The 72,089-nt window shown below is 41.3% G+C and overlaps 1 protein-coding gene and 1 long non-coding RNA gene across 7 annotated transcripts in view; both read left to right on the top strand.

Annotated features, from left to right (window-relative positions):
* Positions 1 to 19,385: 19,385 nt before the first annotated feature.
* Positions 19,386 to 54,784, top strand: LOC109144043. 3 transcript variants are annotated; one of them, XR_005603772.1, is made up of 6 exons: positions 19,386 to 19,558; positions 25,277 to 25,883; positions 27,167 to 27,280; positions 39,645 to 39,829; positions 49,850 to 51,117; positions 54,547 to 54,784. It is a non-coding gene; the product is annotated as an uncharacterized LOC109144043 (long non-coding RNA). The 3 variants fall into 3 exon arrangements; XR_005603773.1 differs by lacking the exon at positions 54,547 to 54,784 and having other exon boundaries at positions 49,850 to 49,975; positions 50,969 to 51,497; XR_002044523.2 differs by lacking the exon at positions 54,547 to 54,784 and having other exon boundaries at positions 49,850 to 51,497.
* Positions 54,785 to 62,880: 8,096 nt separating this feature from the next.
* The window catches only part of EGFLAM (EGF like, fibronectin type III and laminin G domains), a 79,251-nt gene continuing 70,042 nt past the window's right edge, over positions 62,881 to 72,089 (top strand). For 2 of the 4 annotated variants that reach the window (XM_010395188.4, XM_010395189.4), the window contains exon 1: positions 63,318 to 63,539. In XM_010395188.4, coding sequence (XP_010393490.2) covers positions 63,431 to 63,539 — 109 coding nt within the window. In that variant the 5' untranslated portion in view covers positions 63,318 to 63,430. Of the gene's footprint in view, positions 62,946 to 63,212; positions 63,540 to 72,089 lie in introns of those variants that run through there. The other 2 variants (XM_019283314.3, XM_010395187.4) reach the window with 2 other exon arrangements.

Here is a 72,089-nt window from a genome sequence, read left to right as displayed (position 1 = left end):
TAGTTGAATGTGTCTAGTATATATTAATACACATAAGATACCAAGATAAAAAACCAGCTGGATTGGCTCGTGGTTTTAATGTGTATTCTGGGAAATATTTTATTTTTTTTTTCAACGTTTTGAGTATTCAGTGAAAATGTCCATTGATACTTCTTTGCCCGGATCTCATTCTGATATTCTTTGCCATATGTCCTAATGCTTCACTCCGGAGCTAGGACTGACCTTATGTGATGTAAAGTTGTGACTTGTTTTCAAAGTGCTAGGCTGTATCCCTCTTGTCCTCTACTGTGAAGTTTGAACATAAAATCTCTCTCTTCTCAGTTCAAGTAAGAATTTTTTCTCTAGCTGTTAGGATTGGCTGACTTCAATTACTCATTTAGAGAAGTTTGTAGAAATGACCTGGTAACATGCTGTGCTCCACTGAATATCTATAGCAGCACAGTTTTTAGAAGAATGCAGAGCAAGTGTTTGAGAGGATAGAGTCTAATTTTTAGATTTAGAATAGAATTTTTTCCTTTTTATTTTTGTAAAATGTAGACATATTGCTGTTCAGAGGAACATGCAGCTACAGACACTGCAGAGAAAATTCACTACAGTGTTTAATTTATGTATGTGAAGTTCAACCAGTGCTTCTTCAAAGCTCTGGCTACCACTGTTTCTGCAGCTCCAGCACTGCTGAGAAAGCATCAGAGAGCTTGTGTTCTCTAGCAACCTCTTGTCCCTCACTGTGACTTCATGACACAGGCACAAGGCATCAGTGGGAGCATGGAGGGAACTCACATCACTTCTTCCCTTAGCCTTGAACAATCAGTAATTATTAAATTGAGTCGTGACCATTTACATGCAAATAAAAATGCAAATAAGCAGTAGAAATTAGTAGCAGTAAACCATTTTCTTTAACTTCATTCAGTATTAAAGCCAAAATTCAGTTCAGCCTTCTTTGTGTATTTAGTTTCAGGGATTAGAGGGGGACTGCTATTTGTGAAAACTGATGCAAATGAATGATACATTGGCTTTTAAAAGGACTGCAAAAAGCACATATTAGATTCCAGTCAGTGGTAATGTTTTGGAATTCATCCTTCGATGGATACGTACAAAGTTGTCTAAGTGAATAGGAGAAAGCCTTCATAATTTGTATTTTAACACTAAATAAAAGCTTTTAAATAATCTATTTACACATAATTCAAAATGCTTCACAAACTATTTGGAGGTCAAACATTAATTACTGAAGAAATTTTGCCCTAAACATGAGCCAGCTTGTTCTGGAGGGTATACAAATGATCAGGGAGGAGAAACACAGGGTGTGGGGAATAAGCTGCTGGGGCGTGGTAGTATTGTGAAACCTCAGCCCCAGGGCACAGAATATAAATGCACAGAGGAAGAAATGGCATAATTGAATCATTATGAAATGCGGACTACTTAAAATTCACCTTCTGAATTGCTTTCTTTTGGATACCATGCAATATTGTGATGGTGACATAGTAGCTTTAAATAAGAACTGTTTCAATCCACTCTTCCAGAAACATGGGATGCAGACAGCTTCAGAACGTATTATAATAATAAACACCTAAAGCACATGTATTTACCTGAGAAACACTTTCACTGCAAAAAAGACTCACTGTAACATTTCTGGGATTTACTGAATGTGTTTGCACAGAAAGTACAGTAAAAACGTATTCCAAGTCGGTTCTTCTGGTTTAGGGAGAGTGCCATTAAATGTTATTTTAGGTCTCACTGTTCAAGCAGAGTGATGCATTTGGTCTGTGAATATCTCTGAAATGCCTCCCTGTGAACATAATTAACTTAGGACTGACATTCCACAGTTTCTAAGAGGAAAAAAAGCGCCCAGTATTAAATACTTGTTGTTTGCTATTCATCAGTCAGTTTTCTTCTAGTCTAAAACACATAATTTTTTTCAGTAAGGGACATAGTCTGTTGGCAATTGCGTTCTGTCAAGGGCTCCTTGACAACATGGCAGCATGTGAGAGAAAACCTGTCCATTGGCATCTCTTTATCACCATGTTTGCTGACCCTCTACGGCTGGAAGGAAAACAGTTAAAACAATAAATCTGTAAAAACAGAGATTGCATATAAACAGCTCCCATAAACCTATAGGTACTAAATCCACCAAGGGCTGTATTCAGATGTGTAATTTGTTTGTTTGACTCCATAACTGTGCAAGCCAGAAAGAGAACTAGATGATACCACCAGAAAAGCAAAGTCTGATCCAGAGTGGTGGCTGGGTAGGAGAGGGGGAAGCTGGAAACACTTTTCTGATGCTATACCTGCCAAGCCATGTTTCACAGTTCCCACTCCATGTTCCTTTTGTGGAGACTTACCTACAGCACAGCCCCACAGACCCTCTGCTCCTCTGGGGAGATGTGAATGTCACTGTCTGCCAGGAGCTGGCCTGGTGTTACCAGGTGGGAGCTCAGCCAGGCAGTTGACCCTTAGATGTTGTGGTCTAAACAGGCTTTGGCAGTACGTGACCTAATGTGCTTGAGGACATCCATGTCCTCTCTCCAAACGAAAGGCTTTGCCTGACCCTCTCATCTGTTCCAAGAGTGAATCTCATGTGAAAGTTTTCTGAAAACTTGCTCTGTCAAGCAAGGGATGGGATACCAGGAGGCCTGTAATGTGCTTGAGGTCTGAGCTGCCAAGGACTCAAGAGAGTTTACTTAATCGAAGACCAAAATCTGCTGCAGTCAATGGGAGACTTGCATTGACTCTAGAGCTTTTTGGATCAGGTTCCAAATGATTAATTCCTCATAAACAAAGGGAAAAAAAGAGATTCCAAGGAGTCAGGCCTGGAAGAAAGACAAAATTTGGTCCTATAACTGTCATATTCTTTATAAACTGAGTTACATGGTTATATAGTTTCTAATTATCTTGTAATCTTCAGTGCTGTGTGAATATTAATATTTACATGATTGCCGTGTGCTACGGTTCTGTGAGTACTTGCCCTTCCAAGAAAAGCCTGTTCAAGAGTGAAGCAAAAAATAACTCACATGGAAGAATAAAGTTTGGCCTCTAGGAGCGACTTCCAAGCGCATTACTGAAATGCCAGAGTTGAGTATGATATAAACTTCAAAAATGCTGACTGGGAAGGGAGGAAGGAAGGGAGAAGAAAAGAGACGACAGTGAAAAAAAAGATGAGAGTGGAGAAGGACAAGGACCTTGAGTTCAGTTACATTCATTTGCAGTTTTCAACTGAACATTTTTAACTTAGCTGGGTTTAATTCTGTGTGGTTAAAATAGTGAGGGCATGGCCAGACAGGAAAGCCTAATAGACTCTTCTATTAGGTGGACATGTTTTCTCTCGAGTCTGCTCTGACCTTTATGTCTGCATTTTTCATTACACAATCATCATGGCCTGAATTCATCTTCCTTGTGCATTGATCCCAGACTTACGGGATTCCTAGGAAAGGAAGCAAAGGTGCTCACTTGATGATCCTTGTGGGTCCCGTCCAGCTCAAAACATTCTGTGATTCTGTGATTCTTTTGCTGGCTGTTGGTGAATGAAAGGTTGTGTCAGAAGGCATTAAACTCTTGTCTGCTGGGTGACACCAGCATTCTGCCAGCAAGGGCTCAGCTCCGTTGGTGTGCAAAGCCCATATGCCAAGTGCGTCTTGCCTGTGTGTGAGGGACAGTTGTTTCTTTGTGCAACAGAGCAGCAGGATTGAACATAGTTTGAAATGCATGTTCATTACAGTCTGAGTTCTTTGTATAACTGATCAGTGCAGCTTAAAGATGGGCAAGAGAAACTCTCTTCTCCTTTCTTAATATTTCATGGAGCACAAGCTATATGAGGGTAAATATGTGAGGCAGAGTTCTTCACAAGTGGGTGAGTAGAGACCTGTTGGCCAACATCAAGCTGATACTCTCACAGCATTAGGGAACTGAAGTCCTTAAGTAGCTCTAAGGGGGAAACATGGCAGTTTGTATTGCCATTGAATCTAGAGGAAGTGGCAAGGGAAGAGACTTCCGTGCAGACATGACATTGCATCTCACAGTGTTATGGGAACCAGGTTCATGTGGAAAACCTCTTGTGGCAATCAGGCATTGTTTCCTTCCAGGAACTCCAAATGTGCATGGTTTTTTGGCCACTGGAGCCACACAAAGCCTTTATGGGCAGTCTGCAAAGGGTTTTCAGCTGTGGCTGTTTGTGATGGAACCAGCAGATTATTAGTTTTGTGGTCTCTCTATCCTCCCCGGGACTGGAAAAAATTAGAGCTTGCAATGACCAGCCGTATTGGAACTGACAGTCACCTGAATGACAGTAAGCAATGAAATACTATAACAGGCTGTGGATTCAATTTAACACATCTCAAGAAATAAATTTCTTCTCCAGAAGTTCAAAGCTTACTTATCTGCCTTAAAATTCTTTAAAAGAAATATTCAGAAATCCTGGCATATCATTGACCAAAACAAGCCCATGCTAAGATGGAAAGAAAAGCTCAGACTTAACACTACCATGTTCCAAAATGTTTGTTTGGGACTAGCCGCTTAAAGAAGTTCTGACTGGCCAATCTTAGCAACATGGAAATAGCAGTAATTTTATATGGTGAACCTGTCATGTAGAATTTGCACTATCAATCAGAAGAACACAGCTGAGCAGAACAGTGTCAGTTCAGTTGCCTGTTGATTTGAAATTGTTCCACTTTGTTCTGAAGTGAACTGAGTGCTCATATGGCAGTTACTTTGTCTTAGCAGGAAACCCACAGTTAGTGGACAGCTGGAACATAACTTAGGCAGCCAAGCTCTCTTGCAAGTGAGCCTGTGGTTTGCCACTGCACGTGGGCACCGTACAACTAACACTGCAGTTGAACAGAGAGCTTAATTACTCCACACAAGCCTGGAAGACTTTGGGTTCCCTGGGAGGTGATAACTTCCTGAGGTGCCTGAAAATATGACCTGGCTCAAGGCAAGAGTTTTGAGTGATGAGTAGTCACTGAGTCTGAGGCCACAGAACTGGCCTCCTCCCAGGCCAGTGCAAACATGCCCTTATCAGTGGGATTTGACAGGAATACAGCCCAGTGTCTGTTCCCTGGTCTGACTGCACAGACTCTCTAGCATGGAAGGCTCAGCTGCAGAAAAGCAGACTGGCTTAAAATGGTTGACAAATGCTGACCTACTAGTGGATAATGTTCTTACTGTCTTCCCAGGCTCCTTTCTCTGTCCTGCCAGGTACACGTCCATGAGAAGTGACATAAACTATATAGATAGTCAAAATATGAGTGGTTAACTCACACATAATGGCTATCTTTAAAGCTACAGCATTGCTCAGGAGAGGTAGACTCTGGTCTGCTGGAGACATGGTTGTATTTCCCTTTATTTCCATTACAACACATGGTATCCTGATTCTACAGTTAAGAGAGAAAGCAGGAGACCATGCTACATTGGCCAATGTACATGAATTTTTATGCTGTAAATGCTTCCAGTTGCAATGTTTCTGATCCCCTGTCCTCCCCTGGAAATATCTTCAGTGAAACTCTCCATACCCCGTGCTGTCCTAAGCCATCTACTGCCTAATGGTTGTGTACAGAACTCTAAAGCACAAGGGGATGGGTACACTGGGAGTGAAATCTTAGTGGCCAGTGATTCTTTCTTGAAGGTGGTTTGGGGGTTCCTTTCAAAATACAGTGGAGTTTTCTCCTTCTAAACGCTGCACTGTTTTATATCATTGATAAAGGCATATTCATTTGTACCCTAGAGGGTAGACTTTCATAATTTTAATTGTAACAGTTCGTATGCTGCAGAGAGTCTGATTTTTAACATATGTTCTGTGGTATATCAGTCAGAATGAATTACACTCCTTTAAAAAAGTCACTTAACCCAGTACAGGATATTTCTTTTTATACCAGTTGTTTGGAAATGTTAACACTCAAATGATCACGAGCATCCTTTGAAGTGAATCCTGGCCTGGAGATCGATTGCTGAAATTAGCACCTTGGTTGTTTTTGCTTTAGTCAGTCTGCTTGAGGTCTCTATAATACGTGAGTTGATTGTTTTACAACTTGGAGGTTATCTTAGACATCTAAAGGGGCAAAGTACTTCATTTTCTTCTCTTTTCATTTGGGGGTTTGGAAGTAGAGAATGCCTCAAGTCATGAGTCTCTAAAATTTCTCTGTCTGACAAACTGAATTACTCAATTTTGATTCAAACAACCAGGACAGCTATTTCAGTCTTGTGTAGGAGAGGAAACATGGAGGAGTCTCTGAAGCAGGAAGGCTGTAGCTTGTTTCACACTATCATCAGGAGGTTGCAATAGAAGTTGACGTAAGGGAAAAGTCTAGTGAGTTGTGGTGCCTCTGTACTAGATTGGCTAACATGAGGCACCAGCAAGGCTGCTATTTTCAGGTAACACCTTAAGCCCTGGAAATCAGACCTCTTTATGGAGTCTTAAGGCACCTACAGTCATTAGTCACTTAAAAAAAATCCTGACTCTTGTTTGGATAAGGCTTAAAGGATACTGCAAGGTTATTTTCTTTCTTGCTCACTGGTCTCGGAATAGAATATGCTTCTAAGGAACTCAGTCCCATGGAAAAGTAAGTAATTTGCTGGGTTTCAGATTGTCACTCAGACAATTCATACAAACAGTCCAAGAAGGATTTTTACCTCTCTCAAACATTTTTCTCCTTTTGCTGAAAATATTTGCAAATCTTGCCTAAGTTTGTGAAAGAAGATATAAGGCACACATTTCTCTGTGTGAAATAAGGAACTTGGAGTGTGACTTATTTCCCAAATATATGACACAATGTTCCACAAGCTACATCCACTATCTCATACTATGTGATGATGGCAATCTGTGTGCATCAAAAAGATTCATCAATAACCCTATGTTTGGAATGCAGCAGGGGAATGAATATTACAGAAAAGCAATATTGTGGCAAATACAAGACATCTCAAAAAAACCCAGCAATAAAACCTTTCCAGTACACAGATGGCTACATTCCTAAGGATATGTCCAAACTGCTTGAGATAACAAGATGATACATCTAAATTTCTGACAAGTTAGCAGTGTCAGAAAATTGCCACAAATCCTTCTTCATGAGGTCTGAAGCACAAAATAAAACTTGAAGAGGTCATCAAAGCATGGACTTTAAATAGACTTTAACTGGTCTGAGAGAGCAGAAGGGAATTCCAATTATTACTCTATAGTAGTATGAGAGCTTTTAAGTTTCTGATGAAGTTTGTGGAGTTTATTGCTAGTGACAGCAACTACTTTAGTTTTTCTGTGACTGTCTTGCATTTTGTCCTTGGCAACTGTTAAGGGAAAAGAATTCGTGACTTAACTTGAAAGCTCTCATGAAGGGCTATGTTAGAGACTTTCTACTGCACACTACCACTAGGACTTTTGGAGGGCAGTTTTGTAGAACTGCTTGCCTTCTCCTCTTCCTGGGCTTAGGGTGTCTCTGGAATGAAGAAGGTCATTATTCTGATGCGGAAAAATACATCTGAACTGATGGTAATGTGGCCAGCTTGGGCAATGCCAGAATTTTAAGATCCTGTTCCAGGATGTGTAATTAATCACTGGAACTCTCATCCTCAGGTTGTCATAGAAACAAAATAAACTGCATAATCTGAAACAATTGTATTAGCTGAGATTATATAGAAATTTTAAAAGGGAAATGAGGTCTCAAAAAGGGAAATGGTGATCCATAAATGGATAAAGAAGAAGCTTTTTCAGTGATTTGGTCTCCACAGAAAGGATTTCTTGCACCTGACTGGTGACTCTGGTCACCAAGATTTGAGCTGGATGATTCACAGAGTCAAAACCTTACCCTATGTGTTGCACTGCTGTTCTTATACATAGGTTATACCAAATGTAGTTGTAGTTTGGTCTTGTACAAAACTTTTGCTCTGGACTGAGCTAGCTAACACCAGACAAAAGCCTCAGAAATCTTAAAAAAATAGGGAATATTATTCTCAGGTTTCAAGCTTTCTGAACTGCTCTTAGATTGTTAATTGACTTTGGTGGGACCCAAACGAGGCAAACACTTTAAACTTTTGCTGAATAAGGGTCTGAGGAATGTTAAACTACCAGCTGGTTCTAATTTGAATTATTGTCTTAATTAGTCATTGGATTTTGACACATCTAAAACGTGTACCCTGTTGGAATAAGCTTTCTCTTTCTTCTGACTAGCCTGTTTCTCAGTCCTCCTCCACAATTTAACCTGTTCTTCAAACAGTAGTCTTACTGCAAGAAAGACAAGTGCTCTGCCCTTGTCAAGAGTGAACTCAATAATTTTCTTCCCCCCTGAATCATCTGTTGGAAGGATGTGAATCCAGGAAGTTATTTTTAAAATATTATCTCTATGATGGAATATGGCATCTTTGATGTGGGTGACCCATTCGAAAAATACATTCTGCTGGTAAATTTTGAGCCTTTCATTATAGTTTAATCGTGACTTCATTAAGAAGACATCAATATTATTTATTTTAACTTAAATGTCATAGGTGGTTAAGAGTTGTAAAAGTAGCTGACATTTCAATAGTCACATGTAACTGTTCCTGAAGAATAAAGCTCCAGTATTTTTTTCTGCCACTCTGCACTTTTTTGTGGTGTAACTTCTGTTTCTGGTTCCCCAAAACTCTGCACATACCCATTGTGCATGGGGCCAACACAGGAATCAGATGTTCTCTCAGGGTGGGAGAGTCTGTGCCTTGCTACCCTCATGAAAATCCTATGTAATTATTTCTGAGTCTCTTTCCTTTTTTTTTTTTGTGTCTTACGAGTTCTTGAAGGCAATGAAAATGATGGGATTTGTTCTAAATTCAGAGCACAAGGTATAGGAGAGATGAAACCAGCCTCTAGCAGCTTTCCTGAACCATGTCTTAAAAAATCACAGCACATCATGGATCCATCATCTTTAATAAATTCAGGATGATGACGCATGAATTCCTGCCAACACATCTCACAGAATTTAAACAATCCCTTTTTGTCTTAAGCATGCAACTTCTGTTTCAACTCATGTCTATGTGTCTGAAGGACACTGGTGAAAATCTTCAAGTAGAATAGAATTCACTATTGCTACACATACTTTTCAGAGGATTAATTACAACTGCTGTTTTGACTATATTCCCAGACCTAATTTCAAGGAGATATTTCTGTGTTACCAGGTATGTGCAAACAGTAGGCTGAGGAGACCATGGTTGAGTTTCCAATATTGTGTGGTCTTTCCTGTCTTACATGACCTCTTTTAGAGCCACCTGTTCAGTTTCACTCAGTATATTCCCTGGGTGAAGTATATGGTTGCAATTCATTACTAGGCTGACTTCAGACAAGTAAATGGAACTGCGCTACAAATAAATTTTACCCACGGTGAAGTTTTTGAAAACTTTACTCCTCTTGTACTGAGCACAAAGTTTCCAAAGTTACAGTGGCTCCAGAAGGAGCAGAGCCTGAGGTCTCTTACATTGTCAAATGACAAGGATCCCAAAGTTGTGAGACTGCTTAATAATATGCACTTTAAAAAAAAAATCCATTTTTAACTTGTTTATCATAATTTATTGGATCTCTAATCCAATTTGACTGAGTCTTAACTGTCCCTAATATTTCCTTATCTCCATAATTTTTGGACTTTTAGCCTATGTAGACAAATTTAAACACAGAGGCAAGAAAGAAGAATAGTTTAGTTAGTAGATTAATTTAACAAGCAAATGTAGGAGGAAGCTGTCTTTTTACTTTGTATTTTTAATTTATAGCCATATGACTAAGAATAAAACCTAGGTTTCACCACTAAACTCATCTGGAGTACATGTGTAAGCAGTTAAAAAAGTATGCTGGACTTTGGCAGCATATCTGTCCTAAATAGTCAAGCAGCAGACTGGAAGTTGCTTTTTATTCCTTTCACAACAAAACCTTTAATATGAACCTCTAAGGAGGAAAAAGGGAAAATAAAAAAACAAACCAAAACCCCCCAACAACCCAATCTTCAAAGCTTTTACCTGTATAAATGAGTTAAAATTATATTGTGACTTGTGATACCAAAATCCAGAGGAAAAGTCAGAATAAAAACAATTTTAAACCTCCTTTTCCCTTCAGTCACAGTGACAGCATCATTTCCACAAAGTAATTTCCAAATGCAGTATTTGAAGTAAAACTGTGTTCACTGGATACATGGGTACCGACAGCTGCCCTGCAGAATTTCAAGGGAATTATGTTCCTTTTTTTTTTTTCCTGAGAAGTTGATTATTTTTATACACTTAGAAGAATAAGATGTGATCAATCCTGGGATAAGAATGAATCTACTAGTGTAAACTATGCATCCACATTAAAAGACAGAAGTTTAGTGAAATTAGATTACATTTCTTTTGTCCTTTCTTACTCTAGTGGATTTAACTGACCCAAATCTATGGAAGCTGTAATGTATTCTGATGGATTTTTACTGACAAAAATATTTTAAATGAAAATTTAATATTCCTTTTGGGATTTCTGTTAATGCTTGGTAGTTAATGTTTTTTATTTCTACTAATATTTCTAGTGGTTTTTATAGTATGAGTTCTGTAGTGCTGGCTTTAATTGTGCACCCCAGTAAAGAGGAGTTACAATAGGAAATTTCTTTATTTTATTTTTTGCATGATTTTTGAAACTTAATCCACAAAAATTAAAAATCACATGGAAAGTGCAAAAATGCAAAAAAAGCAAAAATGTTTGAATGGACAAAACCATGAAGAAGCACAAAAGCATGAAAGCACATATAAGACCGCAGTTACCTCTTAGTTTTTAGCTCCTCTAAGTTGAATTTTAAGGACTTCATCTTTGATGGATACTTAGTTAAGGTTTCCATCTAACAGGTGTTCTGAGTTAGGAATATCTTGGGAACGGCTGCCATTAAAATCTCAGTACCATGCTGTAAGGACCTGGGTATAATTTTGTAACATCTGGTAGCAGCCACTGTGACTACTGCTGATGGTGTGTCCCCACTGAGACAATTTCTATCATAGGCATCTCTAACATTTCTTCTCGAGACTGAATACTTTGTAGGCTGCATCAAACAGTAAGTAGCTTAAAGGCAAGTACTTGCCATTACATAGAAGGTGCAACGTCTTTCAAGCCTCTACAAACTCTACTCATGCTTAGCATCAAACAAATCAGAGCCTATGATGCATATTGCTATGAGTAGATGAACACTTTTGGACAGGATGCTGAACAAGAATTTATTTCTCAACTAGTTTTGTCTCTTTTGTTTTAGTTACAAGAAAACTTTTTTTTTCCCTTTTAAATGGGACAAAACAACATGAGAAGTCATCCTTTGCAACATCTGCTTGTCCAGATAAACATCTCAGTGACTCAGGCTCCTTCTGCCCTGTCTGCCAGGCCTCTGCTGCCACCCACCGTGGGTTGCAGAGGAGAAGCTCCAGGTGTGTTGTCAGCTGGAAGTCTTTTGTATCTGTTATGCAGACAAATTGCAAAATGAATCACCAAACAATGTGTTTTACTCAATATGTAGAATTTTGCAATGGGAGAATTTTTTCCCTATAAACAAGCAAATCTTCAAATCTTTTAAAGGGCTATTTCCATTCAGAGGGGTTGCTGAATAATACTGGTTAAATCCTATAAAACAGAATTTAAAATCTGCTAAACTGAGTTTGAATGGCGATTTCTGGAAATATAGAGTAACTGAGGCCAGATTTTTCTTACATTCGTCTCTGAAATAGCATAAGCACTTTTGCAAATATCATCCTATGATAAACTCCCATCTGTTGTCCTTCCTCTTTGGAGAGCTGATGTTTGTCATTGTTCTTTGCTGTGGTGGGACCCGAGACTTTCCAACTTGAACCATCACATTTAAGTGATGTCATTCATGTCTGATTGTACTTGGATCACTACTTTAGTTACTTAATTTTTACCCTATTAATTGACCCCAGACTTTTTCTCAAAAGCAGCACCAGTTTGTTACTACCTGGAGGCTGTCTGAACCCAATAGAGGCAGGAGGCGACTGTCACTCTGCCTGCAGTGAGCTTGGGCACAGCACCACCACACAGTGGCCGCTGCTCTAAGGAGCAGGTCTCTTCAGAACTGTTCTCACAGCAGCTTTCCCAAACAATAAATTTCTCTGATATAAAACAGTACTGCGCAAATTTTATTATTGTATGTCACCAGGACATACCAAAAGGGTCATAGTGATGAATCAGTTAAGAAAATCCTTCATCCTGTTCTGTTAGTGTCCCATCTCCCATGTAGTGTTTGGGTTTATGGGCTTTTTAAAGGCTCCAGTGATAACTCTCACGAGCAGATTCTTATATGCAGCCATAGATAAGTGTAGGTAGGAGGAGGTCACTGACATGCTGGGAAAATCCGCTGTCTCCTCATGCAGGGAAGTCCAAAAATAGTATCCTAAGTGGTCCTATTAACCCTTTAAGGCCCTTGTCCCTTCTCTTGTGCATGTAATTGGGCTGCCTTTGGTGAGTTGACATCACATTTTCCCTTTGAACATTCTATAAATGTGTGATCTGTTGCCTCATGGATTTTGGCATGTTTAGTTGTGCACTGTTGTGCAACACTTGGTAAGAGCTGTCACAGATGTTATCGGGGAGGACAGGCTCTAAAATATTAATGCTTTGAGTTCAAAGACCCTCATTACATCAGCTGTGGCCAGTGTTCTCCAGTGCCCAGAAAGAGGACAAGGAGAGGAGAGCATAGAGGTGGGTTCCCTTCTGTCCCCCAAAGAACTGCCAGGTTAAAGGCTGGGTAATCTCTCTCACTCTCCTGATGTCTTGCACACCCATGGCTAGGAGAGAGGAACAGCAGCTCAGCTGCACAACCAGAGACGTCCTGCTGAGAGGTGACAGCACACAACAAACGTCCTTTGGTGGCTGACACAGCTCCACAATTCGACTGGGCTTCACCTTAGGCAAATGTCTCCCTGGCATCAGGAATAGGAGCTGTCCCAGGCTATGCAAGGCAGGAGTGTCACACTGCCAGCTTTCCTGGAGGACCAGGAGGAACTTGCTTCTGCCCCACGGTGCCTTGCTGGGCTGCTCTGCAAATAATAAATGGCTTCTCTGAGGACTAGTCATAGGGGAAGCTGTCCAAATAAAGTGGATTTATAGCCCAAGGCTCTGCTATGTCTAGCTGAGAGTCTTGCTGCTGCTGCTGGCCCATACCTGTGGCAAGCCTGTGTTTCATTTTTGGTATGAAAGTATTTTCCCATCAAAGATGCTTTCAGAAGCACCCATTTTCAGCTGATAGTTTGGTGAAAGCAAAACCTTTTTCTCCTGACCACTTTGGGGGTACAAGAGAAATGCTAAGTTGTACTAAGAGTTATGTCATCTTAGATAAGATGTACAGAGCTTTGGCTGCTTCCTGTCATGAAACTCTTCCATTTGGCATTAGATAAATACAGAGAAGAGAGGGCCAGATTTCCTCTTGGTGGGAGCAGGGACTTTGATTTGTGGGTGAAGAGAGTTGTAAAACCAAAGTATTACGAGGTAAAATCTAGATCACAGATTAAAGTTTTCTGATGTAAGTAGTGGAAAACCTTGCCAGTCATCCTAGCTGTATCCCCATCAGCTTCTATAGCACAAAGCAAGAAAATGACACTGTCCAAACAGAAAGGATGTGATCACACATTTCTCAGGTTGCTGCTAACAACAGTTTTATTAAACAACAGATACATCTTGGGCATGCTGAACTCAGAGTATGAAGGTCATTTATGTGAAAATGTATGGTAAATACTTATTGATAAGTTGCAGGTCACCACAGACAAGAGTGAAAAGCTTTATGTGCTACTAGCATAAAACAGAGTTATCAATCCAGTGACAGCATTAACTGTTTTGAAACCCCTCCGGGTCAATCCTGCAAGTGTGTCCTCATATGCCCAGGATTCATATATTCTCTCATATATTCTCTCTGCATCTGGCTCTTCTCTCAAAACAGTTTTATATTGTTCTACTGACTGCAGTGCTTATATCATCCTGCTCAGGTCTCCAGGAGAGTAGAACTGAGTCAACAGAGTTGAAGATGAATGTAGTAAAGTTTTGAGTGATACCAGGTGACAGGAAAGCTGCAAATGAGCCTTTCAAAAGGAATTAGGGAAAAAGTTTAGGCAAAGATGAAAACATTAGGGCAGAGAAAATTTAATAGTTTTTTTGAGGATATAGAATTCAGTCAGTACAGAGAAATGTAAAATTACATCCTTAAAAATTATGCAGAGCATAAAAGCAAGTGCTTCTGGTTTACAAATTCTAGGTAGTGAAAGGGGTGAAGTTTTTTGTCTAGGATTGCCAGTGGGTTACTAGACATAACCATTAAAAAAGTCTATTATTGATAATTTTAAAAGCTGAAGGGGCTTTTTGGATATATGTGTCATCCCAGAAATTGACTCCATATGAGTGGTATGTGAGTGACATTTTGCTGCTTCCAGTCCTAGCTCTGTGTGCTTGTCACTGCTTTTTCACCTTTCGTGCACTGGAGCTGTTTAAAAAAACTCTCTGGCTTAAAGCTCACAGACAGTTTAAGATCTGCCATTGTAACAAGACAGCAAAAAATGGAAAGGCATCATGAAAGCCAGTGGACTCTTTGTTACAGTTGTCTAATATACGTAGGAAATATTTGGATACGGCTCTGCTGTACTCCGTCCACATACATAAGTAGGGGTTGGTGAACTCTGATGTTTAAAAGAAAAGGATATTTGTCCAATGAGGCACCACTCCAATGGCCCAAGAGACAGAATCTCCTGTATTCTTCTGGCTGAAATGCAGTTTTTGTGTTTTAAGGACCAGATCACCAGCCATGACATTGCTATTTTGCCTGTGTGTGAGCAGACTTGGCATGGGCAGGCAGTGATGTGCAAGCCCTAATGGACAAAGGCTATGGGCTTTGATGTGTTGGAGAAAGGCACCAGACTTCTTTGAGAATTAGACTGTCACAATTCTGAGAAAGAATTGCTTTTCAATTTGACAGGTTATTAATAATTGGTCATAAGTGAGTGTGCTCTTTGGGTTTCTCCTCTCTTCCTTTAGCTATCTGGTTTTAATGAAAGGATATTTATTCTCTATCAGCCCTTTGGTGCCTGTCTGCCTATTTCTCTTTTCCAGATAGTAAGGAACACCTCACAACTGTTGTATTGTGCTCTCTTTGGGGAGCTCAAGAGAGGGCACATACCTATCCTAAAAACAAAGTGTTGTACATAGGAGTTGCACACAGTGCCATCAAAATGCCGCAGAAACAGCCCCCATATTTCTTCACCCTTTTTTGTAATAAAGCAAATTCTATTTGACTTTTGTAGCCGTGGTGCTTGTGTTCTCATTGCCTCCCACTTGAGCATAGCAATTCTTGATCGGGTACAGCATCAGGTTGCAGCGGGGTTAGCATGTGGTAACAAGAATGATGCTGGGGGGCCTGAAGGAGGGAGAGTATTGCTCTAATTTTAAATCACTGAACTGGCAGCTTCATCTTAGATCAGCTTACCCAGACTCAAAGGATATTGCTGTGGTCTATTTAACTGAAATTAACCTTCACTGATATGAGGTAATTACATTCCAAAATCAGTGGCAAACTTCTGTTAATCAGTCCCCGTGTGACACTGTCCTTAGGTTAAGGAGCATTATTTTCAAGCTGTGAGAACAGATTTTTAAAGCCAGTTTTGGGACTTCCTGAGTCCCAGCCAACTTGTGGGCAGCTGAGTGTGTGTGCTGTGCAGTTTTTAATCAAGTATGTTCTGCTATGAGATGATTTTGCAGAGCAAGCTGAATCTAACCTGTGATTGAGCTTACCTGGCTCCTGGGCACTCTTGTTCTTAGGAGGGAAGAATAAGGTAAGAAGCCTCCTTGTGTGTCCTCTTCCTGTGTGCAGTGAAAGTTGTCACCTCCCACAATCTCCTCTCTGTATAGGGACAGCACCAGCACGAGCCCACAGGCCTGCTCTAAAAGAAGGCAGGAAGAGATTGGGAAGAGCCAGTGCTAGGGACACCTATTTCTGGAAAAGGGCTGAATCAGCCATCAAAGCAATTCATGTTTATGGGTCATCAAGGAGGACAGAAATAGGAAGCTGCCTTGTTCACGTCCTCATTTAACAATGACTTATGGACATGGGAGAGGAAACTGCTACTGAATGGCAACAGCAGATGCCAAGTCAGGTTACTCTGCTGTCTGAATAGGTGAAATCCAGTGGATACCATCAGAGGGTGTTAAGAGTGTCCTAGAGAAAGGATATGTGGATGAGAAGGGTGAGCAGCTCTGCTTCTAACCCCCACTCTTTCCCATAAGCCTCTGTAAAGAGACCTTCCTATGGAGTGACATTTGGACATGAGGATGTCTGGTGACCTATAAGAATCTTATGGGTTTGAGGAATTAGCCCTACTTACTGATATTTAACTCTATCTAAACATTCAGAGGCTTCACATTTAGGCAGTCATCTGGCGAAAGGGGTGAGTCAGGACCCATGTGTTAAAGACCACATGGCCCCTTATTTTATTGTAATGGTTTTCCAGATTGGAAACAATTCTGAAGATACTTTTGGACTGAAGCTATGCTTACCTTTGTTAAAGCTGATGTTGCTATGATCCTTTTCCTTTTTTTAATATACTGTGACAATCTACAGAATACTGTTTTCTTTATGTGGCCTTAGAGTCTGTGTGGAAGATTTTTTGTTGTGCCTTGTTTTCTGGTTCTCATCAGTGGTGTTAAATTTGTTGAGGGCTTGGTGGAACAAACACTGCTGTACACTCACAGGAAGGTCCTTCATGATTATAAGGGAAGGTAAGAAGGAGAAGGAAAGGTTAAGTATTGTCCATTTAGATTTAAGCACAGCTGAGCTGCTAAGCCAACTTCAGTTCACCTCCATGCTCAACACATTCACCCTGCCCATCAGACTGTACAGGTACTGGTGGTCAGTGATGGTGGTCAGTGCTTCACAGAGTTCTCTCTGAGCTGTTTCAAAACACTTGCTCTTCTATTTGATGCTTTCTTGGAAGCCCCCCAACAATGTAGGTCTGTTGTGTCATCTTGAGTCCAGGTTCAAACTGTGTCCAGAAAGAGCTCAGCCCATATATAGAGGAAAGCAGCTTACTGGAGTCAAGACCAATAACCAGACCTCTTTATTTCTACTGAAATAGGACCGATATGGGAAAAGATCAGGCTTTGTTTATTCAGGGTAGAGAAAAGATCCTGTTATGGCTGAGATACAAGGCAGCAGGATATACACATCTAAATGTAATGCAACTAAGGTGCTTGTAGGAGTGGAGAGCTGCATCCTGATTGCATTCTAGTGTCTAAACCAAACAGAATGGAAAAGTGCCTCTGTGCTTTAGTGACCTTTCCTGGGGTCATGCTCTAGTCCCATTTATTCGGGGTTTGAATTTTTTTCTCTCTTGAGAAAATGTTTAAACATTAAAACTCACTATGAATCCTGGATGAATTTCTGAACCCTTCCCAAAGGCCTCCGAAGCACTCACACCTGTCTGTTGATGCTGACTTGCTGCATACCTTATTTTGTATGAGGTCTCAAATAATGCCTGGTTTGAGCTGCCTGCTGATGTTCACTGTAAAAAAAGAAAAGTTTTAGGAATCCCAAGAGCCTGGATAAATAGTAGAACTATTGCTCTTGTAGGACACAATTCCTATGTTCTCAGCCCAGTTTGCGCATTGACTCATTGGATGACCTTGGAGAAAGTGTACTGGAACAGGGATTGACTTCATCAGGCTGGTGATTAACTCATCTCAGTCTTGTACTGGTAAAAGAAAGGTTTCTGTGTGAAAGAAAAACCCCCACCAAGGCCTTAATTCATCTCTTTTCATGCTTATTGGGCTTTACTCTGAGTTTTCTTTGACAAAAACAATGCCATCTTTTATGGATGAGAGGAGTGGAGTTTGTCAGAACAGAGCGATATAGCAGAGGCTTCCATTTGCCAGAGATTCAATCCAACACCGATGGGAAAATCTAAATGAAGCTCCTTCAAATGTTACTGATCCATGCCGTAATATTATTTGAAACTAGAAATATCTGCATGTTCATCTCCATGCTTCTTTATAAAAGACTACCCCAAAACCTCACATCCCTTAGTCTCAATAATGAAAGAAATGTCTAGTCATGTTTTGATAGTGAGCTTGGAGAGTGTTTGTGTTGGAAAACTGCCCAGAGAGCATTTTATTGGTCATATTCAATTTTTAAATGGTTTATATCTTTCTAAACCCTAGGTTCACAGTATTTAATATTACTAATGGGATGGTGAGATTGCCGAGCATTTATCAGCATAGAGATATCAGAATGGAACTAATAAAATGACACATTAATCTTTGAGTTCTCAATATGTCACCACAGAAACACCCACTGCCCATTATCTAAGTGTTATGAAAATACCAAGTTCTTAATAACAGACACATTGGAAGAGCAGTCGAAGTGCTGGGGAATGAATATTGCCCTCAGCCCAATCCTCCCTTTCCTTATTCATCTTCGGTCACAACCTGGACTTGCAGGCAGCTCTGCCTGCCTCCCATGGGGACAGGTCATTGCCAGGTGGTCTTCAAAGAAAAGAGAACAGACAGATTGTATTTGTTTAGTCATTTTTTTTTGTAAATAAGTGACACTAAGTACTCTTATGCACGATAGTTGATCTGTGATGGTAGCAGAGCTGTCACTGGCTTCACTGTCACTAGGTGAAACTCTTGGGGACCTGATATTTATTGCAAACCAGGTCAGAGTCCTAAGGGTGAGCAGGAAAGAAAATAGCAGACAGCTTGTGATTTGAAGGGCTGTGATTAACAAATAGCACCATTTCTAGGCTTCCCCCCTCCCTGTTGCTCCAGATCCTGTCCATACCCATAACGTATTCCCAAGGGGAAGAACCAGAAAATGGAAGAACTACCCATTTGACATTTCTGGATGATGTCTTTATCTGCTGAGCGGAGGGTTAGCATCAGTAGCATTTGCACTTCTGCCTCTCAAACTGCTTCCCACAGGCTTTATTGGGTAAATGAAGTTTAGTTAACTGTCACCTCATTAAACAGCCTGCTTCCCTCTGGGTAGTGAAGGAACTGGACCTGAGTAATATATTTGTGAAGGTTCTCCCTCTTTCTACTACAAGCAAAAATAATTGATCTCTTTGTACTAATCAAATCTAAAGGAAATTTTTTCATTTATGACTGGGGAGGTGAAAAAGTTGTCTGACAGCAAATCTTTTTTGATATATTAGGGTGATAATCTTTCCTTAGAAAGAAGGCTCTTGTGGTACATTACCTGGCATACTCAGAAAGAGGCAGCATGAATAACTCAGCTGTTTTTGGCTCTGTTTATTCTTTCAGTGAAGCAAGAAACCTTCAGCCTCTAGTAAAGAAGGAGAAGGAGAAGGAGAAGGAGAAGGAGAAGGAGAAGGAGAAGGAGAAGGAGAAGGAGAAGGAGAAGGAGAAGGAGAAGGAGAAGGAGAAGGAGAAGAATTGAGAAGAAGAATGAGAAGAAGACAGAGAAGAGGAAGGAGAAGAAGAAGAAAAAGAAACAACTGTTTCCCAGCTGGGGTCAACCCATGACCCTTGCTTTGTCCAGGAATTGTGCTGGAGAGAGTAGTGCACCACATGGGCTGAGGGATCTGAGCAGAAGCAGCATCTTGTCCACAGGTTCTGGTACCAGTATTTGCCAAAGGCTCTTTATGAACAATGGCTTTGTAACTTGTCCTCATGAAAGTGGTGATGATTTTATTTGTGGAATAAGCAATAGGGCAAAACAGAGATTCTCTCTTTTAATGTCCTAAGAAATAGAGAGCATATGAAGCCAAATGTAGTTTTATCTGCCTTAATAAGCAGCTCTACCTTTTTAATGAGGAATGCACACATAACCTTTCCCTCACAAACAAGGGATTTGATGTTAACTTGTACATATACAAGCTCACAGTTCTTTGGTATGTCTCTCTAATAGAACTGTTGGTCCATCTCTTCCAAAATCAGATCCCATGAACAAAATGTATGTTTAAGTCAAACTTTCTCTGTGAGACACTCATCTTAAGCTCCACAGAGGTTTTGCAGGTGTGTCAGGAATAAGCAGAGCTCACATAGCTGCAGGGAAAATAAAAAGCTCTGTTTATTCACTTAGTGATCTGGCTGCTTGTGTCATCCACAATGTCAGACAAAATGTCAGCACCTCTGTTTAACTTATGTTTCTACTTTTCACAGACCTGATATCCTTAAGTATAACTAATACCTGCTGTATATCTTAGGAAGAGTTGGGAGACATGTCTGAAAATTGCAGCAGCAGTTCTATAAGAAATCAGTCTATGCTTGTACACTAACTTTATCAGTCAGGGGCTATCTCACACGACCATGTGTACAGATAGTAACGATCCTTTGAGTGCATTTTTAAACAGAGAAAAGCCCCAACCCCCAGCCTTGTAGATTCTTTGATATTACTTGCCCAGAGCATTTTATTCAACCAGAATTAACACTGTGTGCTGCTGCTAGTGGAGCACATGGCAGGGGAAATCATTAATGCCCACACATTTGTTCACTTGGTTACCATGGCCTAAGAATAAAAAGTCATCTGTGGTGATGCATGTGCACTTTGCAGGGATTAACACATCTGTATATTTCCATTTTTTAATAAAATGTCAGCTACATGAGTGTTACAGCACTCGTGATGATTACTGTGTTGTGCATCTGCTAAAACTAATGATGCAAGGAGTTTCTAAAGTTCAAACACTTTCTTCATTTCCTAAAGCTTGAAGATAGAACACTTCTGGGAACTGAATGCAAATTTCTGAATTGAATTAGAAGGAAAATTGAATTAGGGAGGGTTTTTTTCATTTTATAAGAGAATTAAATGTCCTACCACAGTACAGCTACACACAGTAGACCACACATAGTAAAAATTCCAAACTAGATAAATAAAAGTTGTGATTTGCATTTATTTTTGGATGCATTTTGGATGAGTCAGAGCCTCATCTCCCCATTTAAATGAGTGAAGTTCTGCTTGGTTTTTTTTTTAATACTGTGGATATGGTACCTGTTTCTCCCTCAATAAGTCCAATCCAGTCTTGCATATATGTATCTATATATATATATATTTTTTTTTTTTCTATTGAATGAGGTTTAAAATTGCATTCTAAGCATACATCTGTGTCAGAGTTGTCTGTAGCTGAGGTCTGGGCTTCTCTTGCCATTTCTGTAGTCAGCTAGTCTGGTGATCCTGACCTGACCACCCTTTCTAACATAAGCTACCTGCTGAGGCTGACTGCAGCAAGGCTTCCATTTCAGCAGAGGGATGGTCTGGGCAGGGAATATACTGCATATTGAGATGGTGTGTGATTTACATTGCAATGCTTAGTGAGCAGATGATGTGGAGAACAACTCCACTCTGATAGTGCCAAACATCACCTGGCTTTGAAAGCAAAGGAATTTCCTTGTGTTGGCAACTCTGTGGTTGGACTAAGGCCAATTTTTTCCTGGTAAAGAGAGGGTAACTGTTCCCTGTCATAGTAGCCTAAAGCCAGCTCTTAATCATCCATCAGCTGACCATTCTTCTGTGGTGTCCTGTAACAGCTAGTATGGCCCAAAGACCACAGAGTCTATGGTTGCTTGGTTGTTTTCAGAATTAAATTCCTAGTCCAGAAAATCTCCTAATCCTATCTCAGTGATAGGAGCTGTTAAATTTTGGATTTGCTCTGACTCTTAATGGAAGGCAGTGTTCCATTGAGCTGAGGCTTAGGCCAAACTAGGTTGGAGAGGTTCAAAGGAGCACCTTGCACCCTGCACTGAGGGTGTAACGTCAGCCACTCTAATTACAGCAATATGATCCTCCCAATGTGTTAGTACCATCTTACAGAGGTCCAGTCACAACTGAATAGAAAGAGTTTTTGTGGAAGCACAGCATATGAAACTTTAGGAATAGTTACTGAATGAAAGACATCCCAAAGTACTTTGCTTCCATCCTATGTTTATAGCACAGTTTCAGTAACTTCATGATGTCCTCAGCTCCTCCTCTCTGCATTCGCTTTTATCTTCAGCTTTCCTAACCCTATCCCTCTCCACATCTCACCTATGGCCATAGAAAGCCTGCACCCTTGTCTCTGGGAATGGGGGAACAACAGCCTGAAGTATCTGAAGCTAAAACCTGCTCATTTTTGAAACCCTTATGTTCCTTTCCCTTCCAATAGGGTGATGCAAATTATGATAGAAGGTGAAACAAATTTGGACAAATAATTTAATCACTATCTTACAGTATTCATTTTTGTGAAATATAAGTCCTAAATAAAAAAAATCCTGTAAACTTCTCCTATAGGAATTCATTTTAATAATGTAAAATTTCCACTTAGATTCAGCAGTGCATTTAGTGGTAGCAGGAACAAAACTGAGTAGTAACCTATGTCTGGTTCATATCCTAATGTTGAGAACAATTTTGCCCTACATTTGGGAACATCTGGAATGATGTGGTGCGGCTGTCACAAGTCTAAGGAAATAACTTTTAGAGTTCTCTTTGCTGAAGGAATATCTGAGGAATCTTAAGGCAGGGAGGGGCAGGTTTACCTTGTGAAGTTGTGTCTCCCCTCCCCTGGCAGGCAAGAGCACAGCAATTCTAATCCATGTTGTATAAAGCAGCCTCTGAAGTCCTGGGACAGCTTGAGAAGAGAATTAGGGTTTATAAAACCTGAGTAGGACCCTGCATGGAGATTAGTCATGGATTCTTCAGCCTTGAAGGCATTGCTGTGGACACTTTGTTCATCTGCGTTTCCAAGCTTGCGGTGCACAAGTTTTTGAGTCTGGGTTGCATTATAGCCTGGGTGTTTGAACTGAGATGCAGACTAGTATGTGTGCACAGGGACAGCCAGACATGCCCCTGTTCCAGAGGGCATGCTGTCCTGTGCCTGGAGGTGGCTGCCATGTCTCTACAGACTGCTTCAGCAGGCTGCCACGTGGGCAGAACAGGTGCTTGTGGGTGGCAGTATCATTTACCCACTGCCATCGGGATGGAGTCACCACACCACACACTGAACAGTGTCAGCAGCAGTTGTCTGCTCAAGATTATGATCCACACAGGCACGGGATTAGAGCAGATTGCTGGTTGCAGCCACCTGAGACCATAGTGTGAGTGCTTGCAAATGGGTTGCCGATTTTGCTTTCTCTCTATATTTGTATTCAGTATGCTTCATTTAGCACAATGAAGCAGAATACAAACTGGTAGTGATGAAGAAAGTTAAGAAAATTCTTTTAACATGCTAATAGATACATAGATCCTGGAGGGGAAATAAAAGGAATTACAGGACCAGCACAGATTTCTCTACAAACATCTTTGAGGAAACCAAACCTGAAAACATTTTCCATATAAAATTCTTTTAAAAAGGAAAGGAATAAATAAAGCACATCTTTCTCACAGGAAAGAGCTCTGTTCCCAGTATTTCAGGACAGTGCAAACTTCTACTGACTGCAGAAGTAAAAGCAAAGCTGGTGGCTGGGATGTACCTAAGCTCTTGAGCTGTGCTGGGCAGAAATAGAGGTAGCTCAAGGGCAAGTGACAGCAGGAAAAGGCAGCTGCAGCTCCTTGGTGTGGGCATCTTCCCTGTTACTCCAGGACCATATGACCATGAATTTTTGTGAGGCCGAATCTTCACACAAGCTCATGGAAGATCTTGGTTTAGCTAAATCTCTCAGCCTGTAAACTTATTCTTCCATCTGTCAGAGTGCTGGGAATACTCTTTCAATTTGAGTCCTGTAACTGTAACCCATCAATTTGTCACTGGGAAAAGCCAATGTTAACAATTGGCCTACACCTGTTTACTGTAAACATCAAGAACAGCAGGTTCTACCAACCTGCTTCTCCTCTTCAGGTTACCTCCATCTCATCTTCATCTGACAGTGTGTGACTGCTTCATTAGGAGCCATGTGATAAGGCACAAACCTGTCCTTTTAAATTTTTAAGTGGAATTTAAAGGTGTCTTTTAAACTTTCCTTGTCCTTGAGTAGTACAACACTGATTTCTATTCACAGGCTTAACTTAACTGCATAATTTCCCTTGATGCTTTATGGAGAAATCACTTTGACCTGCAAATTCATTTTTGCTTAATTTCATATTTATTAAGAAATCAACAGTTAAAGTGCTTTTCATAGGGGCTCAGTTTACAAAGAGCTACTGAATACCATCAACTCTGTTAACCAGAGGTTTCCAGTAAATAGACAATACCTTGCAGAATTGAGCTCAAAATTAATCTTATCAGGGAAAACAATGTTTGTTCTGAATATGTAATTTGTGTGAATTTTTGCTGCTTTCAGTGAACAGAAGATGCTCAGCATGCATTGAAGCTGGGACAACCCTGCCAGAAGTGTTTCATTAAAACAGTCATTCTCTGTGAGAGGTCAAGGACACTGAGTAAATCACAGGACTGATCCTGAGCATGGATTTATTTCATGGAGTCTTAAAAGAGAATGGTGAAACTTAACAGCCTTGTTTACTGCAAAAAACCATTTCAAACAAACACTTACCTAAATGCATTTGTCCCTGCAGGTCAGCACAGGGAAAGGTACAATACATCCACTAACGGTGTCCCTCAAATATGGTTTCTGTTGTTGATTTTTGTCTCATCTGGATACTGCCCCTTGTGCTAGGGGTGAACTACAAGAGAAAAGCTTTTCAGAAGCAGTGAGTGGTCTGACAGCCTCTCTCACCATTCTAGAACTGCATGGCTAGTTGCTGGTGCCAATGAAAGCATATACAAAAATCTTCACAAGGTTATACCCTTGAATAAATAGTTGGAAAACCAAGACAGTGGAATGACCACTTGACATTCAGCAGATCTTCCGTGGCTAAGCTAAAAGATTTTAGTACCTGTATTTGTGGCAGGTAGTAGAGCTTGAGGATAACTACAAAATCAGCCCCAGCTGTCAGCAGAATGAACATGGGCGTTTAAATGCTGTTTGAACTTGCCTTTGAATTCTGGCCCAGGTGAAAAGCAGGCATGCCGCTATTTAAATATTTGTGGCTTAACTGCAGCAGAAATGCATGTGATGCACAGAAACCTGTTAGTAACACCCTGTATTGCAAGAGTTCTGTCAGTTTTGAAGGCTTTCAGGGTGCCTGAGAACTACCAAATGTGAAGTTCTTCAGACTACAAACTACTGCTCTTTCTCTCCATTTATTGTATTTGTAGAAGGACAAATGCAGAACTGATCCAACTTCCCTGATTTTTTTGGGATGTTGCCGATATAAACTTTGTCCTTTTAACTCTTGTTTTTCTTTACAAGCTGTGTTTAAATACTTTGGGCCTGTGTAGTTTTTATTACAAGGAAAACATACTCGCTCTGCGCCTCCTCGTGTCACTATTTTGACATACCATCCCCTTCTTTTTTCTCTAGGCAGTCTCTGGAGAGCCTGGAAGAGTGTAACAGCTCATTGACTTGCAATGTGATTAATCCTTGGATTAGTCAAAATATGATGCAAACAGATCCTGACCCAGTGCTGAATGCTGTTCTTGCCTGTGCATGCAGTGTTAGGTACCTTACAACTGTCTCGAATTGATCAGGACATCCGGATTTTGTAACCTCATTTTATAACTGTTCCTCTCTCTCGAATTCCATCCTGTGAAGTTCTGAGGATATGTAACAAGAAGCCACCCAGTTACTATTCCTTGCAGCTATCTGCCAGTGTCACCTGCTTCTCTGGCATCATCATGCAAGCATGCACTGTCACACTCCCTGCTGGAATCTCTGCTCGCGAGTTGAGATTCACACCATCACTCAGCCTGACAAGAGTGTTGACTCCTGGAGCCAGAGCTGTGCTTGGGAGCACATAAAAGCACCCGAGTCCCCTACATCTTGGCAGGACTTCAAGGACTATCCCAACGAAGAGATCTTGACAGCATAGTTGTAAACTCCACAGGCCCCGAGGGCTCAAACACCATGATATTTATGCTGCAGACTGGATTGCCAAGATAGTATCACTGATGCAGACATTGGTCCCAGGGTAAGAAGTAGCATTTCTCACACCTGTTAATTGGCATTTGAAAAAATTGAGGCTGACTGGAGTGGGCAGTATGACTGAGAAAGACAATGCATGCAAAGGCTGTATCGAGTGTTTTTTCTGTTCTCTGTTCAAAAAGACTTCACCTGCATGGGTACCACAAATAATTGCAAAAGCCAGTACTAACTGAAGGAATTGCATACTGAATTATTGACATTCCTGGTATATTTAGCACTGTTGTTTTACACCCTTTCCAGTCTTTATTACAACCTCAATTTCTGCAAAAATGTAAGAAGTCCAGACCTGTTAAATCCAAAACATGCTTAGGAAGCACCTTATGGTATGACCAGCTACTGTAAGATTACAAGCAGGCTTTCAAATGAAGCATAATCTTCATACTTTGCTCAGCTCTATCCCTGATAGAAGTATTGTGTCTAAAGTGGGTCCTTCACCATGTTTCACTAGACTGGTCTGGCTGTTGCAGTAAGCCCAGGTATTTTTGTATTAGTAGGTAGTAATTAGAACATTAAAGAGAAGAGGTGGATCTGGAGACCTTTGGCAGGTAGTGTTTCTGGCACTTCAGGCAGTGCGAGGTAAGTGCAGCAGCACTGAGTGTTGACAGCAGATTTCAGACTCAACCTGTTGAAGTAAATGGGGCAATTAACGCCTTTGAAAACTAGTTTTTAAGTTCGTTTGTGGGGGAAATCCTTGGCAAATTCTGAAGACATAACTGCATTACTCAGCTCTGATCCTCAGTATATTTTCCTGAGAATTGCAAGGGTTATATATTAGCATAACATTTAAAAAAATTTGGACCATAAAAAGCATAATTATGTGACTCAGACACATTGCTCCATAAGCAGAACAACAGAACAGAATATTTGAAATCCTGCTAATAATTCTTAACTCTATTTTTTTGGTCTAAAGACAAAGTTTCTGAGCAAACTAATTTTAATTTGGAACAATTCCATTCATTTCCAAGAACTTATATTGAAAATAAGGTCTGTCTCAGTAATATGAGAATCTCAACCATGGGAAGTCAAACCCCAAACCATCTTGAAATTATTCAGCCTCATGTAAAATATCTGGAAAGTGCTCCCATCCAGTAGCAGCAATTCATGGGATTCTTAGGAAAAACCTCCTTAATGAATGTAAGAAAAATGAGAACAAAGGGTAAAATTTTTAGAAGTAGCTGAAAATAGACATCTTAAAACTTAGAATCAGAGAATGGCTTGGGTTGGAAGGGATCTTAAGGATCATCTGGTTTCAGCCTAGTTCTTTTCCAGGGGCAGGGATGCCACTCACCAGTCCAGGCTGCTCAAAGCTGAATCCAGCCTGGCCTTGAACGCTTCCTGGAATGGGGCTTCCACACCTTCTCTGTCCCAGTGCCTCATCACCCTGTGAGTATCCATTTTCTACTAACATCTAATCCAATTCTCTCCTCTTTTATTTTAAGTCTATTGCCCCTTGCCCTATCACTATCTGCTGTAAAAGTCACTCTCCATCTTTTTTATAAGCCCCCTTTAAATACAGAAAGGCCACAATAAGCTCTCCCTGGAGCCTTCTCTGCCTCAGGCTGAATATCCCCAATATCCCTCTCAGTCTGTAATCACAGCAGAGGCGCTCCAGCCCCTGATCAGCTTCGTGGCCTCCTCTAGACCCTCTCCAACAGCTTCATGTCTTTTCCATGTTAGAGACCAAAGAGCTGGATGTGGCTCCCTTCCAGGTGGGGTCTCACAAGGGCAGAGGAGAGGGACAGAATCACCTCCCTTTACCTGCTTGTCTCATCTGCAAAAATTCTGTAATTATACTCCTGCTCAGATTTTCCCCTAGTTGTTCCTCTCTTTCTAGTAAGAGTGGAGAAAACAACACTCTAAGCCAGCTACCGTTGTGCTTTTTCACCTCCTCCCTCTCTCCTCACCCCCCACCCTGTGTGTGCCCTCGGACTTCTTGCTTTTTTCAACTGTTTTATTTCAGGTGTCTACCTTTCTACTTTTATCCTGTCTTTTTGTTGTTTTGGTTTGCTTTTGTTTTCTGTTTGGTTTTGTTTTGTTTTTGTAACATGGCTTTCCCACCTCATGTAACCATCTGCCTTCTGAAGTAACATCTCTAGCATTTGAGACCAGCTCAAACAGATCGTCCCAGTGAGGTAGTAGTGCGCAGGAAAGGGACTAGTGCAGGGAGCGGGAGCACAGATGAGCCGAGTGAAGGACGGAGAGAGGTCCGGCGGGGTCCGGGGTCCCTCTGGTGGCCACCAGTCCGTCGCCCCCGCTGCTGCCCCGCCGGTGACCGCTCGCCCACGGGAGCAGCCGCGCTCCGCTGCTGCCGGCAGAGCTGCGGACCTCGCCCCGGTTCTGCTCACTGCGCGCTTTAAACCTGCTTGCGTCTCTCTTTTTACTTCTCTGGAGCAGCAATTTTCAGCTGTCAAACTCATTCTCCGTTTCTTTGCTAAGTCCGGTACTTATCCTGCATTATATAAGTGGCTTGAAAAAATGCTGGCCGTGTCAGCTGCCAAAAGCTTGACATCAGAATTTAAAGTGCAAAAACGTTTACATGATGCTAGCCTACTATTTCAGCTGGTGCTATTTTAAACTTACAAATCCCCATTTATTGACTGAATATTCTTGTCACAGCACACTTGTGTAGATTTTTACAGAGAGGGGAAGCACCAAGAGAATCCCTGGCCAGGGCTGCACACCGTGCAACTCAAATTCTGAATTCTGCTATGAATTTCCTCAAATGGCAGCTCATATCTTTAGAGCTTACTGCAAGTTTCTGTAAAACTTGGGAGACTGAACGCTAAAAGCATTGACCTTATCTGGTAATATGTTAACATGGGGGGGGGGGGTGGTTCAGCTTTTTCTGACAAGTAGAACCTCTCACTTTCAACTTAAACCCACTAGCAGGAAGTCTGTTTTCCTTAGTGGTCTTTCAATGAACTGAAAGGTTGAACTCCAGCACTTGCTGTGATTGAAATGATCATATTATGTTGTTTCTTTCCCAAATCATGTATTTTGTGAGTTTACAAGTTTTGATACTGTAGTACTGCATAAAATGGTTTCAGTTTCTTCCAAAGCATTATAAGAGAGCTCTTACTTTCCATTCTTGGTTAAGCTTTAAGAGTGAGAAGAGTCCTCTACACAGGACCTTAGACAAGGACTTCACCATAGTTATTTGAATTCATCTCAGGGCTGAACACAAAATACTAGGAGAGATTCCTTTAGCAGTGTTGAAATAGCATAAGCGAGCATATCTGATGCTGACCATGCATATGATATTCCCAGCAACTGACTGACATGCCTCCAAAAGATCAAATTCAGCCTTCCTTGCATGATGTAAGATAAAAATCTGGCCTAGGATTTAACTGTACCTGGTAATTAAGTTTAAAGAACAATAAGGCCTCACAAACCTCTCCAGGCCTACAGTAAGCATACTGGAATCTTGGTTGCCATTTCTGCAAACTGTTTACAATTCACATACCTCTGCAAATCCAATCCTGGTCTCAAATTGCTGCTCATAAACAACATAGCAGAGATTTGATGTATGAGGGCATGTTCTGAATTCCCCTTTGCTAGCAGTAGCGTGGCTAACTTCTTAGCATTAAAAACACCTCTTATTACAAGCAATGCTCAATTAATTACTTGAATATATCTCTCAGCCAATTTTTTTTTTTGTGACTACTGGCAAAAAGGCAGATACAACATAGCTAGCTGCCTGTAAATGAGTACTTTTCACAACTGGAGTCAGGGCAGGCTCTTTAAACCATCCCAGAATTTCTGTGGCAGTCCATCAAAGCCAGATGTTGTCACCTTCAAAGCATGCTACAAAGTGGATCTTTCAGGCAGTGTTCTTCCTTAATCTTCCTTAATCTTAACATTTATCAGTTTATTAGTGAACCTGGCTAGTGCACTGATTGTGAAAAATGAGGTAAACTGCGGGAGCTTGGGGTGGGTTCGGACAGTCGGGACGGACGGAAACGAGAGATCTCTGAAGTCAGATCTTGGAACATGCGGTTTATTGCAAAGGGCGTGGGTACAGGGGCACTGCTTAGAGCTGCCAGACTCAGCTCGGAGCAGGCCCAGGAGAGCAAGCGGGTAAGTAAAGAAAGAGAGAGAGAGAGAGAGAGAGGAATAAGAGTGTCTGTGAAGTCCTGGTTACAATACAATAAATCATCTTCTGTACTGAATATTCTAATTGTCACTAACCAATCTAATACAAGATACAAATCCTATAGCATTTACATACAGCCTATAAGAGTTCTTATATTACCATAGAGTGTTACATCTTAACTTCTAAAAACTACTCTTTGGACCCCTTCTGCTGAGCTAGTAGGGTCTACTCTGACCCTTGGACCTGCCTGCAAGCAGAGGGTATTGCTCAATCAAGAGGCGATTACCTTCAGTCGGCCATACCATTGTTTTCCAGTTGTTCAGTAACTAAGACTTGGTATCTCAAAGGTGGCTTTCATTTTGATGTCGCTTATAGTTTTCATATTCCCAAAATCTTTTGTCAGGCAATCATATTTATAAGGCTTTCCTGTTTCATCTTCCCCAACAGTAAACTTTCCTGTTTCATGAACTGTATTTTTAAGAGGAAAGAAAGGTGTTTGCAGAACATGTTCAAATAAGAAAGAAAGAAATTACACACTTGCATTTACTTGACTTTACAATGTACAAAAAATTAAGGGCTCTCTTTTCAATATCAGCTGTTTCATCAAGACAGGCAAGTATCCCAACCCATATGTTTCCCTGGGGAACTTGAGAAATCGTGCAGAAGTGAAGCTTGATCTGATTCTAAAAGAATTCTGTTTGAAGAGAGATTTGAGGGCAGGAGAACTGGGAGAGGAGAACTGGGATATACAAAACTGAAAAGACAGTTGTTCAAGGTCATGAACAGGAACAGCTCTCATTCATTTTACTTTGCTTTTCTTTACCTGTGTTTAACAGGTGAAGTTTATGTTTTATTAGCTCGCTTAAATAAGGTAAAAGTGTCATGTCCTGAGCTGGGATGGTTCCCAGTGGCCATTGATGGAATGGTAAGGTATTTCTAAGAGAAAAAGGATGGGGATCTTAAAAGGACCAGGGACACCAGTTATGAATTCAGACATGAATACCCACCATTAATTTATCCCAGTATCAGGGCTGTATAAGTTGGTTGCTATTGAGCCGCTATTCTTGCAGTGTGATAGCCCCAGGATGGGTTTGCTCTTGCCTGGGGCAGTCACTGGCTGTGAGAGATGATACAAAAGAATGTGACAGAAAAGATAGCCCAGGGAAACTCAATTCAGGCTCCATGGCACCACTGCAAATTAGATTTAGTAGAGACATGAATTGACGTGCCATAGTGGAGAAGGATTGGGTGTGGCTTTACAGGAAGACAGTAGCACCTCAGGGTTGTGTTGGACCACTTTGAAGAAGCTCTTGGTTATGTGAGCACATGCTTATCTCCAGGAGACTTTCAACAATGTTTCTCAAAGTGTCAAAAAAACCTGTTGATCTGTAAAAGAATGATATTAAATGTTCCTCATAAATTGATGACTAGTTACAGGTAGAAATATGGAGTAGGAATAAAAGTCTGTTCTCTCAATCCTCTAGGGGATCCTAGGGCCTTGCTATCTGACGTATTAATGAATGATGTTGGAAAAGTGAGTCAGAAGAGGATGGCAAATTTTGCATGTGATAATAAATTACTCATGGCAAGAAAGACAAGAAACAGCTATGCAGGATTACATGCCATGCAGAAAGATTTCATGCTATTGGTAGGCTAGAGGATACAATACCTAGTGAAATCCAGTGCTGCCAAACATGCAGAAATGCATTTGAAGAAAAAAAACACAGGTACAATGACAGATCCAGCTCTAATTATTATCTCTGAGGAAGGAGACTCATAACATATTTCTGTGAAAATGTCAACTCACTTTGCAGTTACAGTTAAGCATACTGGGAAAGGAAAAGTAAATAAAAGGGACATACAACTATGTTACTACAGAAATTCATAGTGTGAGTATATCCTGACCACTGTTTTCAGCTAAGAAATGCTGTCACTGAAAGGACATAGCAGAACTAAAAAAAAAAAAGAAGTCTCAAAGGGTGGCAAAGATGAACCAAGATTTGCAGCAGCATCAGCTCAAAGATCAACTGAACAGGCAAAGGTTCTGCTACTTACAAAAAAAAGGTATGTTAGAGAGAGGAAAAGAAGAGATGTCTAAACAGAGCAACACAGAGAAGGTATGTGGAAAGAGTCTAATCTTTGGGGATAAATAACCTTTTGCAATAGGACTAGAGGTAGAGGGGTTTCACTACAGATAATCTTTTTAGATTAGATATAAGGAAGAAAGTTTTTCTTACAAGGAAGGTGGTGAAGCACTGGAATAGGACTTCCCTTCTCTGGAAACATTCAAGGTCAGGTTGGATGGAACGCTGAGCAACCTGACTTAGTGGAGGATGTCCCAGGTGATTGCAGGAGAGTTGGACAAGATGACCTTTAAAGGTCCCTTCCAACTCAAACTACTGAATGATTCTATGGTTCTTTTTCATAATGACGTAGAACTGAGAGATGTTAAATGAAACAAAATATTGCCAGACTTAACATCAAAATGAGGTATTTCATAATGGGTTCTGAAGTGTGGAAAACACTGGCGGAATTTTGTGAATGCCAGATGGTAGTGTGGATTTAAAGATAGGATTTGTACCTTGAATGGAAAAAAATTCTGTTTGGTGCAAAGAGAAAGCTCAGAGTTGTTTCTGTGCCAGGAATGTCTGGAGGCTGGGAAAGTACACTGAGAAGACCTGTAGCTCTTCAGGGGCTGTTTCAGGAGAGGAATGCTGAATTAGGTAAACCTATAGGATGACCCACCACATGTCATTGACTTACAGCCAGGAAAAATAACAATGGGAACATATAGGCTGTTCAGGATTCTGGTAACATGCTGAAGTTGTCAGCCCATGCTGATATCTGGGCTGCTCTACCTTTGCCACTGTTTGGACCACATTACCATGTCCAAGATCGCAGCCAGCAGAGGGAATGCCTCTCTTATTGTGCGTGTGCTGCCAGACTGCAGTGGAAGAGCAGAAAGCACTTATGTTCTGGGAAACACGCTCAGAGTAGCAGATGACTTTTTTCCCCAGGCACTCAGGCGCAACTACTCGCATGTTCCTCACAATACCGCTTAATGTTGTGCTTGCAGGGTTATCTTTCTCCTTGAATAGTGTCTGAGACTGCATACCCATGACAGTAACCTTTTTGTTCCACTAGATGTCCCACAAACTCAGCGATTGCAGTCATTCAGCTCAACTGGCACTTCTTTCAGTCACAAAAGTTTACAACCTCTGAAATAAAAGGTTCTACTAAAGGTAAATTCTTTATTCATCTGTATGCTGATCCTTGAGACAGTACTGGAGAGGAAGCTTAATATTCAAAAATACATTGAGTAAACGAGATTTCAGTGGGAATTTATCGTTAAAAGCTGGGCTTCCTTCAAGGATTCAAGTTGAGCAAGTTGTGAAAGTCAAATTGGACCACAGGGGATAAGAATGAACAAACCAGTTTAGGACCTGGTGCTTCTCAGGCTGTAAAGCTATTCACAGCTCACACACAAGGGTTCTTTACAAAGCTGGTCCTAACTTGTTATTAATAGTGTTTGGGGCTTTTTGTTTCTTTTGGGGTACTGCCTTTCTAAATAAGGCTTTTTCTTTCCAAAATTTCAACCCTTCTGTCTCTAAACATATATAAGACCCCCACAGATATACAAATTGCTCTGCTTAGCTTACAAAGATCCACTTTACTCTTCCACTGAGCATGTGAAGATTTAGCTGCCTGGGTATCTGTCAGTTTTTATTATTTGAACAATAGCCAAGAGCTGCTGCTCTTGCTTTACAGGGGGAGAACTAAAAGCTAAAACTTGTTGCAATTACATGCTACAGCTAGCATAGTGCCTTGGAATTTCTTTTCTGTGCTATCTAGGCAGCTGAATTTGGGAGACCCTGTTCTAAGTATTGATAAACTACATTTAGAGTGCAAAGATAATTTTTTTCATTTTTGGAGGAGGAACAATACTCAAAAATGGCTTAATAGGCTGGGTTTGGGGTTTTTTTAGTTTATTTTATAAATGCAAAGAACCATAAGAACATTTTTTCTGACATGCCTTATAGCACAGACCAGAAAGACAGGCCATACTGTTGCTAATGCATGTGTTTAGAAAGGTTTCAACAGTTGAAGTGTTTGCTTGCTGAGAGTAACACAGCTTCTAGAAAGATACCTAACCTGCAAGAAAGACTGTAAAATCCACTGTGATCCTAGGCTTGTTGTCCTGCTAACTAATTGCTCTCATTACTTAAAATGTGTAGATTTCTCCAGATGGAATTTGCCCACCTTTATTCAGGCCCTGGACGCAATTATGCCTTTCTGTATTAGGCTAAAAACCACCAGAACTGATATCAAGGCCTTTATTTGTTCTAACTGGTGATACACTTTAAGACCCATCAGGGTATCTACATGGCACTAGTTTAAAAAAGATGTAGAGAGGAGTCCACAGAAACTAGATTTGGACTAGTAGGAGGAAACGTAGGTCTTGACTATTACATGACTTGCAATGGTTCTCTTTTCAAGCACCTGCTCAGTTAGAGACTGAGAAAATAAAAGAAAAACTATTTAGTGTGGTGTGTTTTAGTGGGAAGGAAAACCTTTGTGTTTCCACAGCCCTGTATGGCAGAGCCTTTGGTAAAGTTCAAATGAAGACGGAGGGTTGTCTTCTTTAGTTAATGTTTCTTAAAAACCACAGTGTCTTTTTGGGAAGTGGGTGTCTTTGTAAACCCACATAACCAGATAAACTAAGATAATCCAAAATAACTACCTAGGACTTTTATGGCTATTTCAGTGTTAAAATAAAATAGATTAACAAAGCTTGTCTTCTTTGTTGGCAAAGAGATTTTTAGTGCTTCCTTTCTATTTCTTTTTCCCCTCCTTCTCAAGCATATCACAAAGTTGTCTTCCCTTTGGAGAATGAAAATATTTTCATATTTTCAGCATGTTCTCAGTGGTTGCTGCCAAAATCTGGGGTTCTTTGACTTCATATTTCTACTTATGACATATCTCAGGGGAGACTTTCTAACAGGCCTGGGGTGAAAAAGGCACCGGTGCCTCTGGCTGCACAATGCATACTGAGGGGAAATTTGCTGTGTAGTGATAAGAGAGCAGTTGAGGAAATGGTTTAGATACTGACCTTCAAGTTTGAAGGCAACAAAATCTAGGACAGCAGAAGGAAATCCAGGAGTACGGAGGAAACAAAGAGCTTGTGAAAGATGGTTGAGACAAGAATGGAAAGAAGATTCTCTTGAAGTTGGGAAGGTTTTGAACAGACCCAAGCTGCTCAAAAGCTAGGTTCAGCAGTATTTTGGGAAGGTGAAACAATGGTGGGAATAGACGTTTGTGGGCAGTAGATCTGACTTTCTATGGTACCCCACCTCACCTAGACCCAGTCCAGCTACATGTGGAAACATTTTTATTCTTGCCCCATGTTTGGTCCTGTCAGAGACTTACTCAGACATTTACTCCTTTGCTGATTACTAATGGTCTGATTTTCAGATTAGATGTGCTCTGACACTGTTTGCAACCTTTTTCTTATGTCACAGAATCATAGGATATCCTGAGTTGGAAGGAACCCACAAGCATCATCAAAGTCCAACTCCTGCCTCTTCACAGGACAGTCCCAAGAATCACACCATGTTCTTGAGAGCATTGTCTGAACATTTCTTGAATTCTGTCAGGCTTGGTGCTGTGACCACTTTTCCTGGGCAGCCTGTTCCAGTGCCCAACCACCCTCTAAGTGAAGAACCTCTTCCTGATACCCAATCTAATCGTCCCCTGACCCAACTTCAGGCCATTCCCTTGGGTCCTGTCACAGAGAAGAGATCAGTGTCTGCTCCTCCTCTTCCCCTCATGAGGAAGTTGTAACTGCAATGAGGTCTCCAGGCTGAACAGACCAAGTGATCTCAGCCACTCCTCAATGACTTCCTCTCCAGACCCTTTACCTTCCTCATGGCCCTTCTTTGGATGCTCTCTAATAGTTTAATGTCTTTTTTATATTGTGGCACCCAAAACTGCCCCCAGCACTCGAGGTGAGGCTGCCCCAGCTCAGAGCAGAGCGGGACAATCCCCTCCCTTGCCCGGCTGGCGATGCTGTGCCTGATGCCCCCAGGACAGGGTTGGCTCTCCTGGCTGACAGGACAGTGCAGACTCATGTCCAACTTGCCATCAACCAGGACCCCCAGGTCCCTTTTTCCCAGCATGTCTTTCCAGCATCTCATTCCCCAGTCTGTGGGTACATCCAGAGTTGCCCCATCCCAGGTGCAGAAGCCAGCTCTTGTCTTTGTTACATGGTTGCTGATTACCCATCTCTAATTTGTCAAGGTCTCCCTGCAGGGCATCTCTGCTCTTGCAGAAGTCAACAGTTCCTCCCAATTTAGTGTCCTCAGCAAACTTCCTTAGTACCCCTTTCAGTCCTGTGTCCAAGTCATTTATGAAGATGTTGAAGAGCACAGGGCCAAAGATGGAGCTCTGTGGAGCCCCACCAGTGATAGGTCACCAGCATTCACTGTAACCCTTTGTGCCCCACCCATGAGCCAGCTGCTCACCCATCACATGATGTGTTTGTCCAACTGTGAGCTGGGCATTTTGTCCAGAAGGACACTGGGAGACACAGTGTCATAAGATATACTGGAATGCAAAAAGATTCCATCAACTGGCTTCTCTTTATCAGCTGGGTGGGTTACCTTGTCATGGAAGGAAAACAGGTTTGATAAGCAGGACTTTCCCCACATGAAGCCTCGCTGGCTGTGACCAATGACTGTGTCATCCTTCAGATGTTTTTCAATACCTCCCAGAATAATCTTGTCTGTAATTTTACCAGGCACTGAAGTGAGGCTGACAAACCTGTAGTTTCTAGGGTCATCCTTCTCACCCTTCTTGAAAACTAGGAAAATGTTAGCCAACTTCCAGTCAATTGAGACCCCTCTAAATTCCCAACACTGCTCAAAAATCATCAAGAGGGGCCTTGTGATGACATCAGCCAGCTCTTCGCATATTCTCGCATGAATCTCATCAGGCCCCATAGATTTATAAGGGTCCATCTGGAGCAGCTGATCCCGCACTACTTCATGGTCAGCTAAGACCTGGTCATTCTTACAGCCATGTTCCTCCAGCTCAGGGCGCTGGATCCCCTCAGTCCATCATCTGTGTTGAAGACAGATGCAAAGAATTAAACACCTCTTCCTTGTCTCTGTCCCTGTCTGTGAAGTGACCATCCTCATCCTGTAACAGGCTGATGTTATTTCTGCACTGACTTTTGCCAGTAATGTATTTGAAACTCTTTTTATTTTCCCCCACATTTCTGTCCAGCTTCTACTCCAACTGAATTTTGTCCCCATGAATTTTCTCTCTACTGTTTCTTCCACACCACCTAACCTTGCTTTCACTAGGCATACACTTTTCTTTTTTGCCTTATCTCCTTATCCCCATTCCTTATGTCAGTGCTGCCCTCTATTTTAAATAACTTTTTACTTTCCCTCATTTTTACTTTTAGAATATAATCCTAGAAATTATTGTCTCACACATGATTTTCTTAGAGCACTTAATCCACTCCAGTAGGATAGAATCTCTCTCTTTTTTTGTATAAAAAATGCCTCTTGTTTGCACATCTTATATTTAAATCTGGTACATTCATAAACATTTGAAAACCATTATTGATTATCTGTGAAATCAGCATAATGTGTTTAAAAAGAAATGAGACTATATTACTGTAATTTTTTCAAGTACCTGTAAACATACTCATTCTGCCAGATAGAAAACTGAGTCTGTCCCATGCCTTTGTAAAGTAGATTTTTATTGTATTAGTTTATTTTGTATTAGTTTATTTATTAGATTATATTGTATTAGTTTATTAGATTTTTATTTAGTATTAGTTTAAGGACAGTATTTTTAACATTTGTTTTTATTTTACATTCTGCTCAGGTCTCTCTCTTTGCAAATATTTTACTTGTTGTTGTTTATAATGGATTGAGGACTTAAATTTTCATATTAGAAAATATTTCCCGGATGGAAGTAATATTCAATTAGTCAACTACCTCAGGTATTGCATTTTGCATTTCAGAAGAACATAGTAGTTTCCTTTTTTTCGCCCCACTAAGTTTATTTTATGGTTTGAAAACACATTTTCTTTCAAGTATCTTGTGAAATGACACCCAAGTAAAAAGTGCCAGAAAGACATCAAGTTTGCAGAGTTAAAAGAGTTTTTATCTTCCTTTGGTGATTTGTTGCCATTCTTGAAAAAGTCCTTTTGGAGTTTTGTTCTTTTGATGTAGAGATCTAGATAAAAAAAAAGAGAGATGTGTATTATTGGTTTAATATGTACACTCAAGCCTGATCCAATACACAGAGAAAGCAAAACCCTTCCATTAGCTTTTATGGGCGTGATTTGATGCCCTTTAAACATTAGTATATCCTTCAGTGCAGCAGCTGATAAATGGTTGCTGATTGTGGCCTTTGAAATGGACCATGCTGGGGTTTTTACCACTTCCAACAGCATCCCACCAAGGTAATCATTATACACAAAGCTAAGTAAGAGAAACATTTGTTCTGTTGCATATTATTTATGTTTCTCCCCTTGTCTCCCAGTATCTCTTTCATTACACTCCCCTTTCCTATTTATTATCTCTGTAATCAGATTCTTTCAGTATGCATAACTTGTTGGAATATAGATGGTATGAAAGGCACCATAGGAAATAAGGTTTTATTTCATAAAGAATTGTTTTTAAATGTTGGGGATATTGGCCATTGATTTCATTTTTATTGCACTATGAAATCATAAGCCACTTGAAGAGCAAACTCCTATATCCTTCACAGCAAATAAGCAATGAAGTAATGAATAATACATTTTTTATTTATGTTGCTTCCTGTAAGTTCCATCTAAGCCCATTGGGTGAAGATTTAATTTTCATTGCACTGTGTAGCTAGCAGTTGTACATCCATAATCTATCACAAAAGAAATATTTGTATTGCTGCATTTAAAAACAAAAGGGAAAATGGAGCATTGTACTCCTGTTGAATAAGGCCTTCCTTTTGTTTTTGACTTCAGTTTTTACCCAGATATCCTACAATGGACAGATATGGTAAGTTTTATGTCTATGTTTTATGTGAAGGTGGGTGAAAGGCATCTAAGGAAATGGTTGTGGACAGACAGACTGTTGACTTAGGTATCCAAGTTAACTAGCTTTGGCAATGAGGGTCGATGTGACTGCTTTGCAGATGACACACAAGTGTTAGAGCGGCCTCTTGATTATTTCTACCACAGACATTACACATATCCACCACAGAGGAGTCCTAGGAATTCGAGTGTCTTGCCAACACTCAGATGGTATCTTGATGTTTGTAAAATGAAGTATCACTCTCCAGCACCCTCCCTTTCCCATCCATCCTTCTCTTCCATGGCTCATTTCCTCCATTCTTGCTAGCAAAATGACCCGGGGTCAATCTGAGCTATTTTTGGTTTTTTTTTTTTTTTTTTAAATTTTATTTCAACAGAGTCTTATCCAGCCTTTTTTGAAAAGCAGATTTGAGGGGGTTTTAAAGGAATGAGACAGGAAAAGGCACATGCATAGGATCAGGAAAACTGAGGCACAGTTGTGGCAGTTTTTAAGGTACTGGAATCCTTCCACGAAGCTACAGGCAAATGCTTGTTTTAACCCAAATGCTTATATTCAAACTTTCCAGGGCCTGTTTTGCCTTTAGATCTCCAATGCTAAGGATGAGGAACTCTTTGTAACACAAGAAACATTCAGAGGTGGCCTTTGTGATGCTTTAAACCACTTGTGCGGCACAGATGGGACAGAAGCACCATCCAGTCCTAGAAGACCCCAGAGATCGGGACTCCACTGAGAAGTTCTGACCCTGCATGGGTGAGTGGCCTTCAGAACATCACTTCTCCATAGCTCAGTTCTCTCACCAGCTATGTGGGTGTAACCCCTTCCCAGTGAAACACTTTCAGCCTCACTGGTGGTGGCCTAAGAGCTGGGGACTGTCAGCCTGTAATGCAGCATGAGAGTGTGTCCACAATATTCCAGTGACACTGCAGGTAGGCACTGGACATAAAACACTTGTGTGAAGATAGTCAAAGACCCTCACTAACACACTCATGAAACTGATCTGAGAGACTTTTCTTCTACTACCAAATGAGACCAAGGTTCTTCTAAACACAATATCATATTCCCTTCTTTCAATTCCCTTTCTTTCAATGAATTGACCTTATATCTGTCATATCTGATGCTGATAGGCAGAGCTAGGCTCTCGGTAGCCAGGTCTTCCTAGTAGCTGAAGAACATTGATGTCATGGAAGATTTTTTCTATGACTGCCTTTGATACCCAGAAGAATGATACAGAAGGACTCTCTCAGTCCTGTGAGCCTGTCCTGGGGGCCCTTTTGAACTATTTTTTGTCCTACAACACCATGGATGTTTTCCCTGACACACACAGTGGGCTGAAGTAAGACTGTCACTGAAATACGGGGGTAGCTCTTAAGCTTCATAACTACATTTTCCAGCTACTTGTATCAGTTACCTTCATGTTTATAAGCTCTCCTTCTTACTGCAAAAGCTAGGGCCTTACTTATTTTCAATGCAAGCTGCACTGCTGAGTTGATCTCATGGCTCTGGAGCATAGGGCTCTCAGTGCGGTATTGTAATATTTACAATATGGATTGAACCAGGTAGTCGTGAAGAACAAATGAAGATCAGATGAATTGTTAGTTTATCCAGGGGGCAAGAACTCTCATTGAGTTCCAGTTTTACTGGTATGGATCCTCCTACACCTGTGATCATTTGTTGCTAGGCTTAACACCTCTTCCAAAGGTTTCCTCTTTTTCATCACTATTTTCAATTTTAAATACCTAACCTCCACTTTGGAATAAGCTCAAATCTCAGATCTTACTTCACAGCTTCTCTGTCTTTGTGCTCTGCTCTTCTTTTGGCCTCTCAATACCTTTCTCACCCCATTGCTGTCATCAGCTGCTGTCTTTTTCTCATTTCCCACAGAAGACTGACTTTGACAGGCTCAATTAACATTGAAGTGCATTAGGTGAGTGCCTCCTCAGCACCTGACAGGATGTTCACAGAAAAGGAAGTTAAAACTCTCAGTTCTTCCAAATATTCCTGTGTGTCTTCTCCTTTGAAGGGGGTGAATTTTGCATCTTGTACAGGATTCTGTTGCTCACCGGCTCTTGAGCCATTGAGGGTTTATTGCCCAGGATCTCTTGCTGACATACACGTTTTCCTTGAATATTGTAGCAGAAGTTAGGATACAGCTTTGCTGATCAAGCAGTGGTATTGAGCAACAATAGCACTATACATGATCAGAAGTATTTTTCCAACCAGCAGCTCTTGGCAGCACAAAGCCCCCTCTCATCAGGCAATGCCTATGGATATGCAGAATACAAAGTCAGGCTGTGTGCAGGAGCTGTTTAACAGAACAACACCATGCATTTTACCAGCCATAGGCGACAGCAGAAAGGGGACCAGGGCATGGAAACTCAGACCAAGAACAAAACTTATTTCTTGGACACAGGGACCAAATCTCATAACAGCTAATCTTGTCATGCAAAGGCCTGTTCAGTACGAGCAGGCCCCCTGAAAATGTATTGCTGGAAATGTTCTGACACAGAAGGAATACGGTAAATTGGATACAGCACAGCTTTCCATCCTTCTGCAGTAGGGAGGCCCTGTGCCATAGGAGAAAGGATAATCCAGTAATGCCTACACAGAGATTTCTGAGAAATCAGCTCTGGAGTGATGGAGGTAATAGGGCTGCTCAGAAGTACCTTTCACAAAGATGATCAATCCATGGGATGTGCAGGGGTATACTTTAATGCCCATATCAATAACAACAAGTTTCCTCACACAACCCACAGAAATCTCTTTTGCCTCTACACCACTGTTATACAAACTGTGTAAGAAAGGAGATTGGAGTTTCCTTGTTTTTTAAAATCTGAATCTGGGAAGAAGTCTGAGACTGAAGACTTCAGAGTTACCTTCAGAACAAATGCTACTAAATCCCTCTTATTATTTGATGGTCACTTTCCACATGAGAATCAGTCATGCTTCACTTTTTTCTGCCAAAGCTGGACTAGGGGGCTAGGTGGACGGTGACATGCAGAGATCTAGGTGTGAGGTCTTCTGATGATGGAATCAACACATCCAGCTGAGTGCCACAGGGTAGTCATGAGGTGATAACCTACCAATGTCTTCAATTTCCTCCACAGGGTGTAAACGAGATGAGCACCCACAGGGGAACTAATGTGAGGTAACCAAAATACTGCAATTCCCTTGCCAGTCAGTGACCCTCCTGGCAGAGAAACCTTCTTCACAGCATGATCTTAAACCAGTGCAGTGAAATGTGTGTTTAGTATTGCTTTGCTGTAAACCATCTGTGTCTGCTGTCCCAGTAAAAGAGGACTGCTTTAACTGCTTGTGTCAAATACGCCTACCCTTGGCTGAAATACCAGTGTCCGCAGAGAAATTTGCACAAGATTGGCTGAAGAGCATCTGTGTGTGGTCAAGTCTGGGCAGCAGGACCTCTTTGGTGTCCTGGTACAGTGCGCCCTTGCACAGCTGGGCTCCTCTAGGCTAAACAGAAAAAACCCACATCTTTTTTGTGTCCAAAGCCCCACCTGCACTCCTGATCTGTGACAGAAACTTCCATTTCCTTATGCAAGGTTTTACACTCAGATTTTTCTTTGTTGCTCATCATTGCAGCACAGAAACAGCTGCACAAAGCAACACATTCATGATCCCAGCATCTGTGTACAGGAGGGCAGGAACTTTCTGCTGCAGCACAGGGATGCAGCTCCAGACTTATGTCCAGCATCTTTAGGAGAGCAGAAGGTAGAGAAGAGAGAGGAGATTTTTCTCCAGAGTACTGAAACTGCTTTTCACATACATTTTCCAGCAGTAACATTACCTGCCAGCTTAGTGTATTTAAATTACTAGAAATTTAGAGAATATAACATTGATGCACTGACAAAGACGCCGACCAAAGATAGGGGCAGTTGGCTGGAACCAGCACAACTAATGCAGGAAAGTACTTTCATCTTTTATTGCTTTCATATGCTGTTGTATGTGTTCGACTCTGTGTGTGTGTGCGTGTGTGTATTTTTAGCAGCTTGAGTGTACAATAAAACTAACTTAATTCCCTTGACAAAAATTATTAAACATCTGTCAGAAAGTGTACATTCAGCAATTGCATTCCACATCTATTTTCTTTGTCTTTTAAATTATTTATACAGTTATACCACCCATAGCTTTGTGGTCCTTTGCACCCAATGAAAAAGTTTCTCTGTGGATAGGATTCACTCTTTTGTCTTTGTCTTACCTACTGTATGAATTGGAGAATCTAACATACAAAATACAGTGCAATAATGAAAGAAATTGCAACTGAAGTGATGAAAAAAATTAGATTTTTATGACATGAATACCTCAAAGATAAAAAGAAAAGAGTTTATTTCTGCAGAGGGAAAACAGAGAAACAGAGAACAATAATACAAATGCTCTAGCAAAATAAAGAAATAGATCATATTCCTAGGCTTGCTCTTCTGATTAATTCCTAATAAAATACACAGGTTTTTCTAGTGATTTAATTCCAGACACAAAATGAGTGGCTTTTCACTGATGAATTCACTGTCTGATGGCCTGAATTTAAGAGAAGGGTGGAACTGAATATCCAGCATCATCAGCTTGTGAATCAGGTGACATCCAGTCAGCTGAAACACACTGATAAAGTAAATTATAGAGGCAATGAACCTGAGGCTGCACCTCGTCCTTATCAATGCTGATGGCAAACTTCCCACTGGCTTTAATCTAGATCTTCGCTTATTTGTGAGGTTGGATAAATTATTATTAACTTGAAGCCATGGCACAGAAATGTTAAAAAGGCAAAATGAAATAACAAGGGCACAAATTTTAAGAGGAAAACCAATCATTATATATTCCATAAAAAATAATTTGTGTTCTTGAACTGTAAATTATCCTTGGAATTTACTCTTTTGCAGATTTCTCTAAAATCAAACATCAAGACAAGAGTTACATTTTCTCTCTAGGAATTTCCTTATTGCATTAGAGAAAATTAGGTCTGAGTTAAAACAGAAATTCCAAACTAAGCATTGACATTTTGAAATAAGCACTTTGGTTAATTTCAGAATGTTGTTTTGAAAAATGGAAATATTTAATCAAAATTGGTATTTTCCCAGGGGTGGATGGGACTCTTTAAATTAGGAAATGCAGGAAACTTTTTTCCTCCACTAATTTATCTACTTGACTTTGGAATTTGAGAATGCTGCAGAGGCAGTTCTTTGAACGAAAACTGAGTGTCTATAAAGAAGAATAAACTCCAGTGTATCCCTCCATCTGTGCAATATTATTTCATGTCATAGATTTTCTGCATTTTGCAAAGCAGGAACAGAAACAGAAAAATCTGTGCAGTGCTTAGCATAAAGATATCCTGATTTTTGTCACAGTGCAAAGAACCAAAATGGGTTTGTCCAGTTCACTGCAATGTTTAATAAGCCAATGAATAGGACTTCTACACATCGAGGGGAGGTAGATTAAAACACTCACTCTACAGGGTTTTTTCTAAATATTCCTCAGGAAAGTACCAGGACCTTCTGCTGCTCTTCAGCATGTTCCAGGCTGCCGCAGTTGTAGCCATCTCACTCACGTGTTTCAGAGCTCTGATGCCTAACACATATCTGCTCTTTCCTGTTTCAAGGCCATCACTTCCCTGCACAGAGTCTGATTTTCTGCAGATTTTCCTGAGGTGAAAAAACTCCAGACAAACTCAGTCCCCTTGTGCTGGATACAGAGCTGATACTAATCTTGCTAAGCCTAGAAGCTCAGCTCTAATGTCCAATACGGTAAGTCGGTCTCATCTTGTTCCAGTTTCATAGCTAAAGATTTGGAATTTAACCTTACATGATGGTTTTCATCCGGAGAAGCCACTTGTTTCAGCTGGGTATGCTAAGGACATGCCTCAGATGACCAAAAGCAGCCAGACAAGGTTGGTGATAACTGTCTGCCAGAGATGTGCTATGCTTAAACTCACTGCCTCAGCCTCAGTGCTGACAGACAGACACTGGGATTACCAGTGTAGTAAGGACTGCACAAGGGCTAATTACATATATATATGTGTATATATATATATATATATATAAAGAAATCACTGGCTAACTCAGTCCTTCACAAACTACACTGTCTGTGTTTCACCTCTTCCTAGTTTTGCCCTACCAAAGAGATAGGTATCCATCAATCTTGGCTTTCCGGCCAGCTCCAGTGTCCTCCCCACCACACTGTTCCAGGGTCTGCACCAGGCTTAAGCCCATAGCACAGATGATATTTACTCTTGCTCATTTCTCTGCTCTTTAACCCCCTGCCCCCTGAACTTGAACTTGCTGATAGGAAATTACAGTCTCTCTCCATATGTTCCACCCAGCTGTGCTTTACAGTTCACTACAGCCAAGAAGTCAGTATTGATTCTCTGGTGCACAGGAGAATCCAGATTTCCCCTGGATTAATGTGTCACTTCCCTTCAGGTATTACCTTGCAAGCTTTGCACTGTCACAGCATGAAATCACAAGTCTGGATGTTATTTTGATTTTTTATTAGTAGCTGATTGACACTGGTAGCCAAGTAGAAAATGAGACTGATATCCTGGAATACAGTGAAAAGCAAATGGAGTTGCCAGTTGCTGCAGATACCCCAGGTAGACTGTCATTTCCTCACAGAATGGGAGAAGGTTCATCTTTCAGGACTCTGCTGTCATTTGGCCATGTGAGCAAAAGCAGAGTCAGTGCAGCCACATCTGGCTGTTTGGGTGCGAGACAGAGCATTCCAGCCCCAGGGCCACCTTGGACAAGCTCAGTACAGCACTAGGACATCCTGTTTCTTCATCACTCATTCTCTTTCGGTGGTTTATTTTATTTATTATTGGAGGTGTTACACAAACACCTCCTTGTGAAGACATAAGGCCTCTTTCTCTTAAGCACTAAGTTGTACTGGATAAGGGAGATCCTAACTCTTGCACAATTCCCAACACTTCACATTCCCCCATTTCAAAGGCCTGTGAGGGAGTGTGGTTGTGTGTGTTCTGTTACAGCATCCCCTCTCCTCAAACGCAAAAATATCTTCCTGGGACAGCCCCAGGAATATAAGTTTGTATATGGATGTCTCCTTTGAAGAGATTTTTTTTCAAATAGGACTGCCCGTAGGAATAGGAAAAGGGATAATGGTTTTAAAGTGAAAGAGGGTTAATTCAGACTAGATATAAGGAAGAGATTTTTTATGCTAAGGGTGGTGAAACACTGGAACAGGTGATCCAGAATAGCTGTGGATGCCCCATCCATAGAAACAATTAAGGTCAGGTTGGACAGGGCTCTCAACAAAATGGTCTAGTTGAAAATGTCCCTGCTTATCAAGGTTGGACTAGCTGACCTTTAAAGGTCCCTTCCAACCCAAACCATTCAGTGATTCTGTGATTTTTATCAGGATATTTCTTGTAAAATATTTATTTTCTGCTTCCAATGTAAAACACCATAACACCTATGTCAGGCAAGTAGTCATCAATGGGCTGTGAGGAACTATGAAACAGGACTGGGAGGTTTCTCCTGATTCCCTGAACTTCTGTCCTCAAAGTGGGACTGGGGAATAGGGAGGACTGGGAGTGTTCAGAAATAATATTATTTGCTTTAAAATAATGTAAAAATGCCCAGATGAATAAATTTCCATCCCCCTGATTGCCTTTTGCTGTTGGATTCTTTTAGGATTTATGTAGAACTTTTCTTTTTTCCTCCAATTTAAACTACAACAACTGAGTTTTAAATTAAATCCTTAATTCTGTGTATGATCATGTAACTCCAGGAGCTGAAGTTTCACAATGCACAAATTGTCACCCCAGATGTTTCCTCTAAAAATTGAGGGACTCAGAGGTCCTGTAGCTTTTCAATAGAACTGCAGTTCTGAGCTGGTTCCTTTATCTTCATCCATGACATGCTATCTTTAGCACTCTCCCTAGACTTATTTCATGTCTCTGATCTGACATACCCCGCACGCTTACATACTTGGCTCTAGATTTTTCCCCTGGAGTTTGCTCTTCACTGGTTCTTCTCTCTGGCACTCACTCTCTCTGTCTATCAAGATACATCCTCTTTTTGAGTGTGCATCTCAAATCTCCCTGTTTGTCATTATGCTAAACCCATTTCAGGCCTGTATCCATGGACTTTTGTCTTTGCTTTGCAAACAAAGCGGATTTTATCTTCTTTTTCAGTTGCTTTTTTCTTTTCTTTTATCCTCGGTATTTACACTTTATATGTTTAGTCAAGGCTGTGTTAACATTCTTGCACTCATCTCTAATGAAGCATTTTTTGACTCTCTGGACAATGCAGCCATATTATGGTGTTGTGAATGCTAGTACCACTTTCATGCATGCAACCATCACTACTATTTTTTTGTTGTTGTTCCGTCCTCCTAGTGATTTATGTTGGGTATGCTATTTCCTTGATTATGCATTGACCACATTTACATATACAATTTAGGCAATTGGACCATATTAATCTTGCTTTGAAATGATGGCTCTCACTCTTTAAGATATTAACTCATTACACTGAAAATCCTGTAATTCACTCTCTAGAAGTTAGGCATTTCACTTCTCCAGCTACTAGAAATACATCCATTTTACCAAAGAGTAGTTAATGAGCTACACAGACTTCCAAGGGAAGAAATGGACAGCTGCATCATTTTGGTGAGGTCAAGGACACCTTATAGACCTAATATCCTATTAGCAAGGAAGAATTTGCAAGATTCTGTGTATAGTCTAAGTCATCATTCTCCTTTTTTCCTTGGAGAAAGGGAGGAACAATACAGCCACTGCTGGTGTAGAGTCCTTTCTCCTCACCACATCATTCATTTCAAAGGGCAGAAGTTTAGCTGTACTATTCCATCTTTGACCATCCTTTCTCTGTCCAGTTGCATGGGAGGAACAGCAACCATCACAAAAGTAATTTTATACCTCAGACTGGGCTGCTGCACTGCAGTGTGGTCAGGATAGACAGCACCAGCTGTACCTACCAGATAGTGCCGGGCTGGGACAACTGTAACATCCCTTTAATTTATTTACACAGATAGGAGACAGTAGAAGGTTTCATTCCCTTTATTTCCAAGAACTACTCTGGAAAAGAAATGCCCCAGTTACCTGCAGCTGTCCTTCAAATTTCTAATTATCCACTATTTTCCCTTTATCCACTATTTTTCCCTGCAAGTTTTTTTCTGGAGCTTATTTCATCAAAGTTTTCCTTTGCATCCTCTCTAACATCTTCCAAGGTAGAGCCTCATTCATAGAATCATAAAGTTGCTGAAGCTGGAAAAGGTCTTTAAGATTATCAAGTCCAACCTAGCACCACCACCATGTTCACCATTAACCCTGTCTTCAAGTGCATATTCACATGTTTCTTGAAGACTTCCAGGGAGGGTGACTCCACCACCACCCTGAGCAGCTCATCTCAATGCTTAATCACTTTCAGTGATGAAATTCCTCCTGATGTCTGACCTGAACATCCCCTGGCACACCTTGAGGCCATTTCCTCTCCTGTCACTGGTTGCCTGGAAGAAGAGGCTGACCCCCACCTGGCTACAACCCCCTTTTAGATGGTTGTAGCAGTGATAAGGTCTCTCCTGAGCCTCCTTTTCTTTAGGCTAAATACCCCCAGCTCCCTCAACTGCTCCTCATAAGACTCCTGCTCCAGACCCTTCCCCAGCCCCATTGCCCTTTCTCTGGACTCACTCCTGCACCTCATCATCTTTCTTGTACTGAGGGGCCCAGAACTGGACAGAGAACGTGAGTTGTGGCCTCACCAGTGCCAAGTACAGGGGGACAATCACTGCCCTGGTCCTGCTGGCCACACTATTGCTGACACAGGCCAGGATGCCATTGGCCTTCTTGGCCACCTGGGCACACACTGGCTGATATTCAGCTGCTGTTGACCAGCACTCCCAGATCCTTTTCCACCCAGCATCTTTCCAGCCACGCTTAGCCCAGCCTATGCAATGCCTGGGGTTCTTGTGACCCAAGGGCTGGACCATTTTCCTGAACCTCATACAATTGGCCTTGGGCCATTGACCCAGCCTGTCCAGATCCCAACTGACCCATCAAATCTTAGACAAGAGAGCAGTCTCTTAGGGCTGGATTGTGAATTTCAAACCTAAGATGAGATGGATGGGAGGAGCAGCATCACCTTTTGTGGAGATCAAAGTACAGGCTTTATCCTTACCTCTTTCCCCCTCACTTGTTTTGGAAAAGCTCATATCTCTAGCCTACAGAATTGCACCACTCTGTCCCATGCCCTTTTACCATCAGCCCCCGACAGTGGCTGGCTTCCACAGGAATTGGAGGCACTGATTTTCTCCGTTCTACTGCTGCCTTTTTCCTAAGTCACCACTTTGCTTCTCATAGCGTGAGGAGAATGAAGGTCTTTTTATTTCCTTCACCCACTAAGTTGGAGCAGTGTCAATTTAGTTCTCAGACAGCAGGTCACACCAGCCAATAAACAAACCCCAGTGATCCCCTACAGCTTTCACAGGCCTGCATTTTGGCATTTGATTCTGAGACTCCCACTGCAGCTAATTGAAAAGGTCTGTTTACATTTTGTTTCTAAGAGATCTGTATGACATTCAAACTATCCTGTGTACACACAACATGGGCAGGGAATTTAAATGTTTATAACATGGTTAGGTATTCATAAGTGTTTAAAGAGTTCCTCGGCCAAGACCCCAGTGCATGGTTGCATTTTTAAGTCCCAATTGTTTTAAAAATCCTTCTTGTTCATATGAAGAAAACTAAGCAATGTTTATTACCACCTAAACCAATTTTTATTTTTGTTTTTCTAGAGTTCATGAACAATGGGTTTGCAAATAGCAAGAGAAGTGGTTACAGCATGTGATTATAACCAGCAGCTGAGCATGTGTGGATGGTTTGTGACAATCATAATGACACCAACTCTACTGCTCTCAAAGGTGACAGATAGGTCAGCAGGGTTCAGATGTCTGTGCTGCCACAACTGGTTCAAAGTTAGGGGCCAGAACAGTTGCAGAACAGTTTGCTATTTTTTGGTGTGGGTTCTGGACCCTGGTAGTGAGTGGTGCTGCAGTGCAGCTGAGAACCACAGCCCAAAAGCTAGAGCATTCTGGGGAGATCAGAGGCAGAACACTGCAGACACCATCTTCCTGATGTGCCTTTTTGGCTGTGCTGGACAGAAAAAAGAATACCTATTTAAGAATTAAATTCTACATAAAGTCAGCATCAGATTACTAGTGAGAAGGAAGGTTACAGTACTGGTTTTCAGCAGTACATATTAATATAATACCTATCAAAATGAACACAAAAACATTTTAGGCTCTTAATTACATGCCACACTGACATTACACAATAGATTTAGCTAACTGAGATCTTGACAAACTTATGGCCTACAGAAGATGAAAATGTAGAGAGTTTATTGGTCAGAGAGGTTTAAAGAGTAAGCCTGGGATAACTGCCATTCTACTGCATGTAAAGAGGACAACATTAGATGGATCCGAGCAGTGCTCTCTTAGCAGAAAATAGCATGGCTTACCTCTGGGATTGGTACAGGAATGGAAATAAATCAAAGAAATATTACTCTAGGAAGATACAGAACTGTATTTTTGAGGAAAGATATCTAAATATGACACCAACAAAGCAGCATTCAATACCTTTAAAATTGGCTTAATCCAAGAAACAATGTGATGTCTCACAGATATGATACACAGGATGAAAGCTTCTATTATTTCTGTTAACAAAGTGCATCTGGATGTCCCTAAAGATCTGAGAAGTTTTTATGGGCATCACTTGTTTACTTCTTTCTTTTGAAGATATTTTTTCCTCATGGTAGACAAAGGGAGAACAAACTCACGTATTCTTTCACCATGTAAAATAAAAAGTAAAAATAGTTTATATGTTAAATATAATGTTAGAATGCTTTTAATTAATAGGAAGACTCAGACATCGTCTTCCTACTGGATGAGTGAGAAAAGGAAAGCCTTGATGATTTTGAAGAAGCGTTTGTGAAGAACACAAGCTACATCAACACTGGAATCTTATTTCATCAGCAGACTGTCCCTACTCCCCATACTGCTGTAAGGTAATATGCTGGGGACAAACCCTTGGTCACCATAGGAGACTGTTTTTCTGAAGCTGATGGAGTCTCCTAGGAACTGTCCTGACTCAAAGCTACATCTGACCTAATATTTTACAAAAGATAATATGCTTGATGTAAAGGGGACATACATTTATATACTTATTGGTCATCTGCGTGTTTGGCAGCAGCAAAGTGACCTCAGGAAATGTGTCTACAAAGCAAAGATACAGGTGGCATTTGTTGCTACAGCAGTTTCAGATGAAACAACGAGTTTAGACTTACATAGCAAAAAAGTATCTCCTCTTAATAAAATCCCTGGATTTTCTGCACCCAGTGTCTATGAGATTTGTCTCTTTTATATGGAGGGTCCTTAAGTAATTAGAATACAGAAATACAGCCTGGTTCATTCCACTTAATCTATAGTTATGCATATGTCCTTTATCACTGCTCTGTCTTGAGCCTGATCCTGAACTGAAAAATGGTACTATAAATCCAGAATAGCTCCACAGATATGGGTAGAGATGGATAGATTACTCTGAGTATAAGCTGTTGTATTTTCACTTTCAAACTGTGTAATGGTCAGTATTTACTTCCTTCTACTAAGAAAGCAGTTTATCTAATTTTGATAGAGCTCGTTGCTTACTAGAATATAAACATGAAATAAGCAGCTATTCAATGTAGTTAGAGCCACCATTTTTCTGGATATTCTTGTTCTGTCTGGAAATTTTATCTGGACAGAATTTAAGGACTTCCGCACATTTTTTAGGATCCCTCAGTATCAGGCCTAATGAAGCAGCAGACCTGATGACATTCATTAAGTATCCATATCCCACCTGGTACACGTGCTCTTTATACCAACAGAGCAGGCACTATGCCATGCACACAGAGATGTGTTTCTGAAAGGAAAGTCTGGTCAAAGCCACAGTAGTACTAATGAAATTATATTATGGAGTACTGTAAGTCAAAACAATTTAAAATATATGTGGCATATAGTAAGGAAGTCTCTCAAAAACATGAAGTTCTCAATTCCTATGAAAGAATTTTTTTTCTTTTAAAAAACTTATTATTTTATTTTTCCCTTTAGCTCTTTATTTTCAATATTACAGCTGATTTAGTTCAGCCTTAGCTTTACCATCCTTGTTTTAACATATCTGTGCAGATATTAAGACTGTGTAGGAAATCATATTAATCTGTGTCATGTGCACCTGAAGAACTAGGGCAGTCTCTAGGGGGCTGGGTCAATGGCTTCCTCTCTCCTATCTTGTAAGCCAAAGCATAATTTGTTGCTTCTTAACTTTTTGTTAGAAAGTAAATTTGAGGGGATCTTACCGTGTCCACATCAGGTTTCCAGTCTCACTAAGACAACGCAAGAGTTTTGCTCTTACACAAGAGCAGTGTAGCTCAGAGACCTTCATATTGTTTGGAAGCTGGATAAAAAGTCCTACGTATATGCATAGATCAGAATACAAAGCAGAGTTTCCCAGCTACTGCCCTTTCTGCCTTGAGCAGGAGCATGGTGGTTGCAGCTTCATGTATCCCCATGCGTAGAGGTATTAAAAATCATGCCTGAACACCTCAATGCTCATCTGACAAATGCAAAATCCACTAAAGTCACTAAAAGGCTTTCAGTTGACTTTATCAGCTTTGGTTCCAGTCCAGTAAGGCAATTGCATTAATAAGTTTTGCAGAACCATGTGGTCTAAGTTACAAAAGAAGTGTCTTATTTGTATTAGATCCATAGTAAAAAATGCTAAATCAGACTGAAAACTCATATTTGAATTACAAGTTGAATATAACTTTCTGTTCCCTGTCTCTGAGAGAAAATAAATTAGTATGTCCATAGCAAGGGGACAGCTGGCCAAGTTAATGCATAACTTCAAGTCCAAAACCACTGCCTCACAGCAACTTCACCTCTGCGCTTGGGATGCCATATCTCAGCAGTGAGTAACAGAGAAGTAAAAGGCAGGATGGTCAGCATTGAAACTGGGGTGGCAATTTTAGGAAAACAAGCTCAAGATGGATGTTGGGACTGGAACACAGTATCCTGCACCCCACCCACTCTGCAATGTAACAGGACTGTTGAGTGGAAATGCATGTCAGAACTGCCTTGGCATTAGAAAACTGTGCTGGAAAAATCTGGCCTTGAATTTCAAAGCCACAGGAAATTGAGATGCATTAACAGGCCAGAGGGCAGCACAACTGACCAAGACCTGAGACAGTTTTACACACACTAGCATGGATATCACACGTGATGTGAGTCCACAGCTGCCCTGCACAGAAACCGTTGGACACCTTCAGAGCTATGGTTACATCAATAGAATAGTGCCCTCATCTTCTGAATCTGCCTGAGAGATCAGCACCATTTTCCTTGTACTTTTTTGCAGCCCACCAAGACATTTGGGACCTGAAATATGGATCCACAACATAGTCATTATAAACATAAATAAGCCACATGATGACATTTACTACTCCATAAAATCTGCTGCTCTATGACTATTCAAGAGCTCATTTGGTCATGTGCCCTTGGGGAAACAAAGAATCTCCCAGATCCCTTACATTAACAGTCTGGGCGGTTCCTGTGCCAGCGACTGCCATCAAGCGGTTGCCCTCAGTGGCCACAGTTGAACTTGTCCCTCTAGAATTTTGTGGAACCTAGATATTACCCTACACAGGTGAAGCAAAAGGAAATTGCTGTCTTGTCTAAAACATCTTTCACCCCAAAAATAAGAAGCATGGTTTTAGGATAAAATGAGTACCTCACTAACCCACTATTTTCATATTTACACAGGCAGGGGGCTCTTATAATGACAAGAAAGATGTAAAATCATGTCAAGTCAAGCTTGGGAAATAAATAACACATAATTTTTGTATTTTCTTAGTCAAAAAAATGAGAAAGTTAAAAGGTTTCACAACTTATTCACCATGTAATCCTATCTTGGTGCTGTCGATGCCTTTATGGTGATTTGTTTGGAACTTGCTACCAGCTATTTTTATAGAAATATTACTACTCTGTTAGGGCAAACACTTAAAACTGCTTTTAAACGTATTTTCAAAAATTTATGATTTTCAAAACCTTCTTAGAGGCTTGTCAAGCTGCAAGACAGCTGGAGTTATCTCTACAGTATTTTCTCTCTGTTTCAAGACAGTGAATTAATCTGTGGCAAGTGAAGTTTTCAGTGATCTTTGGGAAGGGACAGGGGAGGAACTTCTTAGGTGAATCAATGCACAAAATTAGTTGGAGACCTCTTATCTTTTATATTCATGTAAACTGGGAGACCATGTGATACGTACAAGAGGGTTTTTTAATGTCAGGTTCCAGAGGTGAACTGGTATATGATGTTATATCCATGGCAATGTGTTAGAACACCCAGACATCAAGAAAAATTTGGAGAGAAAAATTCAACTTCTTAAAACGTTTGCTTTTTCCTCCAGTGCTCATATTTCCCTGTGGCAGGAGGAGAAGAGACTGACTGAGTGAAAGAGAACTAGCAGATCTTGTAGTCTTCCACTTCTTCAGTGGCCTTCCCAGAAATGCCATTCCTTCTGCAAATTCGTCATTTACTGCTCTTTCCTGAAAGTAAGAAGGGGGGAGTGGCTGATGCCCCACAGTGATCTGCAGCCCTTCAGAGGGCCCTCAACAGGCTGGAGAGATGGGAAGAGAAGAACTGTCTGAAATTCTACAGGGGCAAATGCAGGGTCCTGCACCTGGGGAAGAACAACCCTGGGTACCAGCACAGGCTGGGGGCCAGCCTGCTGGAAAGCAGCTCTGTGGAGAAGGACCTGGGGGTCCTGGTGGACAACAAACTGGCCATGAGCCAGCAGTGCCCCAGGCCAATGGAATCCTGGGATGCATTAGGAATAGCAATGCCAGCAGTCAAGGGAGGTGATCCTGCTCCTCTGCTCAGCCCAAGTGAGGTCTCACCTGGAGTCTCTGCTCAGTTCTGGTCTCTGCAGTACAAGAGAGATTATGGAGGTCCTGGAGTGGGTCCAGCAGAGAACTACAAAGGTGATGAAGGGACTGGAGGAGCTCTCTTACAAGGAAAGTCTGAGAGAATTGATTCTGTTCAGCCTCAAGAAGGAATAACTGAGAGGGGACCTCACTGATATCTGTCAGTGTCTGCAAGGAGGGGTCAGAGGAGGGACCAGGCTCTGCTCAGTGGTGCTGGGCAATATGACAAGAGTCAATGGGCAGTAAGTGATGCACAGGAAGTTCCACCCAAACATGAGGAAGAACTTCTTTACTGTGACACTGACCACACACTGGAACGGGCTGCACAGAGGGGCTGTGGAGTCTCCCTCATCAGAGATACCCAAGCACCACCTGGACACAATCCTGTGCCGTGTGCTCTGGGATGAGCAGAGAGGTTGGACCAGATGCTTGAGCAGGGATGTTGGACCAGATGACCCACTGTGGGCCCTTCCAACCTGACCCATTCTGTGATTCTGTAATTCTGAAATCCTGATCAAAAACGTGGGGAAATACCCTGGGAAATTGTATCCTAAACAGGAGTTATATACCAGTCTTTGAAATTAACAGATGAGAGGGTGGGGAGTTGATACATATTATATTAAATAGAAAAACAATGAAAGACAATTTTTGAAGTCACTTTTTTTTGAGAGCAGAGAAGGACTGAAATGGGAAAACAAATATGAAGATGGTGACCTGAGCTCCTCAAAGCATTGCGGATCATTAATTTTTCTTTATATCATCATCATAAACAGAAAAGATGGAAAAAGCATCCTTTTTCCAACATCTCCCCCACTTACAAATAATAAATATTTAATATTTACTGCATGTAAAATTTATGAGTATCTCAGTTTGAGACAAGTTTAGGGGGAAACGCTCTGGAAGGTACGTAGGTACGTCTCCTCCACAGAAGGCACGTTTCAGCACTCCCTCCCCCACCAATACCAAAGGAATTTCTTGAAGGAAAGTGAAAAAAACTATTTACTTGACAAAAAAAGTGCCGGCAGGGCACAGGAAAAATGAATAACTGTTAAAATATTAAACCTCCTTGATGCAGAGAAAGCTGGTGGATTTAGAGTTCCCTCTGTAGCTGGCTCGGCCCCTCCTGAGGCCAGAGGCTGGGATGCGGTGTCCCTGCAGCCTCCCTGCCAGTCCACGGGGTGAGATGATCTGGTTCTTGGATTACAGCTAGGCCGAACAGTCCCAGAAGAGGAAGAAGAATTTACCAGAGGATTTCGGTATGCCTGTATAGGAGAACTTCTTGCCTCAGGTAACAGGCTGGCTAAAAGCAGAGAGGAGCTCCCTCAGCTCTGCAGCGGTGAGGACATGGGGGAGTGTGTGTGAGTCCTTGAACACAAACTGTGCCGAAGAATTCACCTGGCATCTCTCCCCCCTCTGCTGGACCTAGCTAAAAGCTATGGGACCCATTTCTGAGCATAAAGCGGACAATAGGGGAATACAGTATTTTCATAAAATCACCCCAAGAGAATGAGTGCCTAAAAATATATATAGGTTTGTAAAAGAGCACATTTCTTCCTTCTGCTGCTTTTCACTGCATTTACCATAGGTCCAAAGTCTGTCAAGAACTGACCTGGCAAGAGAAGAACTTGCTCTGCTAACTCATCACGAATAAAACTGGAAATTATTGACGTACCTGAGATGAAAAGGTGAGAGAGATGAATAAAAATATGCTTAGATTCTTAGGTTAGAATTGTTTTAAATTTTGGTCTTTGTGCTTCTGCTGTTTCTTTGTGAGCTGAATAAGGGACACTATAAAGAACATTCGGAGTTCAAGACAATGCTTTCTCCACCTTACCAAAACACAGCCAAAGAAGACAAAAGGAGGAGGAAAACAAGGTTAATAAAACAGGAACCTGCAAATCCACAAACAAGTCTGATAGAAAGAATAACTCAATAGCTTTCTCATAAAAAGTGTCAGATTTGGCTCTTCCAAGCTACCACACATGTTGCTAGGCCCTATTTCCAAGGGGCCTACTTTGCTTACGAACTTTCCCATCTTGTAGTTAAATTTACTCAGATTGAGTTGTCTTTGGAGCTTACCTTGGACATTTGCAGCACACTGACACCCTAATCTGGGACCAAAGAGCTGTCAAATTCTTTGCTATAGGAGTCAGAAAAAGTAATATTTACCAAAAGAAACGACAGGATTAAATTTTAGGATTTGAACACATGGACTGCAACATCCATTTTGGAGTGCTGGCACAAATGATTCTGTTCACTCCTGATTGCATTTATTTTAAATTTCAAACAAAGTAATAAAGTTGGCCCACAAATGGAACATCAAATGTTTATTCCCTGTAATCCTATTGTTTTAACAGTGTAGTGCATACTAGTTCTTAATTACAAATACACTGCAAAGTGTCAGTCTGTGACTAATAAAAAATGTATAGTGTGCTAGGAAAGAACACTTGATAACATGATAAGTACTAATGCAGCATAAAAGAAAGTGAAAATGAGTGAGGGCAAAAGAGTGAGACAACAATGAGGAATGTAATGGTTTATACTGGCCAGGTGACTGCAGGGCTATGACCACTATTGCTGCTCATCATCCTCCCATTCCCCACTTTTGTTCTCAGCATTTACCTGTGGCCCATTTGAAAGTCTAGGCCACAACAAGGCCTTTCTATGTTATCGCTTGGTCTCTGTGTGTAGAACTACTGGTCTTGACTGGGGTTTGTAAGTCCTGATGGAGTACAAGTAACCAGTGAAATGTATTTAATAAAACTATCCTGAAATGTTGTAGGAAGCAAAGAGATGGAGGGACTGAAAAATAGCCCAGAATACAGCAGGAAGCAGGGAGATGAGGAGAAAGACCTGACAGCACGTGAATGAAGGTTGCAAAGACTCTCATCTCTGTAGCACAGTCACTGCTTGCAGATGCTCACGTGTGCTTTCTGGCAATGCTACAACCACTCTGTAAGAGAGACAATGGGGGGCAGAAAGAATATGAGACCTTGGAAAGCTTGATGGACTTAAAACTGTCAGTTTGGCTACTAAATACATGTCAAATATTTATTGATGTGAGAAGAGAAATCTGATGCTGTTTGTTTGGTCTTGTTTTTTTCAGCATTTAATACATGCCCATGTGTAGTATGTCTCTGATGTATAGCTGTTTCTATATTAAGATACAAGTAAATGGCGGGCAGGGATTGTTTTGGGTTCCTTCTCCTAAATTAATTAAATCAGGTCTTCACAGACTGTCTTATGGAAAACAGAGCAATAGAAAGAGCCTTGAAGGCTCAGTTCAGACCCAGATCAAAAATAAGTAGATGGTGTCAGAAGTTAAGAACCTAAAAGGATAAATTCATCCCTTCACTGTTTCAAAGTAGTTTAAATTTACATAAACCTCTGTGTGTTTCCTAATAATATCCTAAGGAAGAAACCCTAACAACTCTGCAGGAAAACTAGAGTTTCCATGACCCTTTCCCCTCGAATTTGTTGGGCAGCCTGAACTTACTTCCTATCCTGGTCAGATGTACACTGGCTGTAGAGTATCAGAAACAGGTCTACCCAAGACACTCAATTTAGTTAAGCCAGAAAAAAACAGTGTATGAGGAAGAGTTATGGCTTTAGTTGAGATATTGTCATATGCACTCTATGCACATCTATGGCATTTTGTAAGTCAATTATTTATTATAAAGATTAGTAGAAGCAACACATATATTCATTTATGAAACAGCACTGGTTTCTAATTTAATGAAAATAAGATACAAATTACTGTGATTTGTTTGTTATTGCTATAAAACTACATGTGACCTGCTGAATTAAAGTTTGCTGGTTTTAAGTGATACTACATTTGTGAGGTTTAATTTTGAAAGCTAGTGAGTAATAGTCCTTCTATTTTCCATAAATCTTTGAAGTTACTAAAGTCAATAAAAAGATCTTCACTTCTATATAATTCTATTTAACATCTATATAGATTGGTATCACTCTTAGTCAGTATTTTGTTGGAATTAATACCAGGATGGTAAAATAGGTAGAATCACCTTGGCATATTAAAAGGACCTAAATAGGTCAAAAGTTTATGCTTTTCCTTTGAGAAGAACCTATGAAAAACTCCTGACAAAAATAGTGGATCATGAACAAATTGACACAATGCTACATATCTGGAATTTGTCTTTTAAGAATTGCTGATTATTTAAAAAAAAAAATAGAGGGAGAACAACAAAATTTTTAAGTCTTCAGTTAATGAGAAAAAAATTCATTCTTCATAATTATGAAAACGTATAGATTCTTAATGTCTTAATATGCCCCCCATACTATCATCATAAAAATAATTATAAAGGTGCAAAATATCCCGTTTCAACATAGATGCCTCCATTTGCATACTTCTCCCTCAATTTTCACTGGTTTTCTTTTAATCCTATTCTGGACTAAATATGTCCACATGTGGAGCAACTCTGGAAAATGTTATAAATTTACACTCCTCTTTCAAGTGAAGACAAGCTCCAAGGCAAAGACAAAGCTCTTTTACCCTCATGAATCACAGTGGAAAAGCCTGCTAACCTCACTGGCCAGATTCTTATGCTATCCAGTCTCTCCATCTGCTCACTTAACTGCACACAAAGATTTCCTTGCTTTTACCAAATAGTTTTGAGGAAAAACATCCTGTTTTAGGTCCTTCCGCAGCACAATGCTTCCTCAGTGATTTATTGTAAAATCAGGTGTTGAAAATAAGCGTAGGCATCTATTTTTAACTATGAATGAGTAATGGTCTAGATGTCTACTGAACACACTTTTTTTCTTTGAGAGTCCTGATGTGCCAACTTTGAAATTTACCAAAAAAATCAAGTCCTGTTACCCTGGACCTCCAAGACCTGAAAGGGAGATTATGGCCATGCTTGAAAATATGGTGCTTTGCATTTATACCTATTTTTATCTTTTTAAGGAAAAGGGGTGGTTCTTGATTTCAGCACTTGCAAATCACATGTTGATGTAACAGGCTAATGTAGTTGCAAGCTGAATCAGGTCAATCCTTCTGGATGTGAGCTTTTAGAGGGGTCTGGGTACACTGAAGCATGACACAGTGTCTCTCCTGTCTTCCCAGGACATCATTCCTTGCATCCCTATTGCTGTATGCACATGTGTTGTCTCTAAAGGAAGATAAATGAGGGGAAAATTCTGTGTTCTGTGTTGTATCCCTTTGCTTCCTTGAGTAAGAAACTATGTGGACTGATTCTCTCCCAGTGCTGCAGAGTAAGAGAAAGGATGGAATATTCGACCTGAACACAGGGATAGTATATCCAAATCCATGTGCTGGTTTAGTAAGCATCTTCCCTGGTGGAACACATTCAGGAGATGATGGAAAACTGCCTCCACCACCACTAGACTCCTGGGTTTACGAACTTTTGAAAGACTGTGTCTCAGTCCTTATCAACAAGTATTTACAACCACTGGAGAACCAGGCACATGATGGGTGTTTTACACATCTACACATTCTCAGAGACAGGAAAAAGTCTCATTGCTGGCATAGAGATGGCTCTGAGCTGAATCCAACTGCAGACCACTGATTAAAGCCAAATCCAGACAGCAGAAGTTTCAGGTGAGCACAAGCAGAAACAGCTGGATAAATATGCAGACAAGATGTATCATTAGTAACTTCGCTTCTCTGGTACAAGTGAGTCCTCCATGAAAAAGGTAATTTTCCGTCTGTAAGATGATGATGTGTCTCACAAGCTGGCACAAAACTCAGCAACTGTCTAGCCTCCCAAAACTCAGCACTGTCAAAAGTTCATGTTACACTTCACTCATCTTGCCATCTCCCAGATCAATGAACACCAAGGCACACGTTTATCTTTTAAACATAATTCTAAGCTTTAATTGTATATACTCCACTAAAATGCTTCTTCCTCTGGAGAGAGGTTGCATTAACAAACGTGTGCCAAGTTTTATTAACTTAAATCCATATGCTACTGGAAGACAACAGGGACTTTGCCAATGAGGAGAGTGTAAAAATCTTACCAGTGAGAAAGCCACTGGGAGTCATGTTGTTATTTAGAGGGAATTCACCAGGCTCGTGGTGGATTACCTTTGTTGGTAGGATTTTCAGGAAGAGCACCTCTCCATACATCCAGAACTGAATATCCCACTTCATCACAGCAGAAGGAAAGTTGCCAACTTGCATGGCTGCAGAGATAATCTCTCAAAACTGTAATTAAAATTACAAAATCTGTCTTGAATCTTTTCAGGCAGTTGCCTGAAACTCAGCAGTATCAACTTTGGTGTTCCAGTCAGTTTGGCCTCAATATGTCCAACTACAACTTAATCACAGAATACTTTAGGTAGATAGGCATATGTGACAAGATGAACTACAGTGGTTATTATCAGTATTGCCAGAAAAGAAAGTCAGAGGAAAGAAATGGGGGAGTGAAAGTAAGGAGGAAGGAGATCAAGTAAGAAGAAAAGCAGAAATAGTAATATATTTGATGACAGCACACTGTACAAACAACAATTACTTGGAGTGTATATAAAGGACAGGCTTTGCTTTTCTCCACCCTTGGCTGTGACCTGCCTGCCACTTTTGCCAACAAGTTAGCAGTCCATGTGCCTTTTGGGCAAATATGGAGTCCAGAGTTCATTCTCTGCCCTGAGAACTGCAGTTTCACAGCGCACCACAGTTACTGACCCTGCCAGGAATTCCTGCAATGAGTCCTGCACTTCTCCCACATGTACTGCAATTCCTCTGTCTCTGCAAAGGCAGGCTGATAAGAGTGTGAGATAGACACACCACTGGCATCCCAATTACGCTTAACAAAACTACTTAATTCCTGCAGCCTCGCGCATACTGGCAGTGATCACTCTGAAACTTGGATGTTGCCCTTTTTAAAAGGACAAGGTTTCTGTCTCCTTTCCTTGTCCCCGAGGTAAGCAAGGGCTGTCCTCTCCACTGTCTCCTCTAAGGGCTTTGATTACGGTCTCCAACTTCTTCATGAGGTACTTGCAGTGCTTTTACAGGGTAGGGGCTCAAACTCCCTTCCTCTGATCTTCTGTCCAAAAGGATTTCATCACCATTTCCTTGTCTCCTCTTATACCCTAAAATGGTACAGATTTCCTTATTTTCCTGTTTCAGCATTATTTCCACAGAGAGACAGTTTTTCTTCTGATCTCTTCCTGTATTTTCTCCACATGTCATAAAATTACAGCATGGAACTCATTGAACAGGGTATCAGTTTTACAGATTCACAAAGAGACTCTATAAACATACCTAATTTATATGGACATCAAACCCACAGAAAGTTATCAAAGTAAACAGCAAAATAAACAAATGAAGCTGATTTCCGAACCAAAGCCCACACAAACCCTCAAGACATAACAACTCTGGTGTTTCAGGGTTTATACTGATCTCTAACTAACCAAGCTCAGGATGAGACCTGGAGCAGAGGGCAGATAATCTCATGTCTGCTAATATGAAGTTTCTGCACTTCCTTCTGTCTTTTAAATTTCAAATACGGAATACTAAACCAAATGGATTTGGTCATTCACCCCACTAAGGTTTTATTGCTCTGAAGGGATGCTTTGGATTTCCTGTTTATCTCAGGTTTTTTGTGGGATCGTCAAACTCCAGCGCATCCCTTTGCCTTCCTCCCCCAGCTCTCCCCATCCCCTCTAATCTCCACAGGGGTTTCTATATTAGTCTGAGTGGCTGGATAGGTCTCAGCCTCCATCTGGGGGGGATTAAACTTAATTTATCCCCTTAATTCAGCAACAATTTCCTCACGAAATCGTCTTCCTAGCTTCGCCTTCGCCCCAGCATTTGGCTAGCATTTCAGCCCCGTACTTTCGGGGAAAAAAGGGAAGAAACCCGTGTCGAATGCCGATGCTCCCTGGGGACGGCAGCACTCGAGTGGGTGTTCCTCAAGGCGGAAGGGGGCCGAAGGCCAGGGGAGGGCAGGGACGGGCGGGGGTTCTCGCTGAGGAAGGGGTGAGACACTGCCCCATGGTCCCCGGGGGTCGGTCCTGAGCACCCTTCCCGCGGCCAGGGCCGGGCTGCCGAGCGACCCCGCCGGCACGGGGGGCTCCCGGCAGGGGACGCCGCGACCCCTCCAGCGGGGCTGGGCCGGGCGAGCCGGGGCGCCGGCGCCCCGCGGGGGAGGTGCCGAGCCGTGCCCCGCGCCGGGCGGCCGTAATCCCATCAAAGCGCCGGACCCAGCCTCCTCCCCCCTTCCCTCCGTCCCTCCCCGTCCCTGCCCGGCGCGAGTCCCAGCCCCGCTGTCCGCTCCGCTCCGCTCCTCGCCGGCCCCGGCTCCGCTCCGCACCCGGCTGCCGCCCGGCCCCTCGCCCGCGGCCACCGGCCCCAGCTCCCTGCTCGGTCGGGGGGACACGGCGCACATGGAGGTGCCGGGCGGCTGTCACCGCCGCTGCTTCGCCTTGGTGCTGCTCCTGGCTTCGTGCATCGGGTGCGCGGCCACGCCGCGCAGGAACATCCCCCGCCGGCAAGGTAGGACGGGCGGCAGCGCCAGACGAGGGGTGCCCGCCCGGCGACACGCTTGCACCGGCGAAGTTCCGCGTCCCTTTAACACGGGGGGTGCCCCCGACGGGGCACAGGCGCCAGCGGGGCCGGGCGGCAGCCCCCGGGTGGGCAGCGGGGCAGTGCCCCGGGTCGGGCCGCCGCGCCCCCGAGCACTGAGCGCGTCCGGGAGCTCCGGGTGCCCGGCGGGGCGTCCGCCGCTCCTCGCCGTCCCCTGCGAGTCCTCGACGCCCTCTCACGGGGAGGAGAGGATGCCCCGGCAATGGCAGGGACCCGTGAAATTGCGGGATCGGTGTACGACCCATTTTCTCCGACATCTTATACCCAGTACCGGTGGGCGCACTCGAGTTACAGACCAGGACCAGTCTGCAGCTACTGCGGAAGAAATTGGGAAAGATTTTATCCGGTTTTCCCTGGATCCCGTTACCTGCGGGGCGGCGTGAGCAGAGTTAGAAGCCCGGTGAACCTCTAAGCCAGTCAGAGGTGACCTGTCGGGAAGGCCGTGCCGTGGCTGTGACATTTATGTGTGTGGCAGCAAATAATGTAAGACATAGAGTAGTAAATGTAAAAGAAAAATTACTAGAGAAGCAATGATTTTGTCCCAAAAATGTAGCTATTGTGTACCAAGCATGATGTGGTGAGCCTCCTGGTCCTGGTCCTCGCTGTGCACTATCTGTGTCCTGTGGGAGAGTTCCCACGGCTGTCGGCGGGAGGTTTGCGCGCTGATCGAGGAGGTCGTGAACGGTCCTTAGACGTTGAAAGTTAAAACCCTGAGTCTGAGCAGCTTTTACAGCCCTTTTACAGTCTGCAGCGTATGAAACAGTACGGTAAAATGTAAACAATGAGATGGGGACACAGTGCATGGTGAAGTTTGACATTCTGTGTACTTTACAAATTGCGGTTCTAAGAGAAGATAACTATGCCCGAGACTGTTTCCAACACTGGGACTACCCTGGAGTCTTTGTGACCAACACTGAGTCTTATCACTGAGTTCACTGGGATCAGTTCAGTTGAAAATACAAGAAGTTTAGTAAGTTCATGTCACAAAGTGTTTGTAGCTTCAGATCCTTTTTGTATCTATCCCACAGTACTGAAAGATTTTTATTGCTGGTTTTTAGCATCACTATTGCGCGTTTTCTTGCTAATGAAAAGAAAACAAATGCCTGTACAGTTGGAAACTTAATACTTAAGTAGAGCCTGAGCTTAAAACCCTTACTGGACAGATGGCTAATTTTACTGGTCTGACCTTGTCTCTTAGGGATCTAGTCCCATGATCCTTGGCTGTCATAATAGCCACCATTAAGTACTTGAGTAAATTAGGCAGACAGTTGTTGTGAATGAGATGATTAGTAGCTTGCATTAAAAATGCTGGATATGTGAAGCTGGGGAGAGAAATGTGTAAATATTTTTAAATATTCCTTGACTGTAACATACTGGTGTACTTGCTTCCCCTAGTCACAGCGGAATGGCAGTCCTGGGGAAAATGTATTTCTGCGCATTAAATTAAAACAGTGTAAAGCTTGGAAACTAATTGTAGTGTTGTGAAGGAAATCAATTAATATGTTAGTATTGTGTTTACCTTACTTTTGTTAGCACACATTTTACGTTAATTTTTTATAATATGCTTCAGAGTCACTGATTCAATCATTCCTTTCTTGCTTCTTTTGCTGTATAAGAAGTAGTGAGTTTTATTTGGCACAGTTTGTTCAAAATCTGTGCAAACATTTAAAAATTCACTCGTAGCAAGATGTGAAGAGGGAAATGCCCCAGACAGTTTGTGTGCAGTAGTATATATATGATTTAAATCCCATCTGCATTTTGCCAGGGGCTGTTGGAATTGAGAGCTTCCAAGAATCCCATGACTGGGTCCTTACAGAGAAATATTGTTCTCAAAACACTGAGAACAGGTGTAGTTCCAGGTAGCTGGAGCATCTCTGCCTGGTTCTGCAGCATATCATATGCTGGGAGGTTAAGAGTGGAAAAGAATAATCATTTACTCACACATCCATAATTACATATTCAGTGAGTAAAGAAGAGATAAGATAGTAAAAAGTTCTTAAGGATTTTTTTTCTTTCATTTTGCCCTTTTAATGTGATAGAAGTGAGACCTGTACAGGAATTGTAACTGAGGTGAAAGCAAGAGATTATATCAAGAGAGAAGTCAAAAAACCAGTTTATAACAGAAGGTGACTTGGAGGTCCTGTGTGTCAAAAGAAAAAAGATAGGAAAATGCATCTCCATTTTTCCCAAGTTTCAGTTCAAGGTTTAGCTTACAAAGATCAGTTTTGTAAGCCCAGGAAAGCAGCAAAGTGGGAAATCTGTGAAGTTAAAAATATATAGTAAAATGGCCACAAATGCAACTTCTTAAATTAATCTTCAGGGGAAAAGGCTATCATACTCAAATACAAGACATCCTGATGACTGCTAAACTCATTTGAACATTTATTTACAGTTACATAATACATTTTCTGGAGACAAGGAAACGGGATGACAGACTCTTTGGGAAGGGCTTAAAACAAATCCTTAGACACCATGTGGTGAATAGTATAGCTGGGAACAGATTAGCCTGGGATTCTCTGTATCTTGTACTCCCAGAAGCTGGCACTCATACTGCTGCTTTTACATTGTTTTCTTGCTTTTGCCTTCTGCAAAGACACAGGTTTTCACCATATCTGTTTCAAGTTTCAACTGGTTGAAGATTAGAGAGTCTAAAACTAGCTCCCAATGTGTTACACTGCTACTAATATGAACACAAAATTTAATTTTAATGGTTGTGTGATTTTAGAGAATTTTAGGGGAAAGAGCTGACCAGTCCTGTGGATGTTCATGGCATAAAGTTGTTGCACTGTATTGCATTGATGCTTCTTTAGTAACAGAATGCAAAATTCCAACTCCCTGTAGAATAATAAAACGGGTAAGTTTGTCTGCATGGAGAATAAAAATAATCATATCTGATGCTTAGGAATGCTTCTCCTTTTATAAATGTATTATGCTTGCCAGTTAATATAAATAAAGAATTTGGCTTGTATCTCTTTCCCAGATGTCTGTAGCAGTAGACATCACCAGCTTTCTGTGTAAATGCTGGAGGAATCAGACCAGTTAAGGTCTGAAGACTTTACAAGAGAGTAGCACTCAATATCAGGGCCAGATTTTCAGAAGAGTACAGATCCTTGGTCAGCACTACAGTAAGTTAGGTTTTTTTCCAAAGGATTTGGCACTAGGATACTTGAATTCTTCAGAAAATCTGACTATAATAAGAGCTGCTAGATATGGAACACTTTTGAAAGTCTAGCTGTATTTATGTATCAAAACAGGTCAAACTGCCTTGAAATCAGGTCTACAAATGTGAAAAATCCCAGTCTTTGGGAAAGAAGGTGCTTATTTGAGTTTTCAAATATTACAATTTTTCGGAACAACGATAGGATGAATTCTTATTCACTGTCATAATAAATCCCACACGTAAAGCATGCAGGGGTAAGGTTGATTTGCTGCTGAATGCAAAGTGTCTGAGAAGAGGAATGACTCTGAAGCTGAATGATTCCTAATGTGAGGGATGTAGAACTGTCAGAGTGCATATCTGTGAGCTAGAACTAATAAAGAAGATGTGAATAATTTATGTGGGGGAAGATTAGTATCATCCTCTTATAGCTTCAAAAATGTCTTCAACACCAATAAAATCAAGCACTAATTATATATGTATTTGTTGTTTGTCACATTCAGGTGTAAGTTGCATCACAACTTTATGTGACATTCTCATTTTGACTGGACTTGCTCTTGTACCTCTGGGGTCCATAGTCTGGTAAATCCTGAAAACTGATCAATCACATCACCACCTCATGCAGATATGAGCATTCCAGTAATACTCACCAGGGCAGCAATAGGAATGCAGTGACTTAGTCCACTTGAGCATGTTACTTTGTATGTCACTGTTACTCATTTTGAAGTATGTTTTCTGACTTTAGTTAGTCTCGCAGCAAAATACCTTGTGCCCTTCCCACTATGAAACTGCCATCTTCCTTTGTAAAAGGAAACTTTCAGTAAATGTTTTTCTTAGGCACCATTTTGCCAATGCCAATGCCTGAAATGACTATTCAGACTTCTACCAGTATTCAGAAAGGTAAAAGTAACCAAGGCATTTTAAATATTGATGGAATTATACCTATACCAGATACTGGGGTTCACAGTGATGCTTTGGAGACGAGGGGTTGTTTTGGAGTTAGGGCACTAGAGTGATCTTTGGGAAAGCTTTTTGCCTCGAGGCTGTCACAGACTGTCTTTGATGGCTTGCCAGTCCTTCACAGACCAGATTTTCATTTTTTAAAATGGCATTGGAGTGGTTTTATGGTTTTATCCTTTTCCAACTATGCCACTTCAGACAGCGATTAGACTCCTGTAGGGTGCTCAGCACAGCTGTACCCCAATTTTAGTCAATGCTTCTAGGCTTTAACTGAGTGATAATATGTAGGTGATTTTCTCGGTGTCTTCTAGTGTGCCTTGCAGAAAAAATAACTCTTTTTCTCTCATTGACACTGGACTAGATAGGACACAGCACCGTGTACTGTGTGCAGCTCATTAGGAGTGAACACATCCAACAATCAGACTCACTTTAAACTTAATGGCAGGGATTCTGAGTGTCAGTCACCCAAAAGACATCCTGTGGAGCAGAATAGTACCTTGTCTTAAACCAGAAAATGTCAGTGCATGAGTTCTCTTCAGTGCCCCTCAAACTCATTGATTAGCTGAGAGTATACTTGGACGTTTCTAACTCCTCAGATCAAGCTTATATTGGGACTCAAATTTTTGCATATTTCTGTTTATGCTCTTTTAATGTGGTTTTATTGAAAATAAAATTAATTTTAGAAAGGTGACTAATGTTGCTTCATATCCTCAAAGCAGGACTGATAGGACCATTTCACAACTTTCCCATCACAAGGAAATGAAACTCTAAAATGCTTATAGAAAGTTTTCTATATTAAAAAGTCATTAAACGATATTAAAGATACCTGTAATCTAAGGGAACAGCCATGAATAGGTCTTTGCAGAGTTTATGATTTCATTATTGAGTGTACAGTTGGGTGCCATATTTATCAGTGAATGTGCAATGGTGGTCTATGATCACATCACAAAAGGCTTTCTAAATCACAGCACATGGGAGATTATGTTAACTGTGTGACCTTGAATAAAATTTCTTAATTGTTTTCTGTGCAAACAAATTATCTATCTAAAAAAAAAAAAGCCACAAACCAAACAAATCCCCAAACCTGTTCTTCATAACTAATTCCAACTGAAAGGAAATAAGTAAGGAAATAAGCCTTTTCAGTAAGGCTAGGCAAGATTTGATTTCTTTTTATTTTTTACTTTCAGTGAAGATGCTTACACATGAAAACTAAAGTAGTTATTTCATATAACATGACAATCCAAACCACAGCAAAAGATGAACATTACTGTTTTAGACTTTTCAGAGTCACTGAGCTGAGAACAAGCACAGCAGAATTCATCTTTGAAAGTAACTGCTTCAGGAGGGTATAAGCCACTGAAAATTGGAGGCTTAGGGGGAAAGCTCCACGACAATCAGATACCTTACTCAAATCTAGATGATGATACGGTGTGTGATGATCCATAAAACTCTGCAGGTGAGAATTGTATAGTGTGAAATACACCAAGTTCATGCCAGTTCTTCCACTGAGTGTAGGGTAGCTACACCCAGGAGTAAAGACTAATTTTGAGGAAAGTCCCTCAGGATATTGGCCTCTAATGAAAAAGGAATCCACACAATATTGACAAAGGGAGCCAGTTCTTCAAAAGGAAGAGGACAGCTATGTGGTCATGGGAGAAACCTTTTCTTCTCTTGGCTTGGATCCCTGTAGTTGGATAGCCAAAACGCATTGGCTTTCTTTTCTTAAAAAGATCTCTCACTCAGGCATTGCTGAAGTTATTCTGGATAGTTTTTTAGAGCTAGGAAATATAAACCATATGCAGGTGCTAACATCTGAACCTGGCTTTCTGAGTGTATCCCCAAGTAGTGATAGGGTGTCTTTTCCCTTATATATGTTAACCTTACAGCTAATAAACACTTTTTATACAACAGTGCAGATAGCAGTCATGTCAAGAGCAGTTCTGAGAAACGGACACTGAGTGGTTCTGAGTTTCCCCACATCCTCAGAGGATAGTCAGTCCAGTCTAACTCTCACAGAAAGATCTCTGAAGCTGGAAGAATCTCAACCCAGATTATTCTTCACACCTCGCTCAATTTTAAAAGTAGTTTAAAATTGCTGGCATCTATGAAAATGATGGTATATATCAATACCTCTGTACATTTGGAACCTGCAAAATTGTCTTTCTAAAATGATGGGAAATGAACATCCTGTGAATGTTGATCATGCTTCTTTCAAATACAGAAATCATTCTGATCTTTCTGCTGTGCCAGAGGTATTGTTGCACATACAAAGTTTTAAATCAAGACTGGCTTTGTGTTGCTGGCTCAAAAATCTTCTGATAAAAAATCCTAAGGGCAAATATTATACAGTATTTCACTCAAGTTTAATTGCTTTTATGCGTGAAAAATTTCAACTAGAATATCATTTTAGGAAAAAAGAAGCCAAACCATGAACTAAACCTGTCAAACTGTAAATGATACAAAGTACGTGTCTAGGACCAAAATTTTTGTGTTTTAATTAAAGATTGCAGAAGCCAGAATCTGTTCCTTGGAACTGAAATGTGAGGTCTCTTCCATATTCTGCTTTCTAGACAATTACAGGAGAAGGTAACATGTTTCCAAAAATAAGCAGTCATTTTAAGAACATGAGTATTTACAGGGATGTTGGCATTGCAGATGATACTCCAGCCATGCATGGAGATTGGTGTCCTGCTGGCATTTTTAGTTCCCGTTCCCATTTCATGGCGCTCTCATTCCATGTGAACCTATGGTGTGCAGGTTGCTAATGTTACCATCATAACTGATCAGTCACGATGGCAGAGTTGAACTTTGCAGCCAAGAACTGTTTCTCTATGTGTGTGCCAAAGGACTCGCTCCGTAGGGTGAGATGGGGGCCTTCCAGATATTCACCCCTGCAGAGCCATAGGATCATAGGATGGAAGAAGAAACCTGGAGAACATAAGCAATTCTTTCAGGGGCTTCTGGATAAAGAACGAGACAGCACCTAAAATGGGTTTAAAGGGGAAAAAAAAGCAAGCTGTTCAGACCAGCTGATGCCAAGTAAAGGGCATGGTTTGCATGAGGTAGGCCTGGTAAAGGTTTGGGTCAAAGGGTTGGACTCCACAGCCTGCAGAAGACAATGTGCCAGTGGAGCAGGGAATGCTTTGAGAGGATTAGCAAGCATTAGATACTAGCTGTGTGGACATCATAGCTGTGCCTGGGCCATGTGTTATTTTTTTTCCCCTATGTATTTGTTCTTTATGCTGTGATATATTTTCCACGTCTCATTGTCTCTTGCACCAAAGAGGGTTTTGTTCTTCCCTGTCAGTCTCCCAGCTCTCACATCCTGCTGCTTGTTACTGGTTCTTTGAATATACAGGCCATGTCCCACACTAAATCAGTGCAGGGATTCAGGTTTAAAAACCAAAACTATTTCAGTCACTTAGTGGAGACAAAGAATTTCCTCTGGTTTTACTGATAGTGCTAGTGAATGGAGAGACTTGCTGACTGCAAAAGGTATTGAAATTATCCAATTTCTTATGGAGGAACTGAGTTGGGGAAGAATTTCCTGCTCCTTGAGTAGATGTCAGATTTTCTCCCTGACCTGGCCTTCAGCAGCCTTTAATAAAATCACAGTTGCAATTGAGCAGGTTAGGGTCACTGTGCAGTGGCAGCCCAAGTGGACGTGCTCTTCCACCATACCAGAGTCCATTAGGAGGAGTGTTTCCTGGAGGTTGAGGGAGGTGATCTTTTCTCTCTACAGAGCACTGGTGGGACACACCTGCAGCACTGGGTCCAGTTCTGGGCTGCCCAGTAACAGAGGAAACATGGACGTACTGGAACGAGTCCAGCAAAGGGCCACAAAGGTGAATAAATGGGAAGAGGTGAAGAAGAACAATTAAGCTTTGGAAGTAAAATACTTGTGGGAATCATACAAATGTATATAAATGATGGGGGAGTAATGAAGATGGAACTAGGCTTTTCTGAGTGGTGCCCTGTGACAGGGCTGGAGGCAATGGACACAAAGGGAAAGCAGGAAATTCCCCTTAACATGAGAAAATACTTTTTTAGTGAGGGTGACTGAGAATTTAGCCTGAGATGTTGTGGAATCTCTGTCCTTGGAGATACTCAAACCCCTTTAGGCAAAGCCTTGGGCAACCTGGTGCAGCTGAGCCTGCTCTGAACAGGGGTTCAGACCAGGTAATCTCCAAAGGTGCCTTTCAGCCTCACTCCCTCTGTGATTTTGCAGCGTGTCACAAGGATCTCCTGAAAATGTCTGTTTCAGCTCTCGGGTTCAGCTGCCCTTGAACTCTCCTCCACCCTGTCATGGACTGAAAACACCAACTGGACCAACTACTCCGCTT

The sequence above is a fragment of the Corvus cornix genome, chromosome Z (assembly GCF_000738735.6).
Source record: "Corvus cornix cornix isolate S_Up_H32 chromosome Z, ASM73873v5, whole genome shotgun sequence".
NCBI classification, from domain to species: Eukaryota; Metazoa; Chordata; class Aves; order Passeriformes; family Corvidae; genus Corvus; species Corvus cornix.
The sequence above is the reverse complement of the archived record's forward strand: the minus strand, read 5'-3'. Positions and strand labels throughout refer to the sequence as shown.